Source organism: Triticum aestivum, chromosome 1A, assembly GCF_018294505.1.
Source record: "Triticum aestivum cultivar Chinese Spring chromosome 1A, IWGSC CS RefSeq v2.1, whole genome shotgun sequence".
NCBI lineage: Eukaryota > Viridiplantae > Streptophyta > Magnoliopsida > Poales > Poaceae > Triticum > Triticum aestivum.
Window position 1 is genome coordinate 248,257,580 of NC_057794.1, and position 72,089 is coordinate 248,329,668.

Here is a 72,089-nt window from a genome sequence, read left to right on the forward strand (position 1 = left end):
ACCCTTCTCCCATCTAGGGAGGAGGTCAAGGAAGAATAAGACGAAGGGGCCCTCTCTCCCCTTCTCTTCTGATGGCGCCAGAACGCCGCCATGGCCATCGTCATCATCGCAATCTTCACCAACAACTTCACCGCCATCATCACCAACTCTTCCCCCTGTCGGTGCCAAAACCGGCGGATCTCGGGTAGGGGGTCCCGAACTGTGCGTCTAGGCCGGATGGTAACAGGAGGCAAGGGACACGAAGTTTTACCCAGGTTCGGGCCCTCTTGATGGAGGTAAAACCCTACGTCCTGCTTGATTAATATTGAAGATATGGGTGTTACAAGAGTAGATCTACCATGAGATCAGAGAGGCTAAACCCTAGAAGCTAGCCTATGGTATGATTGTATGTTGTGATTGTTGTCCTACGAACTAAAACCCTCCGGTTTATATAGACACCGGAGAGGGTTAGTGTCGGTGTCAAAACCGACGGATCTCTGGTAGGGGGTCCCGAACTGTGCGTCTAGGCCGGATGGTAACAGGAGGCAAGGGACATGAAGCTTTACCCAGGTTCGGGCCCTCTCGATGGAGGTAAAACCCTACGTCCTACTTGATTAATATTGATGATATGGGTAGTACAAGAGTAGATCTACCACGAGATCGGAGAGGCTAAACCCTAGAAGCTAGCCTATGGTATGATTGTTGATGTGTATGTTGTCCTACGGAATAAAACCCTCCGGTTTATATAGACAACGGAGAGGGTTAGGGTTACACAAAGTCGGTTACAATGGTAGGAGATCTTCATATCCGTATCGCCAAGCTTGCCTTCCACACCAAGGAAAGTCCCTTCCGGACATGGGACGGAGTCTTCAATCTTGTATCTTCACAGTCCAGGAGTCCGGCTGAAGGTATAGTCCGGCCATCCGGACACCCCCTAATCCAGGACTCCCTCAGTAGCCCCTGAACCAGGCTTCAATGACGACGAGTCCGGCGCGCAGATTGCCTTCGACATTGCAAGGCGGGTTCCCCCTCCAAGTACTTCATAGAAGATTTTGAACACAAAGATAGTGTCCGGCTCTGCAAAATAAGTTTCCACATATTGCCATAGAGAGAATAATATTTACACAAATCTAATCTGCGGATGTATTCCGTAGCGTGACACACCACGACCAAGCCTTTATCTGAGTCGTTTCATTATCCCACCTCAGCGTGTCATGCGAGGCGGTTTCCTTGGCACGTCTTGTTAAAGCAGAGATCGTGTCCCCTTATTCCGGGATTCTCATCAATACGGGCGTGGGTAACCCAACCGCGCCATTGATTACGGCGCTTGGAGATAAGCGAGTACCAGGCTGGTGGGGACATGTAGTTGCGTCCACCCATATAAGGGGATAAGGATCCATGCTTTAACCTACGCCTTCTTCCTCCTTCGCCTATCCATTCTTGCGCACTCGAGCTCCAGCGCCCAAGTCCGCACTCCCCACCTCAACCTCCTCCAGCCATGTCCGGAGCGGGAGGCAAATGGATGGTCTCCTCCGTCACGGAGGGACACATCAAAAAGCTGAGGAAGGCCGGATACCTGTCTAACGACATCGCGTACCGGCTTCATGAAAAGGGGCAGCTCATCCCCACCCCTAGGCCCCATGAGAGGGTGGTGTTCCTCCCCCATTTCCTCCACGGACTGGGCTTCCCTCTCCACCCATTTGTCCGGGGGCTCATGTTCTACTACGGCCTGGATTTCCATGATCTGGCCCCGAACTTCGTCCTCAACATCTCGGCGTTTATCGTCGTGTGCGAGGCCTTCCTCTGCATCCGCCCCCATTTCGGCCTATGGCTCAAGACTTACAACGTCAAGCCGAAGGTGGTGCGCGGCAACCAGGCGGAGTGTGGAGGCGCCATGGTGGGCAAGATGGCCAACGTCCTATGGCTTGAGGGCTCGTTTGTGGAGACCCTGAAGGGGTGGCAATCGGGGTGGTTTTACATCACCGAGCCACATGACGCCGAATGGGTCGCACCCCTTGTGTTTCGATCCAGACCCCCTACGCGGCTCACCTCCTGGAAGGAGACGGGCCTGTCGTGGGGCAAGAAGGGAGAGCTGACCAGACTCCAAACATGCGTCCAAACCCTGGTGGACAAGAAGCTCAAACTTGTCAATGTAGTCCAGGTTATGCTCATCCGCTTGATCCTCCCGTGTCAGCAACGGGCTTTCAACCTGTGGGAGTTCGACCCGGCGCGACACCAAAATCTGAGCAGGCTCTTCGACATGATGTATGAAGATGCCTGGAAGGTGCTTTTCAAGGGCGCCGAGGCCCCCGCATCCGCTACTGAGGATCGTGGATTCAGTGCGCAGCGTCACGCCCTCGCGGTAAGCTATTTTTCCTTTTACAGGGTATCAGTTTTTCATAGTTTGACTCCATGCGGGATCTAAGCTCCCTTACCTTTGACAAGATTGGCAGGTGACATCCGGACAGATCAACTGTCCGGCTCCTTTGCCCGAAGGCCCAGCGGACACTCGCTTGGCGAAGCTGCTGGTTCCGGCACCCTATGTGGTGCCGGAGAAGAAGGCCACAAAAAAGGCCGCGGGGACTCGAAAGAGTGCCCGGCGCCAGGAGGTGTCGGATCCATCATCCGATGGTTCTGAGGCCCATTCCTCCCGTGAAGACGAGGAGGAAGAAGAAGAAACCTCTCCCCCTCCAGCGGGAGGAGAGAAGAAAAGGAAGGCCGCCCTCTCTGGGGAGGCCGGAGGGTCCAAGAAGGGGAAAACCCTTCCTCCAGACTACTCCACCGACGCCGATGACGGCGGAGAGGAGTGGCAGGTCAGGGCCAAGCCCCTGGCAAAATCGTAAGTATCCGGATACCAGAGTAATTCATAGTATTCGTTTCTTGCACAGCTTTCCCTTACGTCGAATATGTTTATGCACCCCACCCAAAGACCGGCTCGACGCGTCGTCGAGCGGCTCACTGGACTCGTCGGATGTGAACTCGCTTCCGACGGCTTCCTCCCCCGCCCTACAGACGACACAAAGTGTTGTCCCAACAGGTTCCAAGCCGGGAGGAGGTGGTCCTGGAGGCGCCGCAAGGCGACCTCCCGGATTACAGGAGTAAAGGGGATGAAACCCCCCAGGGCTCCAAGTCTGGCTCTAGGCCGGACACCGCTCCGGAACCTTTAAAGGTTCCAGAGTCCGGCTGGGGACCTCCTTCCAAGAGGAGTAAGTCCACCGTGCCAGTGGCCCCCGTCCAACCGGAGGCGCCGGACTATATGTTGGAGGCGCTCCAAGGCGCCTCCATCGACGAGGAGCACCGCACTATTATGAGTGCGGTGGTCCAGAAGGTTCAGTCCGCCAAGAGCGGACTGACTGAAGCTTGTACTAGCCTTTTAATTGGCTTTGAGGTAAGTAAAGAATGTGTAAATAATATTACCGCATAGACAGTAGCCCCTGATGCTCTGTTTGGTGCTCGGGAAGAAAAGCCGAATAGAGGATCAAATAAAATTCACAGGAGTCTAACAAAAATGAGTCAATATGCATATGCAGGCTTCTCTGCTTGCGTCCGCCGCACTGACTGCGGAAGTGGACATGCTAAAGCAGAACCTCGAGCGGTCCGAGCAAGAGCTCGGGCATGCCAAGAAGCAGCTCGAGGACAATGAAGGTAAGAAATACCTTGTTTTTTAAATATATATAAAAAGGTGCAATTGCAAAGAATGACATGATTATCATGGCTATTGTAGGGGCCACGTCTGAAGTGGAGACCCTTAAGCAAGCGCTGGTCGAGGCTGAGAAGAGGGCGGCCTCGGAGCGCACCGAGCGGGAGAAGTATGAGGCCGAGGTTGGCAAGGTGCGGCAAGAGCTCCAGGCTCTCATGGAGAAACATGAGAGTTTGGAGCTTGACTCAAAGACGCGAGCGTCCGAGCTCGCGGTGGCTATTGAAAATGCCAAGTCTGCCAAGGCCGAATCCCAGAAGACCCTCTAGGAGTTGGATGAGGTGAAGAAGATAGCGGCGGGTAAGGCATTCTTTATGCAAAGCAAACACATAAACGTGAGTTACTTGTTGCTTATGCGAATCCGGAGCTCTCCAGGAGCGTTCGCAGATATTCCCCGGAGTGTGTCTGATGCCGCCGCATTCTATCGAGCCGAGGAGGGAAGCTCGACAGAGAAGGTGTTCTGGTCTCAGTATGCTGAGGCCGGACACCCCGTGCCCCTGAGCGACCAGCTGAAGCAACTGGTCGAGCTCCACAAGGCGACCGAACAGGCCATGAAGGGCCTCATTGTTCGGCTGTGTCCTGGAGGGGCTCTGCCTGGGAGCTATTTCGGGATGGTGCAGCGGCTGGTGGAGGCCTGTCCAAGGCTCGAAGTCATCAAGCACTCCGTCTGCATTGAAGGTGCCCGTAGGGCCCTTGCCCGTGCTAAAGTGCACTGGGGCAAGCTGGATGCTGAGAAGCTTGTGAAGGATGGGCCACCGCCGGGGAAAGAGCATCGCAAGCCCGAGAATTACTATAAGGATGTTCTGAAGGGTGCCTGCCTTGTGGCGGATGAATGTTCTAGGGATGTAATTTTTGAGTGAAACTTGCTCATTTTGTCCTGTGCGCTTGAAAACTTGTTCATATGCGCTAAGCAATTCTATTGGAATTTAAAATATTACCTTATGTGTGGCTTTTTATCAATTCTGAGAGATGGCCAGTCATCGGCTTCTGCCCCCATGCCGCTAGTGCTGGGGTGTTCGGGATAAACCTGAGCGCTCTTTTTCCCATGTTTGGGTCCTTCGAGGGAGGCGCTCAGCCCAACAAACAAGGTAATCGGACTATAATGCGTGAACACTCTCACTTAGCCATAGAATTCTATAATTTTAAATTTCGGCAAAGCCCCTGGTATTCGGAAGAGCGAGTTCGGGGCGCTATCCACGCCTTGGCCGGACAGAGCCGGCTCCTCGCCCTAAGCGACATAAGTCTTTAGGGACTCGAAAAACCTCTCGAACAGCGACCAGCTCTCGCTTCATCATGACAGTCAGTTTTAGCTTTCTCCACTGAGGTGCTCGACCCAGCTCAACTGGGGCACAATCGCAGTGGTTCTCCTAGTGCTACCTTAGCCGATATAGCGGAACGTAAGGCACCAAAACATAGGAGCCGGGCAAACCCAACTATTGACCCAAGACATGATTCGGAGCCGATGCATATAATGCTATAAGTTCGGGGTGCCGCACTTGTTAAAGTGTTCGGACATCTCACACCATATTGAGGGGTACTAAAGCCCCTGGCGTATTTTGGCCGTACCAACGTGTACGGGTGCAACATGTTGTTAAGGAACATATATAAGGAAAAAAAGGTAATGCAAAAATAGACGAAAGCTATGCATTGTTTATTAAAAAGGGTTGCGATCAAAGCAGAACGATGCAAATAATGCGATAAGTGGAAGGTTGGACTAGTTAACATGTCCGTTCCAGGGGCAAGCTGCGGAATAGTATGCGGAGCACGTATACTGCTTGTGATAGAGACCACCTGGGAGTTCCGTAATGCAGCGTGGCTTGTCTGCTTCCCTGGTTGTTGCATCATTTGTGCGGCAATTGAACTGCCGAACAGGCCTTCCGAAGGATGGAGTCCTGAAAGTAAGAGAAAATTAAAAAATCGGCAGCCCTTGGTACGGTTTAAGCCGTGTTTTGGGCGTGCCGTGATGGTGCCCCTCCCCCTGTACCCATGGTATCTCTAGAGCGTAGTTATGTACGCGAAGTACTAGTGTCGCCTTTTTGCGAGGGTTGGGGTTGGGGCCGCATTGCTACGCCTGCTCGGATCGTGCCAGGCGGTCTTGTTGTAGGTTACTCCGGGCGCGCTTGACGGTGTCCGATCGTTTAGTGGCCGGACTGGAGAACTGCTTGGAGAGGCTGCTTTGTACTTCCGCTGCAAGGGCCGCCATGTGCTCCTCCGTTCGGAGGGAGCGTTCGGTGTTTCCATTGACCGTAATTACTCCTCGAGGGCCTGGCATCTTGAGCTTAAGGTATGCGTAGTGTGGTACCGCATTGAACTTAGAAAATGCGGTTCGCCTGAGCAGTGCGTGATAGCCACTGTGAAACGGGACTATGTCAAAGATTAGCTCCTCGCTTCGGATATTATCCAGAGATCCGAAGACCACTTCAAGTGTGACTAAGACTGTACAGTTGGCCTCTACACCTGGTATTACACCCTTAAAGGTCGTTTTGGTGGGCTTAATCCTCGAGGGATCTATGCCCATTTTCCGCACTGTATCCTGGTAAAGCAGGTTCAGGCTACTGCCGCCGTCCATAAGGACTCTAGTGAGATGAAATCCGTCAATAATTGGGTCTAAAACCAATGCGGCGAATCCGCCATGACGGATGCTAGTGGGATGGTCCCTTCGATCAAAGGTGATCGGGCAGGAGGACCATGGGTTGAACTTTGGGGCGACTGGCTCTACCGCATATACGTCCCTTAACGCGCGCTTCCGCTCCCTTTTGGGGACGTGGGTTGCATATATCATGTTTACCGCCCGCACTTGTGGGGGAAAACCCTTCTGTCCACTGTTGTTCGGCGGCCGGGGCTCCTCGTCGTCATCGCTATGCAGCCCCTTGTCTTCATTTTCGGCGTTTAACTTGCCTGCCTGCTTGAACACCCAACAATCCCTGTTGGTGTGATTGGCCGGCTTTTCGGGGGTGCCATGTATCTGGCACAAGCGTTCGAGTATTCGGTCCAAACTGGACGGGCCCCTAGGATTCCTTTTGAATGGCTTTTTCCGCTGACCGGATTTAGAGCCTCTGAATCCGGCATTAACTGCCGTATCCTCAGCGTTGTCACCGTTAATGCGGCGCTTCTGCTTGTTGCGACACGACCTGCCACTATTGTTTCTGGTGTCCGAATTACCAGGGTTCTTGGTCATATTGTTGCTACGAGCAAGCCAGCTGTCTTCTCCCGTGCAAAAGTGGGTCATGAGTGTCGTGAGTGCTGCCATAGATTTCGGCTTTTCCTGTCCAAGGTGCCGGGCCAGCCACTCGCCACGGATATTGTGCTTGAAGGCTTCTAGGGCCTCAGCGTCCAGACAGTCAACTATTTGATTTTTCTTTGTTAGGAACCGTGTCCAGAATTGCCTGGCCGATTCCTCTGGCTGCTGAATTACATGACTTAGGTCATCGGCGTCTGGGGGTCGCACATAAGTGCCCTGGAAATTGTCGAGGAATGTGGCTTCCAGGTCCTCCCAACAACTGATTGATCCTGTTGGCAAGCTGTTAAGCCAATGCCGAGCTGGTCCTTTAAGCTTGAGTGGGAGGTATTTGATGGCGTGGAAATCATCACCGCGGGCCATGTCGATATGAAGGAGATAATCCTCGATCCATACCGCAAGATCTATTGTGCCATCATATGATTCGATGCTTACGGGTTTGAAACCCTCGGGGATTTGATGATCCATTATTTCGTCTGTAAAGCATAGTGGGTGTGCGGCGCCTCTGTACTGGGCTATATCATGACGTAGCTCCAATGAGCCTTGTCTACTGTGTTTGGCCCTGCCGAATTTGTGGCCGGCGTGACGGTTACCGTCTCGAGCCGTGGGGCGCCCACGCGATTCGTAGATCGATCTTGTTTGCCTTGCCTTGTCCTCCAACATGTCTCGTAAGTCCGGCGCATATTCCCGTGCCTTGGTACGGGGTGCGGCTTGAGTGGAGGGCCGAGAGGCCTCTCTGTCGCGGCCACGAGGTGGCCGGTCGGCCGCATCAAATGCTTCCTCCTCTAATTGGGGTAGCAACCTGCGCTTTGGGTAGCTCTTGGAGGGGCGTTCGAGTTTATGCTCTTCGGCCGCAAGGACTTCAGTCCATTTGTCGACTAGCAAATCTTGATTAGCTCTAAGCTATTGCTGTTTTTTCTTGAGGCTTCTTGCCGTGGCCATAAGCCTGCGTTGAAAACGCTCTTGCTTGGCGGGATCCTCTGGCACGACGAATTCGTCATCGTCTAGGCTTGCCTCGTCTTTGGAGGGAGGCATATAATTATCGTCCTCGACCTCTCTGTCAGCCGCTCTCTCATGAGGGCTGGTTTCTCCATCCTCCTATGCTAAATCCTGCTGGAGGGGGTTTTCTTCGGTGCTTTCCAGAGTATTGTTATCTCCCGTGCTGGAATCACCGTATTTGTTTTGGCGGGATTTTGAGCGGCGCCGCTGACGCTGGCGCTTAGGCTGTTTCTTGGAGGGGTCATCCTCCGCTGTTCCATCGCCATCTCCCTCTTTTGGGGTGTCCACCATGTATATGTCATATGACGAGGTGGCTTTCCAGGGCCTAGTAGGCGCTGGTTCTTCATCATCTCCTTCATCGACGTCCATACCGTCGATGTCTTCGGAGTCGAAGTCGAGCATGTCGGTTAAGTCGTCGACAGTGGCTACAAAGTGGGTGGTGGGTGGGCTTTGAATTTCTTCATCATCCATACCCCAACCTTGCTGACCATAGTCCGGCCAGGGCTCTCCTGATAAAGAGAGAGACTTCAGTGACTTCAGGATATCGCCGAAAGGCGAGTGCTGAAAGATGTCCGCGGCAGTGAACTCCATGATCGGCGCCCAATCGGATTCGATCGGCAGGGGCGCGGAGGGTTCGGAGTCCGGAGAGGAGTCCGACTCCTTGGAGTCACGAGTCTCGCAGAGTACGGGGCTGGTGTTCGGCTCAATCGCCATTGGGGTTGCAGCCCCCGAGGTGGCATCCAACTGCCCATCCTCGATCGGCGCAGTTGGCTCCGAATTGAGGGTCAGAGCCGATGCGGGTGCGGCCTCCAGAGCACTGTTCGGAGGCAGAGCTAGATCATGCTTGTCGTGATAGTGCGGCGCGCTCGACAGTGGCTCGAATCCGTCGAAGATCAAGTCCCCGTGGATGTCAGCCGTGTAGTTTAAACTTCCAAGTCTGACCTGACGGCCAGGGGCGTAGCTTTCAATCTGCTCCAGACGGCCGAGCGAATCAGCCCGCAGTGCGAAGCCGCCGAAGATGAAGATCTGTCCGGGGAGGAAGGTCTCACCCTGGACTGCATCGCTATTGATGATCGTGGGAGCCATCGAGCCTGATGGCGACGACACAGAGGAACTCTCAATGAAAGAACCAATGTCAGTGTCAAAACCGGTGGATCTCCGGTAGGGGTCCCGAACTGTGCGTCTAGGCCGGATGGTAACAGGAGGCAAGGGACACGAAGTTTTACCCAGGTTTGGGCCCTCTCGATGGAGGTAAAACCCTACGTCCTGCTTGATTAATATTGATGATATGGGTAGTACAAGAGTAGATCTACCACGAGATCGGAGAGGCTAAACCCTAGAAGCTAGCCTATGGTATGATTGTTGATGTGTATGTTGTCCTACGGACTAAAACCCTCCGGTTTATATAGACACCGGAGAGGGTTAGGGTTACACAAAGTCGGTTACAATGGTAGGAGATCTTCATATCCGTATCACCAAGCTTGCCTTCCACGCCAAGGAAAGTCCCTTCCGGACACGGGACGGAGTCTTCAATCTTGTATCTTCACAGTCCAGGAGTTTGGCTGAAGGTATAGTCCGGCCATCCGGACACCCCCTAATCTAGGACTCCCTCAGTTAGGGTTACACAAGGTCGGTTACAAAGGAGGAGATATCCATATACGTATTTCCTAGCTTGCCTTCCACGCCAAGTAGAGTCCCATCCGGACACGAGATGAAGTCTTCAATCTTGTATCTTCATAGTCTAACAGTCCGGCCAATGGAGATAGTTCGGCTGTCCGGAGACCCCCTAATCCAGGACTCCCTCAGTAGCCCCTGAACCAGGCTTCAATGACGATGAGTCCGGCGCGCAGTTGTCTTCGGCATTGCAAGGCGGGTTCCTTCTCCGAATACATCACAGAAGAATTTGAATACGAGGATAGTGTCCGACCCTGCAAAATAAGTTCCACACTTCGCCGTAGAGAATAATGCTTTCGCAGATCTAATCCGCTAGCTTGCTTTGGCAACATGACGTTACGTCTTAACCCGGTGATTATTCGAACCATTTCTTTTAACCAGCCCCGCACATAAGGCGAGGCAGTTTTTTGACACGTCTTGTCAAAGCAGAGATCGTGTCCCCCTATTACGGGATTCTCATCAATACGGGCATGTGTAACCCAACCGCGCCATCAATTGCGGCACTTGGGGGATAAGCGAGTTTTACTAGGCAAGTGGGGACGTTTAATTTTGTCCGCCCATATAAAGGGATAAGGATTCACCTTTCTATCCACGCCTTCTTCCTCCTCTGCTCATCCGCTCCCGCATACTCGAGCTCTAGCGCCCAAGTCCTCACTTCCATCTCAACCTTCTCCAACCATGTTCGGAGCGAGAGGCAAGTGGATGGTCTCCTCCCTCACGGAGGGAGACGTCAAGAAACTAAGGAGAGCCGGATACCTGCACGACGATATCGCGCACCGACTCCCAGATGAGGGATAGCTCATCCCCACGCCAGAGCTCCATGAGAGGGTGGTATTCCTCACCCATTTACTCCGCAGACTGGGATTTCCTCTCCATCCCTTCGTCCGGGGGCTCATGTTTTATTATGGCCTGGATTTCCACGATCTGGCCCCGAACTTCATCCTCAACATCTCGGCGTTTATCATCGTGTGCGAGGCCTTCCTCCGCATCAAGCCTCACTTCGGCTTATGGCTGAAGACCTTCAATGTCAAGCCGAAGGTAGTGAGCGGCCGCCAGGCGGAGTGCGGAGGCGCCATGGTGGGCAAGATGCCCAACATCACGTGGCTCGAGGGCACCTTCATGGACACCATAAAGGGGTGGCAATTGGGGTGGTTCTATATCACCGAGCCACGCGACCCCGCATTGGTAACGGCCCCCGAGTTCTGATCTGGCATCCCCACGCGGCTCACCTCCTGGAAAGAGAAGGGCCTGTCCTGGGGTAATTCAAAAGAGCTGACCGGATTCCAGTCATGTATTCAGAACATGGTGGATAAGAAGCTCAAGCTTGTCAACATAGTCCAGGTTATGCTCGTTCGCCGGATACTCCCGTGCCAACAACGGGAGTTTACCTTGTGGGAGTTCAATCCGGCGCAACACCGAACTCTGAACAGGCTCTTCGACACGACTCATGAAGATGCCTGGAGGGTGCTGTTCAAGGGCACCGCGGTCCGTCCGCCCATTACTGACGATCGTGGATTCAGCGCGAAGCGCCACGTCAGTGCAGTAAGTTGTTTTACCTCTTACATGATATTTGTTATATATATAGATTAGCTCTATGCGGGATCTAAACTCCCGTAATTTTGACAGGACTGGCAGAAGATGGCTGGACAGATCGACTGTCCGGCTCCCTTGCCCGAAGGCCCCGCAGACACTCTTCTGACGAAGATGCTGACTCCGACCCCTTATAAGGTGCCGGAGAAGACCAAGAAGGCCAAGGGAGCTCGAAAGAGTTCCCGACGCCAGGCGTCGTCGGACTCACCGTCCGATGACTCTGCGGTGCACTCTTCCCCTGAAGACGAGGAAGAGGAAGAGGAGGCTCCCCCACCGACTAGGGGAGACAAGAAAAGGAAGGCCACCCCAACTGGGGAGGCCGAAGGGTCCAAGAAGGGAAGGACGCTCCTTCCGGACAGCTCCACCACCACGCCGACGAAAGTGAAGACGAGTGGTTGCCCAGGGGCAAGCCCCAGGGGAGATCGTAAGTATTCGGATACCAAAGTAACCCATAGGATTCCTTTGTCGCATTGCTTTCCCTAACGCCAAACTCAATTGTGCAGGCCGCCCGGAGCCAATATTGAGGTATCCTCGGACGGCTCCCTGGGCGCGTCGGACATGGTAGCGATCCAGTCCCGACGGCCACCTCCCCTCATCCGGCCGACGACACCGAGGTGCTGTCTCAAGAGGCACCGGATCGGGGGGGGGGGACAGTCCCGGAGGCGCCTCAAGGTGACCTTCTGGACTCCGGGAGCCGAGGGGACGGGGTCCCCGGAAGCTTCAAGTTCGGCCCTCAGCCGAACACCACGCCAAACCCTCCAACGGATCCGAGCTCGGGCAGGCGGTCCCCTTCTAAGGAGGGTGAGACGCCAGTGCCGGTGACCTCTGTCGACCCAGAGTCGCCGGACACTATGTTGGAAGCACTTCGCAGCGCTTCCATCGAGGAGGAGCACGGCACTATCATGAGTGCGGTGATCCAGAAGGTTCAGTCTGCCAAGAGCGGATTGACTGAAGCCTGTACTAGCCTTCTAACAGGCTTCGAGGTAAGTATTTTAAAATGTAGTAGAAGTGTTACCGCATAGACAGTAGCCCCTGATGCTTTGTTCGGTGTTCACAAAGAAAAGCCGAACAGAGGATCAAATAATATCGCAGGAGTCTAATATAAGTATGTCAATATGCATGTGCAGGCTTCGCTGCTGGCGTCCACCGCTCTAACTGCGGAGGTCGCCGTACTGGAGGAGGCCCTCGAGGGGTCCCAAAAAGAGCTCGGCCTTGCTAAGAGGCAGCTCGAAGAGAACAAGGGTAACTAATACCCCATCTGTAGATGAGAAAAAAGGACGTGATTGCTAAATGACAGGATCACTGTATGTTTGCCAGGGGCCACGACCGAGGTGGCGACCCTGAAGCAAGCGTTGTCCTAGGCCGAAGAAAAGCCGGCCCGGGAGTGCACCGATCGAGAGAGGCACGAGGCTCGAGTGGGCGAGGTGCAGCAAGAGCTTCAGGCTCTCGTGACAAAGCACGAGGCGTTGGAGCTTGACTTGAAGACGAGAGAGTCTGAGCTTGCCGCGGCCCGCGAGAGCGCGAAGAGTGCCAAGGCCGAGGCCCAGAAGGTCCTTCAGGAGATCGACGCGATGAAGAAGATAGCGGTGGGTAAGGCTTTCTATATGCAAAGCAAGCATGCAACGGTGAATTACCGATTACTTACCCGAATCCGGAGCTCTTCAGGAGCATTCGTAGATTTGCCCCGCAGTGTGTCCGATGCTGCACTATTCTACCAGGCTGAGGACGGAAGCTCGATGGAGAAGTTGTTCTGGTCTCAGTATGCTGAGGCTGAACATCCGGTGCCAATGAGCGACCAGCTAAAGCAGATGGCCGAGCTACATAAGGCGGCCGATCAGGCCATGAAGGGCTTCATAGTCCGGTTGTGGCCAGGCGACGCCCTTCCGAAAAGCTTCTTCGGCCTGGTGAGGCGGCTTGTGGATGCCTGCCCATGGCTGGAGGTCGTCAAGCAATCCGTCTGCATTGAAGGTGCACGCTGGGCCTTCACCCATGTAAAAACGTAGTGGGTCAAGCTAGACGCTGTGAAGCTGATCAAGGAGGGGCCGCCGGAGGGCAAGGAGCAGCGCCACCCCGAGATGTACTATGAGGGTGTTTGCAAAATGTAATATTTGAATGAGACTTGCTCGTTTTGTCCTGTATGTATGAAAACTTGTATCGTTTTCGATATGCAACGCTTGTGTGAATTTAAAATATTACCTTCTGTTTGGCTGTTTATCCAATCTGAGAGATGCCTAGTCCTCGGCTTCTGCCCCCATGCCACGAGTGCCGGGGTGTTCGGGATAAACCTGAGCACTCTTGTTCCCATGTTTGGGTCCTTCGAGGGAGGTGCTCAGCACAACAAACAAGGCAACCGGATTAATAATGCTTTATCACTCTCACTTAGCCATAGAATTCTATAATTTCAAATTTCGGCGAAGCCCCTGGTATTCAGAAGGCCGAATTCGGGGCGCGATACACGCCTGTAAGCCGGACGGAGCCGACCCCTCGCCCTAAGCGACATAAGTCTTTAGGGACTCGAAAAACCTTGCCGAATAGCGACCAGTCTCTTGCCTTATCATGACAGTCAATTTTAGCTTTCTCTACTGAGGTTCTCGGCCCGGCAGAACCGGGGCACAATCGCAGTAGTTCTCCTAGCGTTACCTTAGCCGATAGAGCGGAACATAAGGTACCAAAACATAGGAGCCGGGCAAACCCAATATTTGACCAAAAACATGATTCGGAGCTGATGCATATAATGCTATAAGTTCGGGGTGCCGCACTTGTGAAAGTGTTCGGACTTTTCACACCATATTGTGGGTACGTAAGCCCGTGGTGCATTGGCCGTACCAGAGTGTATGGTTGCTAGGCGTCATTAATGAACACATAGATGTGTATACATATGACAAAAATGCGATAATAATCGTAATGTCATGCATTGTATATTAAAAAATTGCATTAAAGCAGAGTGATACAGATAGTGTAATGAGCAAAAGAGTAGGACTATGTCCCTTCCAAGGGCGAGCTGAGGAATTATGTGAAATCTATAATCCACCTGGGAATTCCGTAGTCATCGGCCTCCTTGGTTGTTGTATCATGTGTTCGGCAATAGAGCTGCCGGACAGAGTTTCCAGAGATTGAAGTCCTGAAAGAAAAAAGAAAAATAACCAAACGGGAAGCCCCTAGTGCAATTTAGGCCGCGTTTTGGGACGTGCCGTAGTTGTGCCTCCCCCTCCCCATCTATGCCCATGGTATTTTTAATGCGTAATGATGTACACGTGGCACGAACAACGTCGTTGGGCTGGGATTGGGGTGGCCATCGTATTGCTACGCGAGCTCAGATCGCGCCAGGCGGTCTATGTGCCGATTGCCCCGAGTGCGCTTGAAGGTGTCCGGGCTTTGAAATGCCGAACTGGTAGATTGCCTTGAGAGGCTGCTTTGCACTTCTGCTGCAAGGGCCGCGGTGTGCTCCTCTGTTCGGAGAGAGCGCTCTGTGTTTCCGTTGACTGTAATAACTCCGCGAGGTCTTGGCATCTTGAGCTTGAGGTATGCATAATGTGGTACCGCATTGAATCTAGCGAATGCGGTTCGTCCGAGCAGTGCGTGATAACCACTGCGGAACGGGACTATATCAAAGATTAAATCTTCGCTTCGGAAGTTATCCAGGGATCCGAAGACCACTTCCAGTGTAATTGAGCCTGTGCAGTGGGCCTCTACGCCTGGAATGACGCCTTTAAAGGTCGTCTTTGTGGGTTTGATCCTTGGGGGGTCTATACCCATTTTGTGCACTGTGTCATGATAAAGCAGGTTCAGGCTGCTGCCGCCGTCCATGAGGACTCGAGTGAGGTGAAATCCGTCGATGATTGGGTCTAGGACCAGTGCGGCGAATCCGCCGTGACAGATACTAGTGGGGTGGTCCCTGCGATCGAAGGTGATTGGACAGGAGGACCAAGGGTTGAACTTCGGGGCGACTGGCTCCAGCGCATATATGTCCGTGAGCGCACGCTTCCGCTCCCTCTTGGGGATGTGGGTTGCGTATATCATGTTCACCGTCCGTACTTGTGGGGGGAACCTCTTCTGTCCCCCGGTGTGCGGCTGCCGGGGTTCTTCCTCGTCATCGCTATGCGGCCCCTTGTCCTTGTTTTCGGTGATTAACTTGCCGGTCTGCTTGAACACCCAACAAATCCCTGTTGGTGCGATTGGCTGGCTTGTCTGGGGTGCCGTGTATTTGACACGAGCGATCGAGTATACGGTCCAAGCTGGACAGACACGGTGTACTTTGTTTGAATGGCTTTTTCCGCTGACCGGGTTTAGATCCTTTGAATCCGGCATTGACTGCCGTATCCTCGGTACTTTCGCCGTTAATGCGACGCTTATGCTTGTTGCGACGTGACCTGCTGTTGCCATCCTTGGTATCTGAGGTACCATGGTTCTTTGATATGTTGTTACTGCGAGCCAACCAGCTGTCTTCTCCCGCACAAAAGCGGGTCATGAGCGTCGTGAGGGCTGCCATAGATTTTGGCTTTTCCTGACCAAGGTGCCGGGCTAGCCTCTCGTCTCGGATGTTGTGCTTGAAAGCCGCTAAGGCCTCCGCATCCGGACAGTCAACGATTTGGTTTTTCTTTGTAAGGAACCGAGTCCAGAATTGCCTGGCCGACTCTTCTGGCTGCTGAACTATGTGGCTCAAGTCATCGGTGTCTAGTGGTCGCACATAAGTGCCCTGAAAGTTGTCGAGGAATGCGGCTTCCAGATCTTCCCAACAGCTAATGGAGTCCGCTAGCAAGCTGTTAAGCCAATGTCGTGCTGGTCCTTTGAGTTTTAGTGGGAGGTACTTGATGGCATGTAAGTCATCACCGCGGGCCATGTGGATGTGGAGGAGGAAGTCCTCAATCCGTACCGCAGGATCTGTTGTGCCGTCGTATGATTCAATGTTTACAGGTTTGAAACCTTCTTGGAATTGATGTTCCATTACTTTGTCTGTGAAGCATAAGGGGTGTGCGGCGCCTCTGTATTGGGCTATATCGCGACGCAACTCGTATGGGTCCTGCTCGCTATGTTCGGCCCGGCTGGATTTGCTTTTACTGTATCCGGCGTGATGTTTACCGTCTCGTAGAGTGGTGCGCCCTCGTGATCCATAGATCGATCTTGAGTGCTTTGCTTTGTCCTCCAATATGTCTCGCAGGTCTGGCGTATCTCCCCATGCCTTTTTATTTGGATGGCGTTGGGGTGGGGCTGAGCTTTCGGCAGGAATGCCTCTCTATCGCGGCCACGAGGTGGCCGGTCAGCCGTATCATATGCTTCTTCCTCCAGTCGGGGTAGTAACCTGCGCCTTGGGTAACTCTTGGAGGGACGCTCGAGTTTATATTCCTCGGCTGCGAGGACTTTAGTCCATTTGTCAGCTAGCAGATCTTGATCAGCTTGAAGTTGTTGCTGCTTTTTCTTCAGGCTATTTGTTGTGGCCATAAGCCTGCGCTTGAAGCGCTCTTGTTCGACGGGATCCTCTGGTACGGCGAATTCATCATCGCCGAGGCTTGCCTCGTCTTCAGAGGGGGGCATGTAATTGTCATCCTCCTCCTCTCCGCCAGCCGCTCTCTCAGGAAAGCTGGCACCTTCATCCTCCTGATCTAACTCTTGCTGGAGGGGGTTTTCGTTGTCTTCGGCACTATCCGGAGTGTTATTATCTCCTGCGCCGGTATCATCACTTTTGCTTTGGCGGGACTTAGAGCGGCGCCGGTGACGTTGGCGCTTGGGTTGCTTCTTGGAGGGGTCATCCTCCGCTATATCGTCGCCGTTGCCTTCATTGGGTGTATCCACCATGTATATGTCATACGACGAGGTGGCTTTCTAGTGCCCTATAGGTGCTGGTTCATGTTCGTCTCCTACATCGTCGTCCATACCATTGATGTATTCGGAGTCGACGTCGAGCATGTCGGTTAAATCATCGATAGTGGCTACAAAGTGGGTGGTGGGTGGGCGTCGAATTTCTTCGTCATCCGCATCCCAGTCCTGTTGGCCATAATCCGGCAGGGCTCTCCTGACAAAGAGAGAGACCTTAGTGAATTCAGAATGTCATCGAAGGGCGAGTGCTGAAAGATATCCGCGGTAATGAATTCCATGATCGGCACCCACTCGGATTCGATTGGCAGGGGCGCGGATGGTTCGGGGTCCGGAAGAGAGTCCAGCACCATGGAGTCACAGGCTGTGCAGAGGATTATGCTAGTGTTTGGCTTGATCACCGTCGAGACTGCAGCCCCTCAGGCAGTGTCTAGCCACCCGTCCTCGATTGGCGTAGTTGGCTCCGAGCTAAGGGTCGGAGCTGGTGTGGGCGCGGCCTCTGGAGTACCGTCCGGTGGCAGAGCTAGGTCATGCCCATCAAGATAGTGCGGCACGCCCGGCTGTGGCTCGAATCCGTCGAAGATCAAGTCTCCCCGGATGTCGGCCGTGTAGTTCAAACTTCCAAATCTGACCTGATGGCCAGGGGCGTAGCTTTCAATCTGCTCCAGATGGCCAAGCGAATTAGCCCGCAGTGCAAAGCCGCCAAATACGAAGATCTGTCCGGGGAGAAAAGTCTCACCCTGGACCGCATCGCTACCGATGATAGTAGGAGCCATCAATCCTAACGGCAACGACACAGAGGAACTCTCAATGAAAGCACCAATGTCGGTGTCAAAACCGGCGGATCTCGGGTAGGGGGTCCCGAACTGTGCGTCTAGGCCGGATGGTAACATGAGGCAAGGGACACGAAGTTTTACCCAGGTTTGGGCCCTCTTGATGGAGGTAAAACCCTACGTCCTACTTGATTAATATTAAAGATATGGGTGTTACAAGAGTAGATCTACCACGAGATCAGAGAGGCTAAACCCTAGAAGCTAGCCTACGGTATGATTGTATGTTGTGATTGTTGTCCTACGGACTAAAACCCTCCGGTTTATATAGACATCGGAGAGGGTTAGGGTTACACAAGGCCGGTTACAAAGGAGGAGATATCCATATACGTATTGCCTAGCTTGCCTTCCACGCCAAGTAGAGTCCCATCCGGACACGAGACGGAGTCTTCAATCTTGTATCTTCATAGTCTAACAGTCCGACCAATGGAGATAGTCCGGCTGTCCGGAGACCCCCTAATCCAGGACTCCCTCACCCCCTCTATGCAGCGGTGTAACCTCTCTCTTACCTGCTGTAATCTCTACTTAAACATGGTGCTCAATGCTATATATTATTTCCCAATGATGTATGGCTATCCTATGATGTTTGAGTAGATCCGTTTTGTCCTATGGGCTATTTGATGATCAAGATTGGTTTGAGTTGCATGTTTTATTATTGGTGCTGTCCTATGGTGCTCTCCGTGTCGCGCAAGCGTGAGGGATCCCTATTCTAGGGTGTTGCAATATGTTTATGATTCTCTTATAGTGGGTTGCGTGAGTGACTGAAACACAAACCCGAGTAAGGGGGTTGTTGCGTATGGGATAAAGAGGACTTGATACTTTAATGCTATGGTTGGGTTTTACCTTAATGATCTTTAGTAGTTGCGGATGCTTGCTAGAGTTCCAATCATAAGTGCATATGATCCAAGTAGAGAGTTTATGTTAGCTTATGCCTCTCCCTCATATAAAATTGCAATAATGATTACCGGTCTAGTTATCGATTGCCTAGGGACAGATAACTTTCTCGTAACAACAAACTTTCTACTAAAACTAACTTAGTTGTGTCTTTATCTAAACATCCACTTACTTTTATTTACATGCTCTTTATTATCTTGCAAACTTGTCTAACAACACCTACAAAGTACTTCTAGTTTCATACTTGTTCTAGGTAAAGCGGACATCAAGCATGTGTAGAGTTGTATCGGTGGTCGATAGAACTTGAGGGGATATTTTTTCTGCCTTTAGCTCCTCGTTGGGTTCGACACTCTTACTTATTGAAAACTGATGCGATCCCCTATACTTGTGGGTTATCAATTCTCCCAAAAGAAGAAGTAGAAGAGAAAAATCACCACCAAGAGAGAGGAGTAGAGATGACTGTTATGAACGAAGGACATCACGGAGAAGCAAGGATTTCGAAAGGAAGGACAAGTCATCAAAGAGCTAAACAAAACTAAGACATCAAGCTCATGTTGGTGAATGGGTATCCGGCTCCGACTCCGACAATCACTCAGAAAGAAGTTATCACTCCGACTCCAAATATACTCAAGAGGAAGGTGTTGCCGGTCTAGCACTTGTGTCAACCAACTCCTACGACATATTTGAGTCACCAAATGAAGGAATTGTGCTAAGTTGCTAAAATCTACCAAGTATTAAAATTGGGAAAAGGCTAGATTTTTATTTGGTCAAGTAGTCTAATCACCCCCCTCTAGACATACTTTCGATCCTACACTTTTCCATAAACCATTTTATACGGAGACATACCCATAGGATTCTTATAAGCAGTTCTATAAGCCCACGATGCATCATCAAGTTTCTTAGACCAATTCTTTCTAGATCTATTAACAGTCTTTTGCGTAATTAATTTAAGCTCTCTATTGCTTAATTCTACTTGACCAGTAGACTGGGGATGATATGGAGATGCAATTCTATGATTAACATCATACTTAGCAAGCATTTTACCGAAAGCACCATGAATAAAATGTGAGCCACCATCAGTCATTAAATGTCTAGGGACTCCAAACCTCAGAAAAATAACTTCTTTAAGCATCTTAATAGAAGTGTTATGATCAACACTACTAGTTGGAATAGCTTCTACCCACTTAGTAACGTAATCAACAACAACTAAAATATGTGTATACCCATTATAGGAAGGAAAAGGTCCCATATAATCAAAGCCCCAAACATCAAATGGTTCAATAACAAGTGAATAGTTCATAGGCATTTCCTGACATCTACTAATATTACCAATTCTCTGGCATTCATCACAAGATAAGACAAACTTACTGGCATCCCTAAATAGAGTGGGCCAATAGAAGCCGGATTGCAATACCTTATGTGCAGTTCTACCTCCAGCGTGGTGTCCTCCGTAAGACTTGGAGTGACACTTGCGTAGAATCTATTCCTATTCATGCTCAGGTACATAATGTCTAATAACACCATCTACTCCTTCTTTATAAAGGTGTGGATCATCCCAAAAGTAATGTCTTAAATCATAGAAAAACCTTTTCTTTTGTTGGTATGTGAAACTAGGTGGTATAAATTTAGCAACAATATAATTAGCATAATCAGCATACCATGGAGTACTATGAGAAGCATTTATGACATTTAATTGTTCATCATGAAAGCTATCATCAATAGGTAGTGGGTCATCAAGAACATTTTCTAACCTAGACAAGTTGTCTGCAACGGGGTTCTCAGCTCCCTTTCTATCAATAATATGCAAATCAAATTCTTGTAGCAAGAGAACCCATCTAATAAGTCTAGGTTTAGCATCTTTCTTTTCCATAAGATATTTAATAGCAGCATGATCAATGTGAACAGTTACTTTGGAATCAACAATATAAGGTCTGAACTTATCACATGCAAATACAACTGCTAAAAATTCTTTTTTAGTGGTAGCATAATTTCTCTGGGCACTGTCTAGAGTTTTACTAGCATACTAAATAGCATTTAATTTCTTATCAACTCTTTGTCCTAGAACAACACCAACAACATAATCACTAGCATCACACATAATTACAAAGGGTAAGTTCCAATTAGGTGGCTGAACAATAGGAGCAGAAATCAAGGCTTTCTTAAGTATTTCAAATGCTTCTACACAATCATCAACAAAAACAAAGGGAACATCTTTTTGTAAGAGATTAGTGAGAGGCCTAGAAATTTTAGAGAAGTCTTTAATAAACCTCCTATAGAAACCAGCATGACCAAGGAAACTTCTTATACCTTTGATATCTTTAGGACATGGCATCTTTTCAATAGCATCTACTATAGCTTTATCAACTTCAATACCTCTTTCAGAAATTTTATGCCCCAAGACAACACCTTCGTTAACCATAAAGTGGCACTTCTCCTAATTCAAGATGAGATTTGTTTCTTCACATCTCTACAAAACTTGATCAAGGTTGCTTAAGCAATCATCAAAAGAAGTTCCGTAAACGGAGAAATCATCCATGAAAACCTCAACAATCTTTTCACAAAAGTCAGAGAATATAGCAGTCATACATCTTTGAAATGTAGCAGGTGCATTGCATAAACCAGAAGGCATACGTCTATATGCAAAGGTACCAAAAGGGCAAGTAAAAGTGGTTTTCTCCTGATCCTCTTTTGACATAGGTATTTGAGAGAAACCAGAATAACCATCTAGAAAGCAAAAATGAGTATGTTTGGATAGTTTTTCTAGCATTTGATCAATAAAAGGTAGATGGTAATGATCTTTTCTAGTAGCTTTTCGTGAAAATCAATTACCATTCTATAACTTGTAACAATTCTTTGAGGAATCAATTCATTCTTATCATTAGGAACAACAGTAATACCTCCCTTCTTACGGACACAATGAACTAGGCTTACCCATTGACTATCAGCAATAGGATCGATTATACCTGCCTCCAGAAGCTTTAGTATTTCATTTATTACCACTTCTTTCATCTTAGGATTTAACCGTCGTTGATGATCAACAACTGGTTTGGCATCTTTCTCCAATTTAATTTTGTGCTGACATAGAGTGGGACTAATGCCCTTAAGATCATTGAGAGTATATCCAATAGCGGCTTGGTGCTTCTTTAGAGTTTTCAATAATTTCTTTTCTTCATGCTCTGAAAGGTTAGCACTAATAATAACAGGATATATCTTCTTTTCATCAAGATAAGCATATTTCAGAGTATCAGGTAATTGTTTAAGCTCAAACATAGGATCACCCTTAGGTGGAGGAGGATCCCCAAGGATTTCAATAGGCAAATTGTGTTTCAGAATATGTACTTGATTAAAGAATACTTCATCCATTTCCCTTCTTTCATTCATAAACATATCATTTTCATGGTCTAGCAAATATTGTTCTAAAGGATCATTAGGAGGCACAACAATAGAAGCAAGACCAATAATTTCATCCTTACTAGGCATTTCTTTATCACGAGGTTATCTAAGAAATTTAGAGAAATTGAAATCATGAGACATATCCCCTAAACCAATAGTGGCAGTATCTTTCTCGCAGTCTATCTTAGCATTAATAGTATTCAAGAAGGGTCTACCAAATATAATGGGACAAAAATTATCTTGTGGGGAACCAAGAACAGCAAAATCTGTAGGATATTTTATTTTCCCACACAAGACTTCAATATCTCTAACAATCCCAATTGGTGATATAGTATCTCTATTAGCAAGCTTAATAGTAACATCAACATCTTCTATCTCAGCAGGTGCAATATCATTCATAATTTCTTTATATAAGGTATAAGGAATTCCACTCACGCTAGCACCCACATCACATAAGCCATGATAACAATGATCTCCAATTTTAACATAAACAACAGGCATGCCAACAACAGGTCTATGTTTATCTTTCATATCAGGTTTAGCAATTCTAGCAGCTTCATCACAGAAATAAATAACATGCCCATCAATATTATCAACCAAGAGATCTTTAACCATAGCAATACTAGGTTCAACTTTAATTTGCTCAGGGGGTTTAGGTGTTCTAGTATAACTCTTACGAACCACAGTTGAAGCTTTAGCATGATCCTTTTTTCTAACAGGAAAAGGGGGTTTCTCAATATAAGCAGTAGGAACAATAGGATCAACATTGTAAGTAATAGTTTCTTCTTCAACTTTAATACGTTCTACTACTTTAAATTCAATGGGAGGATGATATTTAAACCACTTCTCCTTAGGGAGATCAACATGAGTAGCAAAATATTCACAGAAAGAAGCTACTATCTCAGAGTCAAGTCCATATTTAGTGCTAAAATCACAAAAAGCATCGGTGTCCATAAAAGATTTAACACGATCAAACTTAAGGTTTATACCTGACTCTTTACCTTCATCTAGTTCCCAATATTCAGAGTTGCATTTAATTCTTTCCAATAAATCACATTCGAATTCAATATCCTTCTTCATATGGGAGCCAATACAAGAAGTATCGAGCATGGATCGATCATTATGAGAAAGCCGAGCATAATTTTTTTGAATAATAATTTCTCTTGAGAGTTCATGATTGGAACATGAATATAACATTGACTTAAGACTCCCCCAAGCTTGAGCGATACTTTCTCCTTCACGAGGCCAAAAATTACATATATAATTCCAATCACGATGAACCAGATGCATAGGATAAAACTTCTGATGAAATTCCAATTTCAATCGGTTGTAGTTCCATGATCCAGTATAATCCAATAGCCTATACCATGTTAATGCCTTTCCCTTCAAAGATAAAGGGAAGACCTTCTTCTTGACAACATCCTCGGGCATGCCTGCAAGCTTAAATAATCCACAAACTTCATCCACATAGATTAGGTGCATATCGGGATGTAATGTTCCATCTCCTGCATAAGGATTAGCTAGCAGTTTCTCTATCATACCCGAAGGAATTTCATAATAAATATTTTCAGTAGGTGTAGTAGGTTGAGGAGCAACTCTTTGCTCTTACGGTCAGTGTCAAGATACCCCGAATAAGCCCCTCAAAGGATTATTTTCCATAGTAACAAGTGACAGTAAATTTCAGCACACTATATAAATGTTTCCTTACCAAAGGCGCTTCACACCTCGGCAATGGTGCCAGAAAAGAGTCTTGATGACCCACAAGTATAGGGGATCTATCGTAGTCCTTTCGATAAGTAAGATTGTCGAACCCAACAAGGAGCGGAAGGAAATGCAAGTGGTTTTCAGCAAGGTATTCTTTGCAAGCACTGAAATTATCAATAACAGATAGTTCTGTGATAAGATAAATCATAACGGGTAACAAGTAAATAAAGTAACTAAGGTGCAGCAAGGTGGCCCAATCCTTTTTTTAGCAAAGTACAAGCTTGGAAGAACTCTTATATAAAGAAAAGCGCTTCCGAGGACACATGAGAATTGTTGTCAAGTTAGTTTTGTAGCGACCCGACCTCAGACGGTCAAGTCTCTGTGTTTAAGTGTCATCCCTGGATCGGTATTGCTGACACACACAGTACTCGAGGATTTATAACAGAGTTCAATCACACACATATTACATCGAATGTCTCAAAAGAGAACTTATTACAATAATATGGCTGAAAGCCATCTAAATAAGATAACAGCGGAAGCTTCGAAGGTAGAAGAGTCCATCCAACTCCACGGCAAAACTGAGTGCATGACAATGACCTAGCGCACCTTACTCTTCGTCTGAAAACTCTGCAACACAATACATTGCAGCCTGTGTAGGTCAGCACATGGAATATGCTGGCAAGATAACACTATAGGGCAATGAACAAATAATAGCTATCACTACATGCATATATGGCTGGTGGAGGCTCTATGGTTATCATTTGCATAAAGCTAGTTTTTCCCTACAACAAAGGAATATGTTTTATTTAACTACAAAGTTTGTTGAAATCATTGAGAAGGTTCCTCCAACTCAGTCCCCAAATAATAGTTATAACCCAACAAATTAATTAAGTAAAGTGATGAGATCAAATCAATAATTCAAGTACCAGATACTCAAGATGTCCATAACTGGGACACGGCTAACCATGATTAGTTTGTACACTCTGTCGAGGTTTGCACACTTTTCCCCACAAGACTCGATCTCCTCCATTGTATATCTCGCACTGCATGGTGTTTGAGAAATAGATGACTTAGACATAGTCTTTCCGAAGTGGTCCCCTTAACCAATAGATAGGCCGTTACACCTACAATCCCCTACATCTACTAGCCCATCATGGAAAGGATTCCCATAACCTACTAATGAAAGTTTCTAGCATGAACAATCTTATGATCCCTTTGAGCCTAGGTGGCAAACCATAGGATGATCACACGGGTACTCCAGGATATCCTAGAACAACACTGGATTGCTCCAAGTGTCCGGACAACCACTGGGTGCTCTAGGGTGCCCCACCCAATCCACCCAGATGTGTATTAAAGTAGCCAACTTAGGTTAACCAATAATTAATAATAACTCTGACATCTTCATGAATCTCTCCAACCAATCCACATCTACGAGCATAGCATAGCAATATAAGCATAACGTAGTAACACCCAGGGGTTTGAAATAAAAGGGCAATAGGTTCCTACCTCATCAGCTACTTCCCAAAACCCACATGTTAACAGATCATACGCATGCAATGTTTGAGGGTTGAAACTAATGCATAAAAACTAGGTAATAAGGGATATGATCAAAGTGTTACTTGCCTTGCTGATGATCTGAAAACCCTAGCGATTCGTAGTAGCAAGCCTCACACTGCCGAAACTCTATCATGAACAAACAATAGCATACCTAAGAACTCAAGCATAAGATGCAAGGGTAAAACTTAAGAGAAAAGATAAACTGAAAGTTCAAGTAAAGAGCTTCGATTTGCAAAAACAATCAATCGAATCGGAGTCACGAAACTCAAACTACGATCAAAAGAAGTTCGAATTCAAATCTGCTTCAAACCAAATTTTAAATTGTCAAAACCATGTTCAAGTTGATTATCTGGAAAGAGGGAAACAAGATGAAGATTTTGGCGTTCGTTTCACTGGATTTGGACAAACGAGCAAAAAGTAACAAGGGTTTGAAGTTCAGGGACTAATCTACGATAAAAATAATTACGGATAGGTCCCTGGACGAAAATTAAAATAAAAAGAAAAACCTAACGAGCGAACTTCCACTAACAGAGGCTAATGAGCGAATTCCTTCGTTAAAAGAGATGATTGGGTGAACGTTTTCTAAATAACATAACCTGAATAAAAACCGATCTAAACGAAATAAACCGAACTTTTACAAAAAAAAATGGGGTGACGGTTCTCTTTGGTTTTTACCGGTTCGGGTGAAGGAAACTGGCGGCAGCGGCTCCAACGAGGCGACGGGGCGGTGGTGACTACGCGGCTGCGGCGGCGGCAACGGCGGCGGTGACGGCAGCGTGGTGGAAGGCGGCGGTGGCTTGTGGAGGAGGAGGGTAGGGCGATGCTTATAAAGGGGCCGGGGGGTGCTAGCTTGGGGAGGGGGCGATGGCGGGCGGTGTCTCGCTCGGACACGACGGCGGCGAAGCCGGGCGCCGACCGGACTCCGGCTCGGGCGCGGGACAGGCGAGGCGGTGGCGCGCTGGGCTTCGGCCTGGCGCTAGCTAGGCCGACCTAGGTAGGATTTTTTTTAAATCGCCGCGAAAGAAAAATCCTACTAAAATATTAAAAAATTCTAAAAATAGTAGAAACAATTTTCACCGTCCAAACCTAATATTTAGGACAGGATGAACATTTTTCTGGCCTAAAATGCAGTTTTCAAAAATGTAAGTTTTTTCTCTAATTCAAATAAAATAGCAAATAAAATAGAAATTGATTTTAAAATTTCTGCTCCAATATTTCTTTTCTGTTGAAGAAGTCATATTATCTTCTCTCATTTAATTTTGTCATTGAAAATAATTGGAGGGAAAATATTAAAATCAAATTGATCCTTTATTCAAATTTGAAATAAATTCAAATATGAAATTTTAGTGAAACCTCCAACTCTCTCCTTGGGTCCTTGAGTTTCTTAAGATTTCTAGGATCACAACCAATTGCAAAAATAAAAAATATGCATATGCATATGATGACCTATGTATAACATCCAAGTTGAAAATTTTGATGTTACAAACCTACCCCCCTTAAGATGAATCTCACCCTCGAGATTCGGGTTGGCTAGAAAATAGGCGTGGGTGGTATTTCTGTAGGTCTTCCTCTCGCTCCCAGGTGGCTTCTTCCTCGATATGGTGGCTCCACTGAACTTTGCAAAACTTGATAACCTTGCTGCATGTAACTCGGCTGCCAAACTCGAGAATCCTGACGAGTTTCTCCTTGTAGGTTAGGTCACTCTCCAACTGAATTGCTTCCAGGGGCACTTTATCTCTCAAAGGAATATCGACCATCTCTGCATGGCACTTCTTTCAACTGGGAAACGTGGAACACATCATGAACTCCTAACAATCCTATGGGTAACTCCAACTTGTAGGCCACTTCTCCCATACGTTCCAAAACTCGATATGGTCCTACAAATCTTGGGGCTAACTTTCCTTTAACTCCAAATCGTTTAATTCCTCACAGTGGTGACACACGAAGATATGCTCTATCTCTAATTTCATAGACTACCTGCTTGCGTTTCGTATCAGCATAACTCTCCTGCCTGGACTGAGCTACCTTTAGTCTATCATGAATCAACTTAACCTTCTCTTCAGACTCTTTGATTAAATCTGGTTGGAACAACTGACGGCCTCCAACTTCATCCCACATCAATGGTGTCCTGCACCTCCTTCCATACAAAGCTTTGAAAGGGGCCATTTTCAAACTAGCTTGGTAACTGTTGTTGTGTGAGAACTCTGCGTAAGACAAATTATCATCCCAACTAGATCCATAATCTAGAGCACAAGCTCTCAACATGTCCTCCAAAATCTGATTGACTCTCTCGGTCTGTCCATCTGTCTGCGGATGAAAGGCTATACTGAATCCTAGGCTGGTACCCAAAGTCCGGTGCAACTGATTCCAAAACTTCGAAGTAAACTATGTTCCTCTATTTGATACCATGGTCCTCGGAACTCCATGCAGGCATACGATCCTGGTCATATATATCTTGCCAACTTTGCGCTCGTATAAGTGGTTTTCACAAGGATAAAGTGGACCACTTTGGTCAAGCGATCAACCACTACCCAGATGGAGTCATATCCTGATCTGGTCCTGGGTAATTCGGTGATAAAGTCCATGCCAAGCTTGTCCCACTTCCATTCGGGTATCGGCATAGGCTGAAGTAAACCTATTGGCTTCTAATGTTTTGCCTTAACACTCTGACATACATCACATACTGCTACATACTCGGCAATATCCTTCTTCATACCGGTCCACCAAAAATGTTCCTTCAAATCCAAATACATCTTGGTGTTTCCGGGGTGAATCGAGTATGGCGAGTCATGAGCCTCTTGAAGTATTAACTTCCTGATCTCCGTATCATTGGGCACATAAATATGATCCTCAAACCATAAAGTTTCGTGCTCATCCTCACGAAAACCTTTGGCCTTTCCTTTGCTCATCTTCTCCTTTATCTCAGCAATCTCCTTGTCATCCTTCTGAGCTTCTCGAATCCTTCCCAATAACATAGACTAAACCTCCATTGCTGCAACAAATCCTCTTGGAACTATCTCCAAACGAAGTACCTTGAGATCATCGACTAACTCCTGCGGTAATCCTCCGCTTACGAGGGTATTGACATAACTCTTGCGGCTCAAAGCGTCTGCTGTGACATTGGCCTTTCCTGGATGATAGTGTAGTTTCATATCATAATCCTTTATTAGCTCCAACCATCTTCTCTGCCCGAGATTCAACTCCTTCCGCGTGAAAATATACTTCAAACTCTTGTGATCAGTGTATACATCACAATGGTTTACAATCAGAAAATGTCCCCAGGTCTTGAGCGTATGCACTACGGCTGCTAACTCCAAATCATGTGTGGCATAATTCAACTCATGAGGTCGAAGCTGGCGTGAGGCATATGGAACAATTCTTCCGTCTTGCATAGGTACACCTCCAAGTCCCAAGCGTGAAGCATCGTAATAAACTTGGAAATCCTTGCGTATATCCGGAAGGATCAGCACTGGGGCTGTAACCTAACGTTTCTTCAACTCCTGAAAACTGGCCTCACATTCCTTGGTCCATTTGAACTTGGTGTCCTTCTTCAACAGCTCTGTCATGGGTTTCGCAATCTTGGAAAAAAATTCAATGAATCTCCTATAATATCCATCGAGTCCCAGAAAACTGCGGATCTCTCCTACTGAGGTGGGTGCCAACCACTCAGTGACAGACTGTACCTTGGTAGGGTCTACTGCTATACCTTCTCCTGATATAACATGTCCAAGAAATCCAACTTCCTTCAACCAAAAATCACATTTGCTGAACTTAGCATATAGCTGATGTTCCCTGAGCTTCTCGAGAACTAATCGCAAATGCTCCTTGTGTTCCTCTTCATTCTTCGAGTACACCAATATATCATCAATGAACACCACAACAAACTTATCCAAGAACTCCATGAACACCTTATTCATCATACTCATAAAATAGGCAGGGGTGTTAGTCAATCCAAATGACATGATCGTGTACTCATATAGCCCATACCTTGTGGTAAAAGCTGTCTTAGGTATATCCTGTTCTCGGATCTTCAGCTGGTGGTATCCTGATCGAAGATCAAACTTGGAGAATACTTTGGCTCCCTGTAGCTAGTCAAACAAATCGTTGATCATCGGTAGTGGGTACTTGTTCTTGATCGTCACTTCATACAATGCACGATAATCAACAACCATTCTCAATGATCCATCCTTCGTCTCAACTAAGAGCACTGGGGCTCCCCACAGCGATGAACTTGGTCGAATGTAACCTTTATCCAATAATTCCTTAATCTCCTTCTTAATTTCCTCCAGATCGTTTGCGGGCATCCGATACGGTCTCTTTGATATAGGTCTGGTGCCTGGCAACAGATCTATTAAAAATTCTATGTCTCGATCTGGTGGCATGCCCGGTAATTCCGTTGGATATACATCCGGGTAATCCTTCACAATAGGCACTGTCGGATTTCGGGTTCCGGCTAAACCCTAGAGGTTCGAACACTGGGGTGCGCATGAAGATCTCTCCCCCCTCTCTAGCTCGCACACATCATAATCTCACGGTCTAGCTCAACGAACCCAAAGGACAAGAGGACACAAGGTTTATACTGGTTCGGGCCACCGATATGTTGTAATACCCTACTCCAGTGTGGTGTGATGGATTGCCTCTTGGGCTAAGGATGACCAATTACAAGGGAAGAACAGCCTCCTGAGGAGAGGTGTTCTTGTGCTTGGTGAACTTGTGTGGTTGAGGATGGGCTGAATCCTCTCTCTCCCTCCTCCTACTGTGGTGGCTAGTCCTATTTATAGAGGCCCCGGTCCTCTTCCCAAATATTGAGCGGGAAGGGATCCCACAATGGCCAAATTCGAAGGGAGACAACTAGTACAAGTTATCCTGACAAAAGTAGTCTTCGCCCGCCAAAGGCTCTGGTGGTGACGCCGTCTTGGGCTCCACAGTGACCTCTGTCCTGCTGTCCTGCTGGTCTTGGTCTTGTTTCACCAATATGTAAACCTTTGCCTAATGCCTCGGAACCCCTCGCCTGCGCTTGCCTCTTTAGCACCAAAGAGGAAACGAGGACATGATACATCCATTTTGCATCATGCTTTTATATCAATATTTATCGCATTATGGACTATTATTTCACTTTACGTCACAATACTTATGACTATTCTCTCTTATTTTACAAGGTTTACATAAAGAGGGAGAATGCCGGCAGCTAGAATTCTGGGCTGGAAAAAGAGCAAATATTAGAGACCTATTCTGCGCAACTCCAAAAGTCCTGAAACTCCATGGAACATCTTAAAATAAATAAAGAAAAATCCTCGCCAAAGTTGAAGGCTAGGGGGCCCACACCCTTCTCACGAGGGTGGGGGCGCCCCCCTAGGGCGCGCCCCCCTACCTCGTGGGCCCCTGGTGGCTCTCGGACGTCCATCTTCTCCTATATGAGGTCTTTCGATGAGAAAAAAATAAGAAGGAACTTTTCGGGACGAGACTCCGCCGCCACGAGGCGGAACCTTGGCGGATCCAATCTAGAGCTCTGGCAGAGCTGTTCTGCCGGGGAAACTTCCCTCCGAGAGGGGGAAATCATCACCATCGTCATCACCAATGCTCCGCTCATCGGGAAAGGGCAATCTCCATCAACATCTTCACCAGCACCATCTCATCTCCAAACCCTAGTTCATCTCTTGTATCCAATTCTTGTCTCAAAGTCTGGGATTGGTGCTAGTAGGTTGCTAGTAGTGTTGATTTCTCCTTGTAGTTGATGCTAGTTAGTTTAATTGGTGGAAGATCATATGTTCAGATCCTATATGCATATTATTACCCCTCTGATTATGAACATGAATATGCTTTGTGAGTAATTACGTTCGTTCCTGAGGACAAGGGAGAAGTCTTGCTATGAGTAGTCATGTGAATTCGGTATTCGTTTGATATTTTGATAAGATGTATGTTGTCTAGCCTCTAGTGGTGTTATGTGAATGTCGACTACATAACACTTCACCATTATTTGGGCCTAGAGGAAGGCATTGGGAAGTAATAAGTAGATGATGGGTTGGTAGAGTGACAGAAGCTTAAACCCTAGTTTATGCGTTGCTTCGTAAGGGGCTGATTTTGGATCCATATGTTTCATGCTATGGTTAGGTTTACCTTAATACTTTTGTTGTAGTTGCGGATGCTTGCAATAGAGGTTAATCATAAGTGGGATGCTTGTTCAAGTAAGAACAACACCCAAGCACCGGTCCACCCACATATCAAATTATCAAAGTATCGAACGCGAATCATATGAACGTGATGAAAACTAGCTTGACGATATTCCCATGTGTCCTCGGGAGCGCTTTTCCTATTATAAGAGTTTGTTCCGGCTTGTCCTTTGCTACAAAAGGATTGGGCCACCTTGCCGCACTTTACTTACTTTTGTTACTTGTTGCTCGTTACAATCTGTCTTATCACAAAACTATCTGTTACCACTTATTTCAGTACTTGTAAAGAATACCTTGCTGAAAACCGCTTATCATTTCCTTCTGCTCCTCGTTGGGTTTGACACTCTTACTTATCGAAAGGACTACGATATATCCCCTATACTTGTGGGTCATCAAGACTCTTTTCTGGCACCGTTGCCGGGGAGTGTAGCGCCTTTGGTAGGTGGAATTTGGTAAGGAAAAATTTATATAGTGTGCCGAAATTTACTGTCACTTGTTACTATGGAAAGTAATTCTCTGAGGGGCTTGTTCGGGGTATCTTCACCCCGTCCAGTAGAGCAAAGAGTTGCTCCTCAACCTACTGAACCTATTGAAAATGAAACTCCTTTTGAATTTCCTTCGGGTATGATGGAAAAACGGCTAGATAACCCTTTTAGAGGAGATGGAACAAAGCATCCTGATGAGCACTTAATATATGTGGATGAAGTTTGTGGATTATTTAAGCTTGCAGGTATACCCGATGATGTTGCTAAGAAGAAGGTCTTCCCTTTATCTTCGAAGGGAGACACATTGATATGGTATAGGCTATGTGATGATATGAGATCATGGGACTATAAAAGATTGAAGCTGGAATTTCATCCGAAGTATTACTCTATGCATCTTGTTCATCGTGATCACAATTATATATATAATTTCTAGCCTCGCGAAGGAGAAAGCATCGCTCAAGCTTGGGGGAGGCTTAAATCAATGTTATATTCATGCCCCAATCATGAGCTCTCAAGAGAAATGATTATTCAAAATTTATATGCTCGGCTTTCTGATAACAATCGCACCATGGTTGATACTTCTTGTGCTGGCTCTTTTATGATGAAGACTACTGAATTCAGATGGAATTTATTGGATAGAATTAAATGCAACTCTGAAGATTGGGACCTCGACGAATGTAAGGAGTCAGGTATGACACCTAAGTTTGATTGTGTTAAATATTTTATGGATACCGATATTTTCCGTAAGTTTAGCACTAAATATGGACTTGACTCTGAGATAGTAGCTTCTTTCTATGAATCTTTTGCTAATTATGTTGATCTCCCTAAGGAGAAGTGGTTTAAATATCATCCTCCCATAGAAGTAAAAGTAGCTGCACCTATTAAAGTTGAAGAAAAGACTGTCACTTATAATGATCCTATTGTTCCTACTTCTTATGTTGAGAAACCACCTTTCCCTGTTAGAATAAAGGATCATGCTAAAGCTTCAACTGTTGTTCGTAAAAGCAATATTAGAACTTATACACCTCCTGAGCAAGTTAAAGTAGAACCTAATATTGCTATTGTTAAAGATCTCTTGTCTGATAATATTGATCGGCATGTTATTCAGTTCGAAGGTGAAACTGCTAGAATTGCTAAACCTTGTGATAAAGATAAACATAGACCTGTGGTAGGCCTGCCTGTTATTTCTGTTAAAATAGGAGATCATTGTTATCATGGCTTATGTGATATGGATGCTAGTGCTAGTGCAATACCTATTGACTTATACAAAGAAATTATGCATGACATTGCACCTGTTGAGTTAGAAGAAATTGATGTTACTATTAAACTTGCTAATAGAGATACTATTTCACCAATGGGAATTGTTAGAGATGTTGAAGTCTTGTGTGGGAAAACTAAATATCCTGCTGATTTTCTTGTTCTTGGTTCTCCACAAGATAGTTTTTGTCCCATTATATTTGGTAGACCCTTCTTAAATACTGTCAATGCTACCATAGATTGCACAAAGAATGTTGTTACTGTTGGCTTGGATGATATGGTTCATGAGTTTAATTTCTCTAAATTTAGTAAACAACATCGTGAGGAAGAATTACCTAGTAAGGATGAAATTATTGGTCTTGCTTCTATTGCCATACCTCCTAGTGATCCTTTAGAACACTATTTGCTAGACCATGAAAATGATATGTTCATGAATGAAAGAAGAGAAATAGATGAAGTATTCTTTAAACAGGAACCTATTCTGCATCACAACTTGCCTGTTGAAATCTTAGGGGATCCTCCTCCACCCAAGGGAGATCCCGTGTTTGAGCTTAAACCTTTGCCTGATAATCTTAAATATGCTTATCTTGATGAAAAGAAGATATATCCTGTTCTTATTAGTGCTAACCTTTCAGAGCATGAAGAAGAAAGATTATTGAAAACTCTGAAGAAGCATCGTGCTGCTATTGGATATACTCTTGATGATCTTAAGGGAATTACTCCCACTCTATGTCAACATAAAATAAATTTGGAAGCAGATGCCAAACCAGTTCGTGATCCTCAACGACGTCTGTATCCTAAGATGAAAGAAGTGGTAAGAAAAGAAATACTAAAGCTTCTGGAGGCAGGTATAATCTATCCTGTTGCTAATAGTGAGTGGCTAAGTACCGTCCATTGTGTCCCTAAGAAGGGAGGTATTACTGTTGTTCCTAATGATAAAGATGAATTGATTCCACAAAGAATTATCACAGGTTATAGGATGGTAATTGATTTTCGTAAATTAAATAAAGCTAATAAGAAAGATCATTACCCCTTAACTTTTATTGATCAAATGCTAGAAAGATTATGCAAACATACACACTATTGCTTTCTAGATGGTTATTCTGGTTTCTCTGAAATACCTGTGTCAGCTAGAGATCAATCAAAGACTACTTTTACATGCCCTTTTGGTACTTTTGCTTATAGACATATGCCTTTTGGTTTATGTAATGCACCTACTACCTTTCAAAGATGCATGATGGCTATATTCTCTGACTTTTGTGAAAAGATTTGTGAGGTTTTCATGGACGACTTTTCCGTCTATGGTTCCTCTTTTGATGATTGCTTGAGCAATATTGATCGAGTTTTGCAGAGATGTAAAGAAACTAATCTTGCCTTGAATTGGGAAAAGTGCCACTTTATGGTTAATGAAGGTATTATCTTGGGGCACAAAGTTTCTGAAAGATGTATTGAAGTTGATAAAGCCAAGGTTGATGCGATTGAAAAGATTCCATGTCCCAAGGACATCAAAGGTATAAGAAGTTTCCTTGGTCACGCCGGATTTTACAAGAGGTTCATTAAGGACTTCTCAAAAATTTCTCGGCCCCTGACTAATTTATTGCAAAAAGATATACCATTTGTCTTTAATGATGATTGTGTAGAAGCATTTGAAATACTTAAGAAAGCATTAGTCTCTGCACCTGTTGTTCAGCCACCTGATTGGAATTTACCCTTTGAAATTATGTGTGATGCAAGTGATTATGCTGTAGGTGTTGTTCTAGGGCAAAGAGTTGATAAGAAATTAAATGTTACTCATTATGCTAGCAAGACTCTAGACAATGCTTAAAGAAATTATGCTACTACTGAAAAAGAGCTTTTAGCAGTTGTATTTGCTTGTGATAATTTCAGATCTTATATTGTTGATTCTAAAGTAACTATTCAAATTGATCATGCTGCTATTAAATATCTTATGGAAAAGAAAGATGCTAAACCTAGACTTATTAGATGGGTTCTCTTGCTACAAGAATTTGATTTGCATATTATTGATAGAAAGGGAGCTGAGAACCTCGTTGCAGACAACTTGTCTAGGTTAGAAAATATTCTTGATGACCCACTACCTATTAATGATAGCTTTCCTGATGAACAATTAAATGTTATAAGTACTTCTCGTAGTACTCCATGGTATGCTGATTATGCTAATTATATTGTTGCTAAGTTTATACCAGCTAGCTTCACATTCCAGCAAAAGAAAAAGTTTTTCTATGATTTAAGACATTACTTTTGGGATGACCCACATCTTTATAAGGAATGAGTAGATGGTGTTATTAGGCGTTGTGTACCTGAGCATGAACAGGAACAGATCCTACGCAAGTGTCATTCCGAGGCTTATGGAGGACACCACGCTGGAGATAGAACTGCACATAAGGTATTGCAATCTGGTTTTTATTGGCCTACTCTCTTCAAGGATGCCCGTAAGTTTGTCTTGTGATGAATTTCAAAGAATTGGTAATATTAGTAGACGTCAAGAAATGCCTATGAATTATTCACTTGTTATTGAACCATTTGATGTTTGGGGCTTTGATTATATGGGACCTTTTCCTGCCTCTAATGGATACACACATACTTTAGTTGCTGTTGATTACGTTACTAAGTGGGTAGAAGCTATTCCAACTAGTAGTGCTGATCATAACACTTCTATTAAAATGCTTAAAGAAGTTATTTTCCCGAGGTTTGGAGTCCCTAGATATTTAATGACCGATGGTGGTTCACACTTTATTCATGGTGCTTTCCGTAAAATGCTTGCTAAATATGGTGTTAATCATAGAATTGCATCTCCTTATCACCCACAGTCTAGTGGTCAAGTAGAGTTGAGCAATAGAGATCTCAAATTAATTTTGCAAAATACTGTTAATAGGTCTAGAAAGAATTGGTCCAAGAAACTTGATGATGCATTATGGGCTTATAGAACTGCATACAAAAATCCTATGGGTATGTCTCCGTATAAAATGGTTTATGGAAAATCATGTCACTTACCTCTCGAACTAGAACATAAGGCATATTGGGCTATTAAAGAGCTTAACTATGATTTTAAACTTGCCGGTGAAAAGAGGTTATTTGATATTAGCTCACTTGATGAATGGAGAACCCAAGCTTATGAAAATGCCAAGCTGTTTAAAGAAAAAGTTAAAAGATGGCATGACAAAAGGATACAAAAGCGTGAGTTTAATGTAGGTGATTATGTATTGCTATACAACTCTCGTTTAAGATTTTTTGCAGGAAAACTTCTCTCTAAATGGGAAGGCCCCTATGTTATCGAAGAGGTCTATCGTTCCGGTGCCATAAAGATCAACAACTTCGAGGGCACAAATCCGAAGGTGGTAAACGGTCAAAGAATTAAACATTATATCTCAGGTAATCCTATAAATGTTGAAAGCAATATTATTGAAACCGTAACCCCGGAGGAATACATAAGAGACACTTTCCGGAACGTTTCAGACTCCGAAAAGGAATAGGTAGGTGGTACGGTAAGTAAACCGACTCCAAAACAATTTTAAGGCAATATTTCTCCATTTTGGAATATTTAGAAAAATAGAAAAATAAGTAGCAGTCCGAGAAGGACACGAGGGCCCCACGAGGGTGGTGGGCGTGCCCTACCCCCCTGGGAGCGCCCCCTACCTCGTGAGCACCTTGTGTGCCTTCCAGACTCCATTTTCTTGCACGTTACGTATTTTGGTCGGTAAAAATTCACTATATAACCTCCCGAAGGTTTTGACTCCCGTATCACGCAATTATCCTCTGTTTTCATTTCGAGCTATCCCGTTGCGGATTAAATCAACATGTCTTCCCAGGATTCGGAAGGAGAAAGCTATGTGGATGATTACTTAGCAAATCCAAAGGTCTATGGAGATGTGGAACATGATGGATGGACCACGGAGGAAGAAGAGGACTATGAACCCAAAGGGAAGGAGGAGATAAGCTCAAATGAAGATGAAGCACCATTACCTCAACCTGGGGACATGCACGTGGAGTTCAAAAAGTCAAGTCTCCCTGATAGGGTAAAGAAACCCAAGTTTGATTTTATCCCTTTTCGTCTCTTGCAGGAAAATAAGCAGGACCTATGCAAAAAGATATTAACCCTGGAGTGGGAGATTGATGATCTGAGGGATCAAAATGCCGTCCTCAAGCGCAAATTAAGGGAGAAGCCTAAGCCATCAACTAAGCCAACATCACCACCACCTTCTTCACCGACAAAGGAGATATAATCACATGGGTATGGGCACTCCCCTTGGCAACTACCAAGCTTGGGGGAGGTGCCCTCGTATCGTATCACAATCACAACTCCTATCTTTACCATTTTTCTTAGTTCAATCCTATTAGTAGTAACTTGATCTAGTAGAATAAAGTTTATGGCATGATCTAGTTTTGAGTTTGCTTTATGATCTCTCTATGTAATCGAGTCCGTGAGCTATATATAATAAAGATTAGTGTTGAGTCAAGGGCTTGAGTATTTAGCCATGATCTTGGGTGAATAAAAGAAAAGAGAAAAGAATAAAAAGAAACAAAAAGTTCATATTGATCTTATTGAGAGTAATGACTTCACATAGAAAGAGTATGATGATTAAAAGTTGTTGGGGGTTGGCAAACATAGCTTTGGTCATTGTTGCAATTAATAGGAAGTAACAAGGAAAGAGAGGTTTTCACATATAGATATATTATCATTGACATCTTTTATGATTGGGAGCACTCATTAAAATATGACATGCTAAAGAGTTGATGTTGGACAAGGAAGACAATGTAATGAGTTATGTCTTCCTTATATCTGAGATAAAGTATGTTGTCATGGATCCTCTAACTTGTTGAGCTTGGCTTTCCCCCTCATGCTAGCCAAATTCTCAGCACTATGTAGAAATACTACTTGTGCTTCCAAATACCCTTAAACCAGTTTTGCCATGAGAGTCCACCATATCTACCTATGGATTGAGTAAGATCCTTCAAGTAAGTTGTCATCGGTTCAAAGCAATAAAAATTGCTCTAAATATGTATGATTGATTGGTGTGGGAGAAATAAGCTTTATACGATCTTGTGATGTGGAAGTAATAAAAGCGACAGACTGCATAATAAAGGTTCATATCACAAGGGGCAATATAAAGTGACGTTCTTTTGCATTGAGATTTTATATATCCAACCACAAAAGTGCACGGCAACCTCTGCTTCCCTCTGCGAAGGGCCTATCCTTTATTATTATCTTCTACCTTATGCAAGAGTCATGGTGATCTTCACCTTTCCTTTTTCATTTTATCCTTTGGCAAGCTCAGCATGTTGGAAAGAACATGATATATATATATATATAATTGGATGTAGGGGAGCATGAACCACTATTGTTGACATTACCCTTGAGGTAAAAGGTTGTGGGGCAAAACTATAAGCCCCTATCTTTCTCTGTGTCCGATTAAAACTCTGTAACCACAAGTATCGCGTGAGTGTTAGCAATTATGGAGGACTAAATGATAGTTGAGTATGTGGACTTGCTTTTTAGCTCTGACATAGACTCTTTCCGATGTTATGATAAATTGCAATTGCTTCAATGACTGAGATTATAGTTTGTTGGAGCCCAATAAGGTTTATGATTTATACTTTTGCATTGTGAATAGATCATCACTTGAACATAAGAAATCATATGACAAAATCTATATATGTTGCTGCTATGAGAATAATCATGATGCCTTCATGTTCGTATTTTATTTTTATCGACGCCTCTACCTCTAAACATGAGGACATATTTATTGTTATCGTCTTTTCGCTTGTGGACAAGCGAGGTCTAAGCTTGGGCGAGTTGATACGTCCATTTGCATCATGCTTTTATATCGATATTTACCGCATTATGGACTGTTATTTCACTTTATGTCATAATACTTATGGCTATTCTCTCTTATTTTACAAGGTTTACATAAAGAGGGAGAATGCCGGCAGCTGGAATTCTGGGCTGGAAAAGGAGCAAATATTATAGACCTATTCTGCGCAACTCCAAAAGTCCTAAAACTCCACGGAACATCTTAAAATAAATAAGGAAAAATCCTCGCCAAAGATGAAGGCCAGGGGGCCCACACCCTTCTCACGAGGGTGGGGGGCGCCCCCCCCCCCCTAGGGCGCTCCCCCTACCTCATGGGCCCCCTGGTGGCTCTCTGACGTCCATCTTCTCCTATATGAGGTCTTTCGATGGGAAAAAAAATAAGAAGAAACTCTTCGGGGCGAGACTCCGCCGCCACGAGGCGGAACCTTGGCGGATCCAATCTAGAGCTCTGGCAGAGCTGTTCTGCTGGGGAAACTTCCCTCTGGGAGGGGGAAATCATCACCATCGTCATCACCAACGCTCCTCTCATCGGGAGAGGGCAATCTCCATCAACATCTTCACCAGCACCATCTCATCTCCAAACCCTAGTTCATCTCTTGTATCTAATTCTTGTCTCAAAGTCCGGGATTGGTGCTAGTAGGTTGCTAGTAGTGTTGATTACTCCTTGTAGTTGATGCTAGTTAGTTTAATTGGTGGAAGATCATATGTTCAGATCCTATATGCATATTATTACCCCTCTGATTATGAACATGAATATGCTTTGTGAGTAATTACGTTCGTTCCTGAGGACAAGGGAGAAGTCTTGCTATGTGAATTTGGTATTCGTTTGATATTTTGATAAGATGTATGTTGTCTAGCCTCTAGTGGTGTTATGTGAACGTCGACTACATAACACTTCACCAATATTTGGGCCTGGGGGAAGGCATTGGGAAGTAATAAGTAGATGATGGGTTGCTAGAGTGACAGAAGCTTAAACCCTAGTTTATGTGTTTCTTCGTAAGGGGCTGATTTTGGATCCATATGTTTCATGCTATGGTTAGGTTTACCTTAATACTTTTGTTGTAGTTGCGGATGCTTGCAATAGAGGTTAATCATAAGTGGGATGCTTGTTCAAGTAAGAACAGCACCCAAGCACCGGTCCACCCACATATCAAATTATCAAAGTATCGAACGCGAATCATATGAACGTGATGAAAACTAGGTTGATGATATTCCCATGTGTCCTCGGGAGCGCTTTTCCTATTATAAGAGTTTGTTCTGGCTTGTCCTTTGCTACAAAAGGATCGGGCCACCTTGCTGCACTTTACTTACTTTTGTTACTTGTTGCTCGTTACAATCTGTCTTATCACAAAACTATCTGTTACCACTTATTTCAGTACTTGTAGAGAATACCTTGCTGAAAACCGCTTATCATTTCCTTCTACTCCTCGCTGGGTTCGACACTCTTAGTTATCGAAAGGACTATGATAGATCCCCTATACTTGTGGGTCATCAGGACACTACGCACGTTGGCGCTCGCCTGGCTCCAGTCGTCATGGCTTGTGTCACAGAAACCTCGTGAGGTGTCCCTTGCCTTGATCTCTCCACCCCTCGCGAGCCAGCCTGGTGGGGCAGCCCCCGAGGAGGTCTTGTGTCGTCCGCCTCGCGAGGCTTGGCCCCTCGCGAGGGTCTTAAGTGTTTGCTAGTGAAGATGGGTCGTACAGGGCCGCTGGTGGAGCCATGCCGTGGGCCGCAGGTAGGCAAGCCTGGGGACCCCCGTTCCCAGGACGCCGACAGTAGCCCCCGGGCCCAAGGCGCGCTCAGGCTTGGCTTCGAGATGAAGCTAAGGTGCAAGCGCGTAGAGCCGCGGGCCCCAATAGTCTGCGGCCCCGGTTGATGCGTTGCTATTGATTGGACGTGGGCGTCTCCGCTTCCCCATGCCGCCTCGGCAACTGCCCGACTTGACGAGTCCTTGCTGCATGCAGAAAAAGATCATTATTACCTTAGATCATGGAGGCCGGTGGTTCGCCTCCCCTTGGCTATAAATGGGAAGAGGGGGCGGAGCCCGTGTCACCCAGATCTCCTTTTTCTTCTCTTGCTCCTTCTTCTTCCTTGCTTCGCTGCCGATAGTGACACCCATGGCGCTTGCGAAGAGGCTCTCGGCTGCAGAGAAGGGGAAGGCTCACCAGGAGGGGCCTGGCTCACTGCCACCCAAGAGGGGCACGGCCGTCCCCGCAAGCACACCATGACCCCCGTCGCGGCCCCTCGCGGTCGCGGTGGCACCTCTTCACGTGGTGGGAGTCGCCCAGGTCGTGGCAGCCCCGTCGATGAAGGGAGGCACGCCATGGTCGCGCGGCCTCCCAGGCCACGCTTCCACTTGGCGGAAGTGCTTTTGGAGTTCATCGTGTGGTCATAGAATCCGGCCGGTACTTGGCTTTAGCTCCCGCGCTTCTTCGCCGACGAGCTGCCAGCCAAGGTCCAGGCGGTCTTTGGCTACAGGCGGACGACTACTGCAGCAAGGCTTCATGGGTCGCGGTTGAGGTCTTCGCCGCAGGCAACGCAGCCCTGGCCTGCGGCTGGCAGACGTTTGCCCGCGCGCGCTGTTGGTGTCAAAACCGGCGGATCTCGGGTAGGGGGTCCCGAACTGTGCGTCTAAGGTAGATGGTAACAGGAGGCGGGGGACACAGTGTCTATCCAGGTTCGGGCCCTCTCGATGGAGGTAATACCCTACTTCCTGCTTGATTGATCTTGATGATATGAGTATTACAAGATTTGATCTACCACGAGATCGGAGAGGCTAAACCCTAGAAGCTAGCCTATGGTATGATTGTTCTTGTTCTACGTACTAAACCCTCCAGTTTATATAGACACCGGAGGGGGCTAGGGTTAAACAGAGTCGGTTACAAGGGAGGAGATCTACGTATCCGATTTGCCAAGCTTGCCTTCCACGCAAAGGAGAGTCCCACCCAGACACAGGACGAAGTCTTCAATCTTGTATCCTCATAATCCAACAGTCCGGCGAAGGGATATAGTCCGACTGTACGAGGACCCCCTAATCCAGGACTCCCTCAGTAGCCCCTGAACTAGGCTTCAATGACGATGAGTTCGGAGCGCAGATTGTCTTCGGCATTGCAAGGTGGGTTCCTCCTCCGTATACTCCATAGAAGATTTTGAACACAAGGATAGTGTCTGGCTCTGCAAAACAAATTCCACATACCATCGCAGAGAGTATAATTTTTCCACAAATCTAATCTGCCGACAACTTTTCATAAACAAATCTAATCTGCCGACAACTTTTCATAATGTGACATCACGCCACGGCCCCGATCATTATTCGAACCGTTTTTCCCTGCCCGCCACTGCACGTGTTGCGAGGCGGTTTTATTGGCACGTCTTGTCGAAGCAGAGATCGTGTCCCCTTATAACGGGATTCTCATCAATACGGGTATGGGTAACCCAATCGTGCTCGTTAGTATGACTCCTCGATTTTAGGCAAGTTCCAAACGGCCACGCGGAGGATGCTTGATATTCGCCCTCTTTATAAAGGGGCCAAAGCCTGTCCTTTTCTTCTCGCGCTCAATCCCTCCCTTCCCCCACCTCGAGTTCCAACACCCAAGGCTTAGGCAAAGCACTTCCGACCTTCAATCATGTCCGGATCCAACCTCCAGGGCCGTTGGATGGCTTCCTCTGTCATAGAGGAGGACATCAAGAAGCTAAGGGAGGCCAGGTATCTGACCGCCGAAATCTTGCACAGGCTGCCTGCCTGAGGACAGGTCATCCCCACTCCCGAACCCAACGAGAGTGTCGTATTTGTCTCTGACTTCCTCCGAGGGATAGGCTTTAGTCTTGATCCCTTCGTCAGAGGGCTCATGTTCTATTATGGGCTTGATTTCCACGATCTTGCTCCGGATTCCATCCGTTACATCTCGTCGTTTATCATCGTATGTGAAGCCTTCCTCCACATCACTCCACACTTCGGCTTATGGCTCAAGACCTTCAATGTGAAGCCGAAGATGATCGATGGGTGAAATGCAGAATGCGGAGGTGCCTCAATAAGCAAAGGCGTCGATGCCCCATGGACAAAGGGTTCCTTCTCGGAGATGTCCAACTTATGGCAGCGGGAGCGGTTTTACATCACAGCTCCCCGAAGTACTAAGTGGGTGGCTACCCCCACCTTCCATTTGGGCCCCCAACCACAACTGGCGTCATGGGTTAACAAGGGGCTAGACTGGGGGGCGGTTAATGACGTGCCAACATTGCAAAGTCGCATCAGTGATCTCCTCAAGAGGGATGCCAGTCTCATCAAAGTAATGCAAGTTATGCTCGTTCGTCGGGTCCTGCCATGCCAACGTCGATCTCTCCGTATGTGGGAGTTCAACCCAGAAGGACCATGAACTATTCAGCAGTTCTTCGGCGTGACGCTCGAAGAGATGTATGGATCGTTCTTTGGATCACGAATAAAGTGTCCGGACTCCACCGAGGATGTGGGTCTCAACTGTAATCATCCAGATACCCAGGTAAGTATTTCCACGACCGAACATGCTGTCTTTTCATTTGCCATGACATAATTCTGAAAAGATTGCTCTTGGCCAGGAATGGATAAGAAAGGCAAAGATGATCAGGTGTCCGGCCCCCCTTCCCGAAGGCTCGCCGGATCCTGTACTAGCCAGGATGCTGGAGTACGCACCGTATCAAGTGCCCTCGGGGAAGATAAAGGGAGAGACGAAAAAGCCGAAAGCGAGCCTAACGCATTACTCGTCTAAACCGAGGGAATTAATACCTCCACGAAGGAGGATAATCGGGGAGAAGAATCTGAAATTCCCTCTCCCCAAGGAAGGAAAAGGACCGCCCCTGAAGACTTGGAAACAAGGGTTTCCAAATGAGAGAAGAAACCCTTGCCAGGGGGCCCAGACCCGGAGGGCATCCTTACCACACAGTGCCCGCAAGGGGGTCAGCCCTCCACCGAGCTGTAAGTGAACAAAAGTACTTTTGGTAGATATATTCTGCTTTATCTCCGCAGACAATAATCGAGACATATGTCTTGCAGTTCGGATCGAAGCCCTTCACGATAGAGTTCGTCTTCGGGGGATCTTCTTCCGGAGATGATGGAGAGTGAGACGCCTCCCCTTGTCTCCCCGCCTCTCGGGGCGGATGACCCTGAGGTGTCATCACGGAGGATTTCTCCTGATCCGCCAAGGCCAGAAGATAACCCTTCGGCCACCCGAAGTCCGGAGTATTCGGCTCCTAAGGGGAGCAACAGAAAGAGTCTGGGATTGTCCGGTGTGCAACCGGACATACTGACGGGTCTTTTGGAGCAAGCAACTATCTCAGAGGAGCATCATACTTTAATGGGTATGGTGGTTGAGAGGATATCATCCGCCAAAAGTGGGTTGGATGAAGCTTTTACAAGCCTGCTACAAGGCTTTGAGGTACGCAAAGTAATATATAAAAACTTTTTTGACGGTACTGCACACGCTAGGTGTGCTCTATACAGATAGTAGCCCCTGAGACTCTGGTTGATGTCCCTAGGCGGCAAACAGAGGATCATAGTCCCAGGTAATGATCGCGCTGCTTTCATGTGCAGGCAGCGGTGATACGTCTCCAACGTATCTATAATTTTTGATTGCTCCATGCTATATCATCTACTGTTTTAAAACATTATTGGGATTTATTATCCACTTTTATATTATTTTTGGGACTAACCTATTAACCGGAGGCCCAGCCCAGAATTGCTGTTTTTTTGCCTGTTTTAGGGTTTCGAAGAAAAGGAGTATCAAACGGAGTCCAAACGGAATGAAACCTTCGGGAATGTGACTTTCTCATCGAATACAACTCAGGAGACTTGGACCCTACATCAAGATACGTAACAGGAGGCCACGAGGTAGGGGGCGCGCCTACCCCCCCTCCCCCCCAGGCGCTCCCTCCACCCTCGTGGGCCCCCCTGTTGCTCCACCGATGTACTTCTTCCTCCTATATATATCCACGTACCCCCAAACAATCAGAACAGGAGCCAAAACCCTAATTCCACCGCCGTAACTTTCTGTATCCATGAGATCCCATCTTGGGGCCGGTTCTGGAGCTCCGCCGGAGGGGGCATCGATCACGGGGGGCTTCTACATCAACACCATAGCCCCTCTGATGAAGTGTGAGTAGTTTATCTCAGACCTACGGGTCCATAGTTAGTAGCTAGATGGCTTCTTCTCTCTTTTTGGATCTCAATACAATGTTCTCCCCCTCTCTTGTGGAGATCTATTCGATGTAATCTTCTTTTTGCGGTGTGTTTGTTGAGACCGATGAATTGTGGGTTTATGATCAAGTCTATCTATGAATAATATTTGAATCTTCTTTGAATTCTTTTATGTATGATTGGTTATCTTTGCAAGTCTCTTCGAATTATCAGTTTGGTTTGGCCTACTAGATTGATCTTTCTTGCAATGGGAGAAGTGCTTAGCTTTGGGTTCAATCTTGCGGTGTCCTTTCCCGGTGACAGTAAGGGCAGCAAGGCACGTATTGTATTGCCGCGATCGAGGATAACAAGATGGGGTTTTCTTCATATTGCATGAGTCTATCCCTTTACATCATGTCATCTTGCTTAAGGCATTACTCTGTTTTTAACTTAATACTCTAGATGCATGCTGGATAACGGTCGATGAGTGGAGTAATAGTAGTAGATGCAGGAAGGAGTTGGTCTACTTGTCTCGGACGTGATGCCTATATACATGATCATGCCTAGATATTCTCATAAGTATGCTCAATTCTGTCAATTGCTCAACAGTAATTTGTTCACCCATCATAGAATACTTATGCTCTCGAGAGAAGCCACTAGTGAAACCTATGGCCCCCGGGTCTATCTTCATCATATTGTTCTCCTACTACTTTGCTATTTACTTTGCCTTTATTTTACTTTGCATCTTTATCATAAAAGTACCAAAAATATTATCTTATCATATCTATCAGATCTCACTCTCGTAAGTGGCCTCATAGGGATTGACAACCCCTATTTGTGTTGGTTGCGAGGATTTATTTATTTTGTACAGGTACGAGGGACTTGCGCGTAGCCTCCTACTGGATTGATACCTTGGTTCTCAAAAACTAAGGGAAATACTTACGCTACTTTGCTGCATCATCCCTTCCTCTTCGGGGAAAACCAACGCAGTGCTAAAAGAGGTAGCAAGCGGATGGTCCGGTGGCTGGCCGGACTGCTGAGTTGGCTGGACTGAGCCGGAAACTGGACGCGGCAGATGCCGACATTGCGCTCGTGAACAAGCAGCTTGACGAGGCATAGTGTATGTATTTTCGGGTGGTCAACAAGTATTAAGAGGAGCATGATGCTAGTATCAATAACCTGTTTTCACTGTAGATGGAGCTGCCGCCGTGGAGACCCTTCGAGCGGAACATGCCCGAGCCAAGGAACAAGCCAGGAGAAGTGATGTGGCCGCCCTAAAGGCGGCCGAAGACTTAAGAGCCGAACAGGCTGCTCATCGCAAGAGCGAAGATGAAATAGCCAAGATGGATGTTGAGCTGAAAGATGCCACTGGCCGATATGAGCTTCTTGAAAAGGAAAGCCAAGTGAGGGCGGCTGACCTGAAGAAAGCCGTGGAGGCAGCCAAGGAAACCCGTTCTAAAATTAGAGCGGCACAGGAGGAGCTCCGTCAAGCCGGAGATATCACGGCTGGGAAGCCCTTTTTGTTGCGGACAAAGTTCGGAGATCCGAAGTATGCCCCTCTGGATCAATTATGGAGTGCTGCAGACGCGTATTCAGACTTGGCAATGAGTGCTGCTGATGCGACTGCATTTTTCGAAGATCGAGAAGATCACGAAGTAGAGAAGTTGTTCTGGTCATAGTTCCGTGCTCCGACGCGTCTGTTGCTGTTAAATAAGCAAATGGCCAAGTGGGCTGAGCTCCATAGGTTGTCCGGGCTTGCCATGAGGTCTGTCGTTATAACATCCCAAAATTCTAAAATTTGGAATGTTATAATAAATAGATAGATTTGATTGATTGTTTGACTGATTGTCTGAAAGTGAGTGAATTCGAAACTTTTTGAAAGTTAAATGAGAGGGAATAAAAGGACTTTCCCAAACTTTCATTTTGCATTCGTGATCTCCGTGAATTCAAATTCTTTTCACCACGAAACCCTAGAGAGAAGATGACATGACTTCTTCCATTTATTTAAATGACAAGGGGTGTTGAAAATATTTGAATTTCATTTGGAAAATATTTCCAATTCTGAAACTTTATGCAACTCAATGATTTTCATGAGAGGAGATAAAATGACTTCTTCAAATTATATGAAATATGAGTTGGGAGTTTCAATGGATCAAATTCCAAGTCTTTTGGAATTATTTTTCAATTTGGAGTTATTTGAGTTTTATTCAAATTATTTTTCTCCAAAAATAAAATATATGGAAATTAGGGTAACATGATTCCCTACAACAGAAAATTGGAGAGAAATAAATTTGAAATCATTTTGATATTTTTAAAATGGTTTTTGTTGGATCTTATTAGAGCAGGAGCACTATTGGAATTATTAGAATTTATGCGTATTTTATTTAGTGCTAGAAAAATGTTCATGTTGTGGAAAATATTTTTCTGAAATTTTTGATATATAATATGCCTATATAAAATTTATATTTTATTTTCTTTATTCGGTTTTCCTTCTATTTCTATTTTAAAAAAACTATACGTGCGGCCCATATTTATTTATCGCCTACATGCGCAATATAGTAGCTTCTGGCACCCCATTGTTTTTTCTCTCTTAAATAGGCCAGGCCCAGTCAACCTTTTCATTTTTTTCTTAGACCGAATTTTGTAAAAAAGAAAAGAAAAAAAACTGCAGCCCCAGTTTGCGCGCGGACGGCCGAAGGCCTTTAGGCCCATCCGCCTCTTTTCTTCTCTGTTTCGTATATTTTCGTGTGCGGTTAGTCCCACATTGCCTAGCTTTTGACCCTTAAGCCACTTTTCCACCAATAAATATAGACCCATAGAGCCTCCAAAAATCATCCGATTCGGATTAAATCAATATTTTGGTTTGACTAAATTCATTTAAGAAAAATATATTTCTCCTCTCCGGTGCGACTTTTGGAAATTGTCTCCTTTCTCTAAAATTGTCTTTTCTCTGCCTTATAAAGGTATCTTTCTTTGTTTTTGTTTTTTTTCTTCTTCTTATACCTTCGTAGTTTATTATTTTTAGACTAATATGATAAAATAATTAGATTATTAATTAGTCTACGTATTTATACATTAGACCCTAGCCCGTAGCTATTTTTTGTTCTGTAAAACAACTTGGCCCTGATTTTTCAAATAGCCATAACTTTTTACTCGTTTGTCCAAATCCAACGAAACCAACGCTCATGTCTTTGTTATGATCCCCTCTATCTAGTAATCCAACTCAAACATGTTTTTCAAAAGTTTCAAAATTGAATTAGACCAGATTTGTATTCAAACTTCGTTTGATCATAACTTGAGTTTCGTAACTCCGTTTGAGTTGATTCTTTTTACAAATCGAAGCTCTTGACCTAAACATTCTAATAAGGCCAAATTCACATAATTTTGGTACTGTTAGAAATTGTTTTATGTTGCAAGAGTTATTTGCTTGGTTTTAATGTTTTCCGAATCGTCTTCTTCATTCTTTCTGATCTTTTGAGTGATTGTTTATGTGTGGTTACTATTGCTTGCTTACGATAGATTGACCGGAGTGTGACGAATAGAACTATCAAGAGTTATGAGTGCGAATCATCTTCATCAACATTGCAGGCAAGTTCACACTTTGATCATACCTCTTTCATACCCAGTTTTTATTGCATTAGATCAAACCTCAGACATTGCATGATTATGATCTAATTAAATTGTGGGATGGGAAGTAGTTGAGGTAGTACCTATTACCTGTTTATTATCAAACCATTGGGAGTTACTATTACGTTATGCTTACATTGCCATGCTATGCTCGTAGACGTGGATTGGGTTTTGAGAGTATTCATGACAGAGGTGAGATTGTTAATTAATGGTTTACTTAAGGTGGCAACTTAAACACACATCTGGGTGGATTGAGGCACTTGGGTATTCCAGGATTGCCTATCTAGGCACCTGGGTAGACCAGGATTGCTTGTTTTTTTATGGACCGCCACCCAGGCTCAAAGGGATCATGAGATTTTTCATACTAGAAACTTCCGTGTGCAGCCACAAGCTATTATGGGCTCTAGCATAGTTGATTAAGTCATGCGAACTCTTACAGGGTAGACTAGCAAATGTAGGGGAAAGTAGGTGTAACGGTCTATCCATCGTAAGGTGCTAGCGCTTCTGAAAGACTATGTCTCGGTCATCCGTCTTCTCAAACACCATGTAGTGCGAGAAACCAAACGGAGGCGATTGAGTCTTGTGGGGAAAAGTGCGCAAACCTCTGCAGAGTGTATAAACTAATCATGATTAGCCGTGTCCCCGGTTATGGACATCTTGAGTATCTAGTACCTGGATTATCATGTGAATCTCATCACGTTACTTTAAATGAATATTGTTGGGTTTTAATTATGATATTTAATTGGGATTGAGAATGCTGTCAACCATTCTCAATGTTTAACAACCATCATGATAGTTAAATAAAATTTATTCCTTTGCAGTAGGGAAAAATTGGCTTTTCACAAAAACATTATAACCATAGAGCTTTTCCACCAGCCATATATGCATGTAGTGATAGCCATTGTTCATCATTTCTCTCTATGGTGTGAATTTGCCAGTACATTCAATGTACTGACCCTTTGTGACTGCAACGTCTCATGTTGCAGGGTTATCTTACGACGAGTAAGTGATACGTTAGGGTTACGATTTCTACACTCAACTTTGCCGTTGGTGTTGATGGGAATCCACAACCTTGTTACTTCCGCTATTTGGATTGAGGTAATAGTATTTACGTTACTTTTACATGTGATTTACCTCTGTTATAAATCCTCGAGTACTGTGTGTGTCAGCATACCGATCCAGGGATGGCACTTAAGCACAAAGACTTGATCCATCCGGGTCGGGTCGCTACAACATGATATCAGAGCACATGTTGACTGTAGGACGTGACCCTAGAAACTGGCAAGCCCATATCAAAGATTTTCTCTACAACTTTCCCTTTCAAAAGATCTTTTACCTCTCTTCTCTTCCGAGCTTATTCACATATCCCCTTTTAGTGAGACCATACCCCCTTTTCCCTTTTGACCACACGAAAATTCGGCTGATGAGATCACTTCAAGAAGTACAAGATATCGGACAACCGAGATCATTCGGAATGAAGAGGATTTTACCATACATTATGATAATGGAAACTACAACTGTTGAAGACTCTGAAGACTAGGAGAATTGGAGGCTCCGAAGAATTTCCAGATTTGTGAAACCTAGGAAGGCTACCCTTATGGAACTTGGCAGACTATGGAAGTTGTCAATACCCGAGATCAAGGTGCATCAGAGAAAGACCGAGCATGGAGAGTTAAAAACCTCAAAGTTTTGTCAAGAAAACCCTAAGGCAGGAGATATCAACTATGGACGATAGCTCATGGGAATGACAAGAGCGGAAACACGGTTATCCGTGATGTCATCGCCCGCTGATGCTATTGTCACCGTGCTGAGTTAAGGATGCATTTCTTCAGAATGGATTGGATGGTAAAAGGCTGATGGAGCATCTATCAGCAAAGGATGCAGTTTTAACCTTAGCTGGTGTATCACCAGGATCTGGAGTAGTACATCAAGAAGTTTAAGATGGAGCTCCAGGAAACCATATTAGACAAGGAAGCATTTCGTGAAGAACTTAGGTCCAAGAAGATGAAGTAGCCAAGCTGGAGGAGCAAAACCTCGAGATACCGGAGACTCGTTAGGAACTGAAGGACAGTAGGACCCTGGTTCATGCAAAGGATGTAGAAACCAGAAGTTTGGAATGCAACTCTAGAATATTAAAGGACGTCACGAGAGACTTCGCGTCAACAGAGTTGATCTGGCAAAAGAACTTGAAAAAGGAAAAGCACGATGGGAAGAAGCCATCGGAGACATAAACAAGACTTGAAGAGTTTGGCGATTTTCAAGATTTATTGACCTTTAGAAGACCCAACCCCTATTATATGCCTACGTTTGATGCGACGTTTGTGAGTTGTCATTTGTTTGATGTTTATCCGACAGCCACAGATAAAATCTGTCTTTTCAAAACTTTTTGTTTGTATTGTGTGCATCCCTCTCTGTCTCTCTTATCTCACCCCAAACCCATGGACCCAATAGAGGATGAATGGAGATGAGCTTGTATTTTCTGGACCGATGAGTCAGTTGGAGATAGACCGATGGATTCAGAACATGGGGGATCACATGGAGAATAACCCTATAGTCGGAAAGAATATGACCCAGCATGCTCTTCAGTCTTTGAAAGAGGTGCTGCTACTTGGTGGAGGATGTACCAAACCATCAATGGATGGCAAGGAATAACCACTTGGAAAGAATTTAAGTTGACTCTGCCAAAGTCTCGGCTTGTGTCCCAGGATTTGAAGCCTTATGGAAAGGATATGAAGAAACCTTGTGCATGCAAGATTTGTGGAGAAATAGGACACACCCATAAAGAACACAAGGATGAATGCCCTAATTGTGAAGGAAGCCACCCAGTTGAAGAATGCCCAACTAGGCAGATTACTTGTTTTTTGTGTGAAGGGACTACCCACTACCCTGCTCAGTGTCACATTTACCCCATGGTACAATGAACCATCCAGCAGAAGAAAGAAGTAATGAAAGGAGCCCTTATGGAAATTTTAGAAGAACCCGTGATGAAGGAAGAGATGGAGGACACACCTAAAGAAGACCCGAGTAAACCCTTCACTAAGTCTTGCTATTCATGTGAAGAAGAAGGACACATCTCCCAAAATTGTTTGAATGGGGATCTAGTAGAATTCCCGACAGAGGAAGTAGAATATGACCCACAGGAAATAGAAGCCCTGATTGAAATTGAAAAGTCCAGAAAGAGAAGCAGAGTGGATTCGAGGAAGGATCTAAGTCATATCACATGTTATAGGTGCAAGGAGTCAGGGCACTACCTCAACAATTGTCCCCCAAAAAAGAAACATTGATACTTGTCAAAAGTAATATGTTTTAGTTGTAATGAAGCAGGGCACTTTGCCAGAGAATGCCCCAAGGAGAAGGAGACTTTTGCTAGATAGTTGAGTTTGCAACCAAAGAAATGGAGTAGTAGAAGTGAGAACATTTTCTTTTATATTGAGGTGTTGAGTTGAGACATGTAATGGAAAAGCGAGAGATTGTAATCACTTGAGAATGAATAAAGTTAGCATCATTGGTACTGATAGGGATATTATGAGTTGTTACTCTATGAAGAAGAATTTTGGCCATTTTGAGGATATGAGAAATATGGTCTATGGAAGATTTGTGCATTTTAAGGGTGGTAGTACCCTGTAAGAACCCTTGACCCCTGGAAAAGATAAGGATACTCCACTAAGTGGATTCCGGACAAAATGAATACACGTTTTGTCTTGATATGTGTGATACCCCAAGAGTATGCGGGATGAAGTTGGAGACCGTCAGTTGTTTGGACTAGATTTGATCAAAGAGTCAGAAGAGAAGATTAAGTTGATTCGAGATAGACTGAAGGTAGCTCAGTCCAGGCAGAAGAGTTATGCAGACTAAAAAAACACAAGGAGGTAGTCTATGAAATTGGAGACAGAGCATGTCTTCGTGTGACCCCTCTGCAAGGAGTTAAACGATTTGGAGTTAAGGGATAGTTAGCCCCGAGATTTGTAGGACCATACCAAGTTTTGGAGCATATGGGAGAAGTGGCCAACAAGTTGGAGTCACCCGAAGGACTGTCAGGAGTTCATGATGTGTTTCACGTTTCCCAGTTGAAGAAGTGCCATGCAGAGATGGCCAATATTCCCCTGTAAGAACGCTTGACCCTGAAAAGGATAATGATGTTCCACGAAGTAGAGTATGGACTTCATAAGTATAAGTTTTTACCTCGGTATGTGGGATATCCCACGAGGATGAAGAGATGGAGTACTATTGGATATAAAGGTGGTATGATGTTGGTAATATGGAGCAATGGCAACCCCATGACAAGTCTGAGTACTCACGTCTTGGTTTGGTGCCAATAGAAGGAAGGAAGACAGTACAATTGGATGGATTTAAGAATACTAGGAAGTTGGAACAATGATCAGTTGCCCGATGATAAGTTCAAGGACTACAAGTGATGAGATGGGCCATAACCCACAGGCCCCAGGACCTGCCAAGAAGCAAGCACATTCTTGCTAAAGGAAAAACCCTGAAAGAAGTTACGATTTTATCGACAGACGATCTTATAGGAGTTACGCAAAACCTGAGAGTTGTGAAGGAACGATAGATGGTTGTTTGGCTTGCAGAATCTATGGATTTATCCGAACTTGGTTCGTCGACAAGAGAAATTCTTCAATGCTTGTGAGGATGACCGAGTGTTAGAATGCGAGATTCACTAAAGCATATACAGGGTAATGATTTGGGTGCGGGATGGATTGATCACCATACCGACTTACTCTTATTATTCGCCTTGCTATATGGGATGGTAACTATAGTGACTTACCTATAGTAGAGAGACGACGATCAAAACCCTATTTAAGCCTTAGAATGGTATAGGAATTTTTCCCTTGTACAAGGCAGTTTTGCCAACCGTAGGATATACGGTGAGGATCGACCAGACCCATTTCGTGCAGGAGAAACCATAAATTGTTGACCACCATGAGATATCGATAGTTGATTAGTATTGGCGCCAGACCCGTCAGCTAAGAAGACCCAGTCTCGGAATAACCTTACCAGGATGAAAGTACAGAAGAATTGAGGAAAAGGTTATGCCGCTACCAAAAGAGCCCAGATAAGGAATTATCCTGAAGATCTAAGAAGACCGGCCCTGTCAAGAATAAGGATGGAGTATATGAGTATTGATGGGACTGTAACAATGTTTCAAAGGGTGGTAGCACCCGACCCTGGAAACGATCGATGGATTTTGAGAAGACCCCAAACCCTAACCTATTTCTTGCTAGCCTCTCCGAATCTCGAGGACGAGATTCATTTTAAGGGTGGTAGGTTTGTAACATCCCAAAATTCTAAATTTTAGAATGTTATAATAAATAGATAGATTTGATTGATTGTTTGATTGATTGTCTGAAAGTGAGTGAATTCAAAACTTTTTGAAAGTTAAATGAGAGGGAATAAAATGACTTTCCCAAACTTTCATTTTGCATTCGTGATCTCCGTGAATTCAAATTTTTTTCACCACGAAACCCTGGAGAGAAGATGACATGACTTTTTCCATTTATTTAAATGACAAGGGGTGTTGAAAATATTTGAATTTCATTTGGAAAATATTTCCAATTCTGAAACTTTATGCAACTCAATGATTTTCACGAGAGGAGATAAAATGACTTCTTAAAATTATATGAAATATGAGTTGGGAGTTTCAATGGATCAAATTCCAAGTCTTTTGGAATTATTTTTCAATTTGGAGTTATTTGAGTTTTATTCAAATTATTTTTCTCCAAAAATAAAATATATGGAAATTAGGGTAACATGATTCCCTACAACAGAAAATTGGAGAGAAATAAATTTGAAATCATTTTGATATTTTTAAAATGTTTTTTTGTTGGATCTTATTAGAGCAGGAGCACTGTTGGAATTATTAGAGTTTGTGCGTATTTTATTTAATGCTAGAAAAATGTTCATGTCCTAGAAAATCTTTTCTGAAAATATTGATAGATAATATGCCTATATAAAATTATTATTTTATTTTTGTTATTCGGTTTTCCTTCTATTTCTATTTAAAAAAACTATACATGCGGCCCATATTTATTTATCGCCTACTACGCAATATAGTAGCTTCTGGCGCCCCATTGTTTTTTCTTTCTTAAATAGGCCAGGCCCAGCCAACCTTTTCTTTTTTTTTCTTAGGCCTAATTCTGTAAAAAAAAAGAAAAAAACTGCAGCCGCAGTGTGCGCCCGCGGCCGACCGAAGGCCTTTAGGCCCATCCGCCTCTTTTCTTTTCTGTTTCATATATTTTCGTCTACGTTTAGTCCCACATTGCCTAGCCTTTGATCCCTAAGCCTCTTTTCCACCAATAAATATAGATTCATAGAGCCTTCAAAAATCATCCAATTGGGGTTAAATCAATATTTTGGTTTGACTAGATTCATTTAAGAAAAATATATTTCTCCTCTCCGGCGCGACTTTTGGAAATTGTCTCCTTTTTTAAAAGTTGTCATTTCTCTGCCTTATAAAGGTATCTTTCTTTGTTTTTGTTTTTTTTTCTTCTTCTTATACCTCCGTAGTTTATTATTTTTTGACTAATATGATAAAATATTTAGATTATCAATTAGTCTACGTATTTATACATTAGACCCTAGCCCGTAGATATTTTTTCTTCCGTAAAACAGCTTGGCCCTGATTTTTCAAATAGCCATAACTTTTTACTCGTTTATCCAAATCCAACGAAACCAATGCTCACGTCTTCGTTATGATCCCCTCTATCTAGTAATCCAACTCAAACATGTTTTTGAAAAGTTTAAAATTTGAATTAGACCAGATTTGTATTCAAACTTCGTTTGATCATAACTTGAGTTTCGTAACTCCGTTTGAGTTGATTCTTTTTGCAAATCAAAGCTCTTGACCTAAACATTCTAATAAGGCCAAATTCACATAATTTTGGTACCGTTAGAAATTGTTTTATGTTGCAAGAGTTATTTGCTTGGTTTTGATGTTTTCCGAATCGTCTTCTTCGTTCTTTCTGATCTTTTGAGTGATTGCTTATGTATGGTTACTATTGCTTGCTTACGATAGATTGACCGGAGTGTGACGAATAGAACTATCAAGAGTTATGAGTGCGAATCATCTTCATCAACATTGCATGCAAGTTCGCACTTTGATCATACCTCTTTCATACCCAGTTTTTATTGCATTAGATCAAACCTCAGACATTGCATGATTAGGATCTAATTAAATTGTGGGATGGGAAGTACTTGAGGTAGTACCTATTACCTGTTTATTATCAAACCCTTGGGAGTTACTATTACGTTATGCTTACATTGCCATGCTATGCTCGTAGACGTGGATTGGGTTTTGAGAGTATTCATGACAGATGTGAGATTGTTAATTAATGGTTTACTTAATGTGGCAACTTAAACACACATCTGGGTGGATTGAGGCACTTGGGTATTCCAGTATTGCCTATCTAGGCACATGGGTAGACCAGGATTGCCTGTTTTTTTATGGACCGCCGCCCAGGCTCAAAGGGATCATGAGATTTTTCATACTAGAAACTTCCGTGTGCAGCCACAAGCTATTATGGGCTCTAGCATAGTTGATTAAGTCATGCGAACTCTTACAGGGTAGACTAGCAAATGTAGGGGAAATTAGGTGTAACGGTCTATCCATCGTAAGGTGCTAGCGCTTCTAAAAGACTATGTCTCGGTTATCCGTCTTCTCAAACACCATGTAGTGCGAGAAACCAAACGGAGGCGATCGAGTCTTGTGGGGAAAAGTGCGCAAACCTCTGTAGAGTGTATAAACTAATCATGATTAGCCGTGTCCCCGGTTATGGACATCTTGAGTATCTAGTACCTGGATTATCATGTGAATCTCATCACATTACTTTAAATGAATATTGTTGGGTTTTAATTATGATATTTAATTGGGATTGAGTATTATGTTCGAGTGACATGTATCCTCATTGTAAAATAATATTATTTGAATTATACAGGCTGTATTTATTGCCTGAAGGTATTATGATGCCTCTTGTGCGGCCGTTTATGTAAGTATATAACCTGAAAGTTTGCAGTCGTCGGCTTTAGCCCCCACACACATAATGCGGGGGTGTTCGGAAAAGCATGTATTCACACTTGATCCAACGTCTTGGTCCATGAAGGAGGTGATAGCGCGGCGAACAAGGCAATTAGACTATATTGCTTTAACACTTTCACTTAGCCATAGGAGTTTGACAGTGGGGCTACTATATAGCCCCTAGTACTTCCACACTTATCCGAATATGGTGCGCGTACATACATGACCGGGAAACCGATCCTTCGTTAATGCGGAGGAATCGCGAAGATTTCGCTGAGTCCTCGAGTGGTTGACCAGTCTCGCGCTTTATCATGACAGTCAGTTTTTGGCTTTCTCTATTGAGGTGCTCATCCAGATGAACCAGGGCACAATGGAAGTAGTTCTCCCGGTGCCACCTTAGCCGATAGAGCGGAACATAAGGTAGAAAAACATGGGAGCTGGGCAAACCCAACATTTGACCAAAGACATGATTCGGAGCTGATGCATACAAGGCCAAACTCGCGATGCTGAACACTCCCTAGGGTATTTGGACATTACAATATATACCGGTGTCGGTGTGGAACAACACCTATGGGATCACGAGAATCCCTACTACGGTTGGCGGGGCGCGGGGCCGTGAGAAGAGCGGATCTAGCAGGAAGCACACGGTTTGTTTATCCAGGTTCAGGCCACAAGGATGTGTAAAACGCTACTCCTGCTTTGGTGGATTGTATATCTGTGTTCTTGAGCTAGCTATGGGGCGTGAGGAGCACCAAAAAGCCGAATCCCTCTCCTGGTCGCCTCGGGCCTCCTTTTATAGGAAAAAGGGGTGGCCACAGTGGCACACAGGAGGTGGAAAGGGAACAGTGATGCGAGGTTATCCCTCGCATTACATGACAAGGCGCATTTAATGCGTCTTGCTTAGGTGTCCTTGCTTTATCGGGGACGGGGGAGAGATCTGCCTCGTCCGTCGTCGCCGCTCCTTCTTGTGTCGACACGCGCCCTGGCCAGCGACGCCTGCGATGCCACGTAGGTAGGCAGGCAGCTGAGGTGGCGCAGTGGTGGGTCTTCACGAAGATCTGCATGCCACCACGCAGGTGCCTGCCCAGCAGGTTGGGTCGGCAGCTGAATGCATGCGGTGGTGGAGGTTTAGTCAGCGTGGGCCTGATGGTGGCCCTACAGGTGTCCTCGGTAAGGGCCTTGTCGGGGCCCTGGCAAGGGTCTTACCGAGGCGCCTGCTGTCATCCCCGGCAAGGCGCTTGCCGGGGGCCTTGTGGTCCTCCTCGGCTGGGATCCTGCCAAGGGTTGTCGCCTCCTTCGTGCGTATCTGATCTTGAATGTCTTCACGAAGATCTGCATGCTGCCACGGGGATGTCTCCCGAATCCTTGCCCTTTGGTGGCAGTGGACTCAAGGGTGATTCGCTCCGTAGGCGCGGGACGAGTCGCCGCGGCAAGGGTCTTGCCGGGGATGCTAGAACTGTCTCCCGGCAAGGATCTTGCCGGGGGAGTCCGCTTCATCCCCTTTGCTCTTCGTGGTCTTGGCCTTGGCCTCGTAGTTCTCTTGAGCTTTGGTCTTACCCTGGCTCACCTCCCTTGCCTTGCTTGGTGTGGTGGTGCCCGTGGCTCAGACTGCCCGTGCATAGATATAGGGGTACAAAAAGTGTACCCCCCTTTTTGTACACCGACAGGAGCCCCCGGGTCTGGGCCACACATAAGCGCAACGCGTTGTTGGGCTAGGCCCAAAAACGGTGCGTGAGCAGATGGGCGGTTTTTACCGCGGTAAGATTCTTTGCGCGTTGCGCTTCCCACGACTCCCGCGCGTGGCACGGCGTGGGGAGGTGCGTGTGACGTGGCCAACATGTGTGGGGTTGGGCTCTGCATGCATGCGTCACGTTGCAGTTAATGTGAAAGGAGGCGGCCCGTGTTTTCCCCCATAAGAAAGGAATAACCGCGGGCGCGCTGCTCACTTTCTCCTCTTTCCTCGTGCCTTTTCCAATCTCAGAGCCGTGGTTTCCTCTCTTCCTTCCTTCCTAAGCTTCCGCCGTTGCCCGCCGTCATTGCTTCGCCATCCCCCTTCCTCAGCCCTCTGAACTTCTTGGTTGCCATGGCGCCCAAATTCGCCAAGGGCAAGGGGGTGGCTAAGGGCGCCGGGACTGTGGAGCCGCCGGAGAGCGCGCTGTCGTGGGACTGGACGAAGTTTGCCTTTTTCTTCCCCTCGACGGTTGATGTTCAAGAGCTCCGGGCCTCCTTCAGGCCCCTATGGGGAGCGAAGATGGGGGGAGAGAATTCGGGACACCCGGTGACGCGAATCATTCCTGCTGCTTGCGCCGATCCTACTCCAAACCGATATCCCTTTTTCATCGATTATCTTTCTTGCGGGTTATGCCCCCCTTTCTCCGATTTCTTCTGCGACGTTATGCGCACCTTCGGCTTTCGCCTCTTGGATTTTACTCCGAATGTGGTGGTGTGCATGGCTTTCTTTGCGCATCTTTGCGAAGGCTTTGCCGGGGTGCAGCCCAACATGGCGCTCTTCCGCCATTACTTCTTCCCTCGGATCCAGCCGGGAGGAGCCGTCTCCGGTTGCGTCACCTGGATCCCAAGATCCAAGGGTGCGTACCCGGACGATGCCGTGAAGGAGAGGTGGGAGAAATGGCATGGCCGGTGGTGCTGGATTGAAGATGAAAACCCACCGGAATTCTGCAAGGTCCGCCGAGTGCCGCCGGTCCGCGGCAGCGATTGGAGTGATGTCCACGTCGCCGACGGGAGGCTCACCGTCGCCACCACCAGGATTCTCTGGCTCACCCGGGCTGGACTCACCCTTGAGATGATCGGGGCAGACTTCATTCGTCGCCGGATTGCCCCGTTGCACAACAAGGGGAGGCCAGCCTGGCTTTTTACGAATCCGGCCGACATTATGAGACTCCACCCCGGCCTTGATCACAACTTCACAGTGCTGGCGCATGCCCACTTCTGCCAGCGGCTTTTCCAGCTTGATGTGGGTCGCGATGGCGAGGTCGAGCGGACCGGCAAGGCCGCAAGGGCTGCCGCAAAGGTTGGCAAGGCCCTCAAGGGGCCGTTTTTCAAGCTGCCAGCGGGGGTGGCCCCGTTGTGCAACAATTCGCGTCGGTCCGAGATCATCGCCATGATGCCGGACTGTAATGCGCACGACCCTGTCCCGAGCTGAGAGGAGCCGAAGGACGCGGATGTGCAGCAATTCTTTGACACCCTGATCAAGGTGTACGTCAATGCTGACGCCGAGCGGTGGCTTATCATGGACACCACCCAGGCAGAGCTGGACTACATCGCCACTAGGGCGAGGGAGGCACAGCTTGCCATGGAGGCCGGCAGCACCGGGGCGTGGAGGACAAGGCCGCAACGACTGCGGAGGAAGAGGAGCTCACCTGATGGGCGGCGGCCTCCAGGGAGGTCAGCAGCACCGACACTGGATCTCCACTCGTTGAACACGCGGCCGACGAGTCGTCGGAGGAGGAGGACGTGGTGGCGGGCTCGACGCCAACCAGGGGAAGAGGGAAAGTCCCGCGGTGGGCTGGCTCCGGCGAGGCGGTCCGGCCCGGCAGGGCTGCGCGGCCTCAATTGACCCTGGAGGGGTCTGGACATCACATGAGGGCCATGGCAACCAAGAGGCTGACGAAGGCCGCTGAGAAGAAGAAGACAGCATCCTCTTCTTCATCTGGGCACGCACAAACCCCGCCGTCTTTGCCTCCTCCGGCAGATGTCGACTCGGATGTTGACGCGGAGGTCACTTTTGATCTCGGGCCTCTCAGCCCGAAGAGGAAAAGGAAAGTGGCGGAGGAAGAGGAGATAGATGACGAGTAAGTACTCCGTCCCTTACTGCCATTCCATTCCCCTGAATCAAGTCACTTATCTTGATCCGTTTTTGCTTTTGCAGGGATGCAGAGACGTTGGCCCAGAGGGTGAAGAGGGCGAAGGCCTCGGCGAGTAGTCAGCCACCAGCTGGGGCTTCAAAGACGGCACTGGTGGTGTTGAGTAGCCCGGACAGCAGCCCCCGGCACAACCCCCAGCGTAAGTTCATCACCCTCCTCTTACTCGACATGTGGTAGGCATTCGATGCCATGGTGTTGACCTTGTCGGGTTTGCAGGAGGGGAACGGCAGCAGGAGGAGCCGCAGAGGGCTACCCCCAACACACCACCCCCATCGACTACGCCGCTGCGAGGGGCGTCCCCGGCAAGGGAATCAAGCATGGAGCCCACACCCATGGAGGAAGAAGGGAACTTGGGCGCTGGTGACTCTGCCACGGCGCTGGATGCTGGCAGGGAGGGGACTTCTGCTTCACAGCCTGGCATTGGTGAGTCGCCTGTCCTCCGTCTCTGTTTTCCCTTATCCTTTTTCTTGGCTTCCATGCTCCCATTACTACCCAGGCCTTCCTTCAACAGGTATGGAGGACGTGGATACCGTTGTTGGGAACGTTGCTGAGGAGGCCGCCAGGGATGCTGACGAGGTCGCCGCTGATGAGGCCGCCAAGGGTGCTGCCAAGGACACCGCTGTGGGGGCCGCCAAGGCGATCGGCGAGGCTTCTGCCGAGGGCGCCAATGGTGGGCTTGCCGGGGAATCCAGCAAGGCCCCTGCCGAGGAAGAGGTGGCTGATGATCAGCCTCCCTCCTCCTCAACCTCGGGCCCCAGCAGGTATCTAAGGGTGGGCGATGATCTTTTCGTCCACCTCCTAGGGGCGTCAAGTTCCCGGGCGCCCGCCGAAGGGGAAGTTTTTGACGGCGAGGTGCTTGCTTCCACCGGGCTCGAGGTTGTTGGTGAGCGGGGCGTTGGCGGTGATGGTTCTCCAGAAGAGCAGCTTTTCCGCGCTATGGGGGCCAACTTCCGAAAACTCAAGGCACTCTACCATGTCCGTCTGGACAAGGTTAAGTCCAGGATGGCAACGGTGGACCAGGAAGAGGTGGATTTCAAGGCGCACGTTGCTGAGACGCAGACCTGGTTCCACCAGACTCGCGAGGAGCAGAGGGCCCTTCAGGAGGAATTGGCCAAGCGCAATGTCGAGCTCACCATGAAGATGGCTGACATCGAGAAGGCCCAAGAACAGGCGGCGAATTTGGCTGTCGCGGCCGAGGCCGTCCGGAACTAGCATCAAGCCGCCCTGGATTCCCAGGAAGAGGACCTCACCGTGCATGAGGCGAAGCTTGCCGCAGCGCTCCGTGGCAAGGATGAGGAGCTCGAGGCCCTTGTCGCGTGGCGGACTCGCGAGCTGGAGCAGAGGCACAAGGAGGCACTCGATGCCCAGGCCCTGGCCCATGCCGGCAAAGTAAGGGAGTTGGAGGTGGCGCAGGACGAGCTGAAGGAGCAGGCCCTCAAGCTGTCCAACGAGAAGAGCACGCTCAACAGCGCCTTGGTGGAGGCGCAAGGAGCGGTCATCAGCAGGGCTGGGGAGCTCTCCGAAGCACAAAACTCCGTCAGAGATCTGAAGCTGAAGCTGGAGGATCTCGAGAAGATGTTCTCGGAGAGCAGGGCTCGGGAGGAGACCTTGACCAGGAGTCTGGAGGAGGAGAAGCAGCTGCGGGCGAACAAGGCCACCTCCCACCAGGATTATGTGGCGGGCGAGAACAGATGGATCAGCCGTCTGGAGGAGGTCGCCGGCAGGGTCACCTCGCAGTTGGCCACCATGGGGATGCCAAACATGAGGTACGCCCCTGAGCGCAGCGGGACCGTCAACACCAAGCTGACCCTGTTCTTCGAGGGTGTCCTCGAAGCCTTGGCTTATCTTCACTCCAACCGAGCGGCCACGTTGGTCGGGGAAGCCCGGCGACTTTGCCGGGGGGTCATGACCAAGGTCCTCACCAAGATGGCGTACTGGAATCCCGACCTAGACTTCAGTGCCGTGATGGATAGCTTGCCGGAGGGTGTTGACCTCATGGTGCTCAAGAAGCGCATCAAGCCCGTCATCAGCAGCATCGACGAAATCAAGAGGGTGGAAGGCCAGCGCTGGGATTAGGCATCCCGTTCTTCACCGCCGCTGCAGGTTCACGACCAAGACAAATTTAATCTTTAGTTAGAACCGCAGCAATGATGTGATGTAATATAACTTTGCAGTACTTTTAATTTCATGCACGTTATTCCCCCGTTCAATTCCTCTTTGTATGCGCGCCTTATGCTGATTGGGTAGGCTCGCCGGCGCGGAAGCCCCTAGCGGCGTTTTGGGGACGGATCCCCATGGGCCTGCTGGGTACGCGTGCTGCCGGACGAGCCACCTTTTCCATTCCGAATGCGGCCACTCGAACTGTCGAGCTTGACTCGAGTCAGAATCGAGAGCGTTGTTGGTCGCAGAAGGCTACTCTGCCATTCTCGGCGTAGCCGCTTGAGCTGTTGAGCAGACTCGAAACAGGGCAAGGGTGTTGCCGATCATGGGAGAGCCCCCTGGCGTGCAGGTTTCTCATACAAAGGCGTGACATCTCCGGGGGGGAATAACCTCATATAAAAAGGATAGAACAAATAAGGGTTCAGTGCAACTTAGCTTCTGTTTGTAGTCGCTCGAGCGCTGATCTTCCGGCCTCCTTCCCTCTCCATGAGCCACGAAGACGAAGGAGTGCTGGGCTGATTGCTAGAGCCGATTCTCACAACTGCGCCCCCTACCTGGCGCGCCAGAGATGTCAGTGCGGAATGACACCTATGGAATCACGAGAATCCCTACTACGGTTGGCGGGGCACGGGGCCGTCAGAAGAGCGGATCCAGCAGGTAGCACATGGTTCGTTTATCCAGGTTTGGGCCGCAAGGATGCGTAAAACCCTACTCCTGCTTTGGTGGATTGTATATCTGTGTTCTTGAGCTAGCTATGGGGCGTGAGGAGCACCAAAAAGCCGAATCCCTCTCCTGGTTGCCTCGGGCCTCCTTTTATAGGAAAAAGGGGTGGCCACAGTGGCACACAGGAGGTGGAAAGGGAACAGTGATGCGAGGTTATCCCTCGCATTACATGACAAGGTGCATTTATGGCGTCTTGCTTAGGTGTCCTTGCTTTATCGGGGACGGGGGAGAGATCTGCCTCGTCCGTCGTTGCCACTCCTTGTGGCGACACGCGCCCTGGCCAGCGACGCCTGCGATGCCACGTAGGTAGGCAGGCAGCTGAGGTGGCGCAGTGGTGGGTCTTCACGAAGATCTGCATGCCGCCATGCAGGTGCCTGCCCAGCTGGTTGGGTCGGCAGCTGCATGCATGTGGTGGTGGAGGTTTAGTCGGCGTGGGCCTGATGGTGGCCCTGCAGGTGTCCTCGGTAAGGGCCGTGCCGGGGCCCCGGCAAGGGTCTTGCCGAGGCGCCTGCTGTCATCCCCGGCAAGGCGCTTGCCGAGGGCCTTGTGGTCCTCCTCAGCTGGGATCCCGCCAAGGGTTGTCGCCTCCTTAGTGCGTATCTGATCTTGAATGTCTTCACGAAGATCTGCATGCTGCCACGGGGATGTCTCCCGAATCCTTGCCCTTTGGGGGCAGTGGACTCAAGGGTGATTCGCTCCGTAGGCGCGGGACGAGTTGCCACGACAAGGGTCTTGCCGGGGCTGCTAGAACTGTCTCACGGCAAGGATCTTGCCGGGGGAGTCCGCTTCATCCCCTTTGCTCTTCGTGGTCTTGGCCTTGGCGTCGTAGTTCTCTTGAGCTTCGGTCTTACCCTAGCTCACCTCCCTTGCCTTGCTTGGTGTGGTGGTGCCCGTGGCTCAGACTGCCCGTGCACAGTTATAGGGGTACAAAAAGTGTACCCCTCTTTTTGTACACCGACAACCGGGCTGAGCAAAGCCCTTGATAATGAACCCTGAATTTCCAGGTACGTGCATCAGTCTGACGTGGCGAAAATGCCAATAACATCAGCATCCCTCTCGGTTGTGCTAAGTATCCGGAGGGCGTGAAGCAACAAGAGAGTGAGAAAGGTTTACACAGGGTCTTAATCTAAAAAGAAACCTTTGAGCGGGGCCCTGCTTCACATCTGCCCCTGTGTCTTCATTGTGCCGTGTCCTGGAAGGGTGTAGCACGATTATCATCTGCAAGAGAGAAAAATCCCAGGTGAAAGTCTACGTGCGAAAAATTGGTTATTCTTAATAGACCATTACAATGTAATCTAAGTAAGGTCAATCTGAACTATAGTCCTTTTTACATGCGGGAAGCCCCTAGCGCCACCTATGGGGGTATATCCATCGACCCAATCTCGGGTTTATCGGAACTGTTACAGCGAGGGGTGCACCGGACTCGTCTAGCCGTGTCCGCGATCTTGACGACCGATCATTTATTCTGGTTGGAGGGGTCGTTTAGTGTTCGGCTGCGAAAGCCGCTGTACATTCCTCCGCATGTAAGGAACGCTCTGAGTTTCCGCTAACTATGATGATGCCACGTGGACCGGGCATCTTAAGGTTAAGATAAGCGTAATGCGGTATTGCATTAAAATGAGCGAAGGTTGTTCTTCTGAGTAGTGCTTGATATCCGCTTCAGAATGGAGCGATGTCGAAGGTTAATTCTTCGCTTCGGGAGTTTTCGGGAGGACCGATACAACCTTTAGTACTATAGAGCCTGTGCATCGGGCTTCTGGGCCTGGTATTGCTCCTTTAAAGGTAGTGTTGCTTTGGCTGATTCTTGTTGGGTCTATCCCCATTTTGTGGACTGTGTCTTGATATATCAAATTAAGACTGCTGCCGCCGTCCATAAGGACTCGGGTGAGATGGTATCCGTCAATTATTGGGTCTAGTACCAAGGCGGCCGATCCTCCGTGCCGGATACTAGTCGGGTGATCCCTGCGATCAAAAGTGATTGGGCAGGCTGACCAAGGGTTGAACTAGGGGGTAACGGGCTCTACGGCACGTACGTCTCGGAGTGCGCGTGTGCTCCTCCTCTTTGTTACGTGAATCATGTTCACTGTTTTGACTTCTGGTGGGAATTTACCCCAGTGTTTTGTTGGTGAGGCTCATCCTCGTCTTCACTTGGTGTCTCCCTCCCCTTGTGTTTGGCGTTTAGCTTGCCGGCCTGCTTGAAGACCTAGCATTCTCTGTTGGTGTGATTTGCAGGTTTATCGGAGGTGCCGTGAATTTGACATAATCTGTCTAGAATCTTGTTTAGGTCGGACAGTCCATCTCTATTGCCTTTGAATGGCTTTTTCCATTGACCGGGTCGAGAGCCCCTGAATCTGGTGTTTACCGCCGTGTTGTTTGGGCTGTCTTCGTTGCTTCGATGCTTGCTTTTATTGCGTCGTGGTTTTCCATTGCCATCCCTGACTTCGGATGTGCTTGGGTCGCTGGTGCCGCTGCGGGCCAGCCAACTATCCTCGCCCATGCAAAAGCGGGTCATAAGGCTTGTTAGGGCTGCCATTGTCCTTGGTTTTTCCTGGCCGAGGTGTCTGGCAAGCCATTCGTCCCGGACACTATGTTTGAAAGCCGCTAAAGCTTGGGCGTCCGGGAAATCGACAATTTGATTCTTCTCAGTGAGGAATCTGTTCCAAAGCTTTTGGGCTGACTCTCCGGGCTGTTGAATTATGTGACTTAAATCGTCTGCATCCAGAGGTCGGACATAAGTCCCTTGAAAATTGGCCCTAAAAGCATCCTCAAGCTCTTCCCAACTTCCAATTGAGTTTTTGGGGAGGCTCTTCAACCAGTGCCTAGCTGGTCCTTTCAACTTTAAGGGCAAGTATTTGATGGCGTGGAGATCATCTCCACGATCCATGTGGATGTGAAGGATAAAGTCCTCAATCCAGACCCCAGGGTCTATTGTTCCGTCGTATGACTCTGTGTTCACGGGTTTGAATCCTTCTGGGAATTCATGATCTAGTACCTCGTCGGTGAAGCATAGGGGGTGCGCGGCACCCCTGTATTTGGGTGTGTCTGACGGTTGTAGTGTTCGGCTTTGATTCCGGACTATTATTCTGTCAGTATAGTCATTTGGGCGGCGATGATTCTGTGCCGGAACGCGCTTCCTAGCTCCGTAAATGGACCTGGTCAAACCGGCTTTTTCGTGTATGTCCTCGCGTAGGTCATGTGCTAACTTGTGTATGTCATCGTTACCCGCCCTATCACGACCACGTGGTGGCCAGTCCGGTTGATCGGCCGTTTTATTTTCTGGCTGAGTGGGCTCTAAGGCCTCGTCGTCAAATTCAGGCAACAACTTGCGCTTTGGGTAGCTTTTTGTGTGGCAATTACCGCCATATTTTTCTTCCGTGTCGAGCAGTTTATTCCCTCTGCTGTTTAGCGTATCATGTGCGGTCTTAAGCCTTTGTTTCTGCTTCTTCAGGCTCCGCGCGGTTTCAATGAGCCTTTTATGAAGGTTCTCTTGTTCCAAGTATCTTTCAGGGATGATGTGTCCATCGTCGTCCGGACTATTCATGTCACCAAAGACAGGTTGATGAGTTTTACCCTCGGGGTCATCATGACCGGACAGCGGCTCCGTACAATGTTCGCCGTTTGCTGGTTCACCCTGCTCCACCGCTAGGTTCATGTGGTCGTTGTCTCCTTTGGGGTCGACCGGGGTGTTACTCTTTCTTGCACTATTGTCGCTGTTTTTGCCGAGGCGGGATTTCGAGCGGCGCTTACGCCATCGCTTTGGTTGCTTCTCAAGGGAATTGTCCTTCGATGCTTGTTCCTTGTCATCATTTCCTTTGGGTGTATCCACCATGTATATATCATGTGATGAGGTGGCAGTCCAACGCACTGTGGGCGGTGGTTCTTGTTCGTCTCCCGCATCGTCGTCCATGCCATCGATGTCTTCAGAGCCGAAATCAAGCATGTCGGTTAGGTCGTCGATAGTGGCTATTAAGTGGGTGGTGGGTGGGGAACGAATTTCTTCGTCGTCTGCTTCCCACTCGAGCCGAACACAGTTCGGCCAAGGGCCTCCTGACAAGGAGAGAGACCTTAATGATTTTAGCACATCGCCCAAGGGTGAGTGCCGAAAGATATCCGTGGAGGAAAACTCCATGATCGGCGCCCAATCAGATTTGATAGGTACGGACGCAGGCGGTTCAAACACTGTGGCCAGGGACGAATCCAAGGGTCCAGCAACACAGGTCCCGTAGGAGGTGAAGTCAGTATTCGGCTCTATCGCCCCTGAGTGTGCGGCCTCCGGGGCAGGGTCCATCCACCCATCCTCGGACGGCGAGATCTGCTCCGGATCAAGGGCTGGAGTCGCCATAGGTGTGATCTCCCAAACACTGTCCAGCGGCAGAGCTAAGTCATGCACGTCGTGACTGTGCGTCGCACCTGACGTGGGCTCGACTCCGTCGAAGATCAAGTCTCCGCGGATGTCGGCAGTATAGTTCAAACTTCCAAACCTGACCTGATGGCCAGGGGCGTAGCTCTCGATCTGCTCCAGATGGCCAAGCGAGTTAGCCCGCAGTACGAAGCCGCCAAATACGAAGACCTGTCCGGGGAGGAAAACCTCACCCTGGATCGCATCGTTGCTGATGATCGAAGGAGCCATCAAGCCTTATGGTGACGACACAGTGGAACTCTCAATGAAAGCATCAATGTCGGTGTCAAAACCGGCGGATCTCGGGTAGGGGGTCCCGAACTATGCGTCTAAGGCAGATGGTAACAGGAGGTGAGGGACACAGTGTTTACCCAGGTTCGGGCCCTCTCGATGGAGGCAATACCCTACTTCCTGCTTGATTGATCTTGATGATATGAGTATTACAAGAGTTGATCTACCACGAGATCGGAGAGGCTAAACCCTAGAAGCTAGCCTATGGTATGATTGTTCTCGTCCTACTGACTAAACCCTCCGGTTTATATAGACACCGGAGGGGGCTAGGGTTACACAGAGTCGGTTACAAGGGAGGAGATCTACATATTCGATTTGCCAAGCTTGCCTTCCACGCAAAGGAGAGTCCCACCCGGACATGGGACGAATTCTTCAATCTTGTATCTTCATAATCCAACAGTCCTGCTGTCCGAGGACCCCCTAATCCAGGACTCCCTCACGCGTGGCCTAGGCCGGCGATGCTCCATCCACTTCAAGTCCGATGGCAATGCGACCCTCTATGTGAGGGTGTTCAGGGAAGATGGTCGTCGCGTTGGGTGTTGACCTGAAGACAACGACGGTGGTGAGGTGCTCGGCCTTGGCGACGGCCGCGACGAGAGTGAAGGCGGGCTCGCCCTCGGCGCCGGCCCTGGCTCGTCCAGCTACGGCGACTCTTGTTTCGGCGACAGCTCCAGCAGCGGAGGCTATGACCAGCTTCCATGCCCGCTTCGAAGGTGGCAGCGGGTCGTCTCGTCGCTGCGCTTCCGTGAAGCGCGAGGAGGGGTCTGGCTGAGCTCAGGAGAGCGCCATGGGCCCGTCCTCGCGACCTTCCACGGGAGCATGTGCCGCTTTTGTTTCGTTCTTCCTTTCCTTCCTGCATTAAGAGAGAGAGAGAGAGACAAGTGTGGGGCCCGCTGGGGCATACAACAACTATGACTTCCAAGTGGCTGTGCTATGTTTATCATTCTTGTGTCGTGTTGTAGCATCAATGTTTTATGTAGGCGTGTAGGGATAACTTAGCTTGATGTGCCTGACGTAGTTTCCGCCTCGTGAGGCACGCATTCCCTAGTGCCTGGCGAGGCCGCCTACGCTCGAAGGCGTCGGGGAATTGCAAAAATTCGTTAGGAAATTCTTATTCTTCTGAATCCTGGTCGCATGCACTGCTGGCCATGATCTAGCGCTTCGCATCGCGGTACCCAGGGGGCACAGATTGAGAGGGGTGCGCCAGCTTGCGAGCTCGAGCGAGGGTGCCTTGCGAAAAATAGGAAAATGAAAACGCTCATGAGGGCACCTGTCCAGCCCCCTCGCGAGGCGTGTGAGGGAGAGTACGGGTCAAAAATGAGGAACCGAGGGCAGAAAAGGAGGCAGAAAGGCAATGGAACCAGGCCGGCAAGGAACACCAGAAAGCAAATTCTCACTAAAAAGGGGCAAGCCAACTACGAAAAGCTAATGAAAGCTGCGTCCGGCACCTAGTCTAGTCTTCTTGTCTTCTCACCAACGCAAAGCTAAGCGCTGCCACTAAGACGTGGGAGGGAGCCCCCGAGGCCCGAGGGCGGCACTCCTGAGACTCTGGGGCGTGTACAGCCCCACTCATTTTTACGTGAGAGTGTCACGAGCGGAGATCTTCACAGGCACTGGGCCTTGCTTCACAGGCGTCGGGCCTTGCTTCATGGGTAGAACTTCTGGAGGTGCTGGATGTTCCAGGCGTTCTGGATGGGGATCCCGTCTTGCGTCTCCAGGCGCGCAGCGCCAGGCTTGGAGACGTGGGCGACCCGAAACGGGTCCTCCCACATGGGCGAGAGCTTGTGCAGCCCTTCCCTGGAGAGCACCCGCCTCAGGACGAGATCACCCACCTCGAGCGTCCTGGAGCGGACACCCTGGCAGTGGTACCGCCGAAGTGCCTGCTGGTACCTCGCAGCTCGGAGCGAGGCTTCACGTCGGCGTTCCTCCCCCAGCACGAGGTCCATCCCCCGCATGGCGTCCTGTTGCGTTTCATCAAACGCCAGGACTCGCACGGAGCGATTCCTGACCTCGTGTGGGAGAACCACTTCTGCTCCATAGATGAGGAAGAACGGGGTCTCTCCTGTCGGCCTAGTGGCGGTGGTGCGGATGGACCACAACACGGACTGGAGCTCGTCGTGCCAGCCCCTGCCACAGGCCTCGAGATTCTTCTTGAAGGTCCTAGTCTTGAGACCCCTCGGGACTTCCGCGTTGGCGCGTTCGGCCTAGCCATTGCTCCTGGGGTGCGCCATGGAGGCGTAGCAGATGTGCGTTCCAAGGTTAGCACAATTTGTTTTGAAGAGATTGCTAGTGAACTGTGAGCCGTTGTCGGTGATGATAAGATTAGGGACCCCAAATCGACTTACGAGGCCCTTGACGGACTTGACTGCTGACCCGGTTGGGATGGTGCGGACGGCTTCCACTTCCGCCCACTTGGTGAATTTGTCGATGGCAACGTAGAGGTAGCGGTAAACTCTAGGCGCTCGAGGGAATGGGCCCAGGATATCCAGCCCCCAGACCGCGAACGGCCAAGAGAGCGGGATAGTCTGGAGGCCCTGAGTCGGCTGGTGGATATGCTTGGCATGGAATTGGCAGGCCTCGCAGGATTTCACCAGCTCGGCCATGTCGTTGAGTGCCGTGGGCCAGTAGAACCCGCCGCGGAAAGCCTTGCCGACTAGGGTGCATGACGACGAGTGGTGCCCACAGTCTCCGCCATGTAAGTCAGCCAGCAGCTCTTTCCCCTACTCCCTGGAAATGCATCGCAGAGAAACATCATTTGGCCGCTTCATGTATAGCTCACCGTCCTGAATGCAGTACGCCATAGCCTGCCGGGCCACACGCTCCGCGTCTTCTTCCTTCTCCAGCAATGTGCCTTGCGTCAGGTACGCCTTAAACTCCTCGATCCAGCACCCCTCCTGAGGCTCGAGCGCTAATAGGAGGCGTGCTCTGGAGGTCGGGCCGCGGGCGGGGGCTCCCGAGGCTGGTGGCTGGGCGAGTTCCTCCTGAGGTGACGCCGGCTCCGCATGTGGAGGTGCTGCCGAAGACTCGAAGAGTCGCTCCTCGAAGACGCCAGCCTCTTGGGGTAGCCGCTTGGATGCTCTTTTGGCGATGTCATCAGCCTCCTCGTTGGTGCCACGAGGCACATGCTGTAGCTCCAGGTCCAGGAACTTCTTCTCCATTTTGCGTACCTCCGTGAGGTACGCCTCCATGTGCTCATGCTTTGGCTCGTACACCTTGTTGAGAAGTTGTCGAGGAGCTGCGAGTCTCCCTTGATGGTGAGGCGTTTCACTTCCAGGGCCACCGCAGCCTTGAGGCCGGCGATGAGACCCTCGTACTCTGTGATGTTGTTGGAGGTCGTCTCGCCCTGCTGGAAGCAGAGCTGCATGGCTTAGTAAAGTTTGTCCTGAGCGGGTGAGATGACCACGGCTCCAGCCCTCGCGCCCTAGTGCACGAACGCGCCATCAAAGTACATGACCCAGCGATCCGGTGCTTCACTCCCTGGCGAGAGGGATCGGTTTTCACCTGCTTCGAGTTCCGAGGTGTCAGTCCATTTCGCCACAAAGTCGGCGAGTGCAGCCCCCTTGATGACCCTGGTTGTGCTGAACTCCAAGTCAAACGCTTGCAGCTTGATGTTCCATTCGGCGACCCTTCCTGCAGCATTGGGGCTCCTGAGCACTCTCTCCAATGGGTAAGCTGAGACGACCTTGATGGAGTGACCCTGGAAGTAGTGGCGCAACTTATGCGAGG